Below are 72,089 nucleotides of genomic sequence, written 5' to 3'. Positions count from 1 at the left end.
GCAGCTGAGATGAATACACACTTCTCTGATAAAGAAATACAAATGGCAATTAAATACGTGAAAATATGTTCAACATCATTAGTCATTTGAGAAACGCAAATTCAAACATGTATTACTTAGTTAAAACTCAAAATAATTTAGGGGACACATTCTATCACCACCGACTCACTCTGCTAGTGAGGACAGGACTCAGCCTGTGAAGATGAAATGATCTGCTTCTGCCCATAAGCTAGTAAGAGATGGAGCTAGGAATTGGATTCCCAGCTGTCCAACTCCAAGGTGCAAACCGGTTTGCTGTTATCACCTGAACGATTCTCCACTCACTAGGTTGTGCTTGCAGCGGCTGTCTCTTCTACTGTGAGCTCTTCCATGCAAAGACCAAGACATATCTATTGCCCTTCCCAGCTACTACAAAGTGTGATGCTCAGAACATGGAAAAAAGAGCCAGGGGCAGATTAAGAAATTAATTAACCATCTACAGCCATATAGCTAGCTAGTAACTCCCTGGCCTGAGAGTCACACCTAGGTCTTTTGAATCCAAGGACTTTTTAATAACAAGAATAGTAATAAAAATAAAATGATGATGATGATGATGATGATGATATTAGCTACCACGTACTGAGAATTCACATCAGGCCCTAGTATACATACATAATTTCATTTAATTGTCTAAATAAACCTTGTAAAATGGGTACTATCATATACCTTCATTTTGAAACAGAGGCTCAATGAGACAAAATAACTTGCTTGAGGTCCCCTAGCTAATACATGTCAAAGACTCATGTAATGGATTAACTAATGGTCAACTTGTAACACCCAGCTGAACTGAGTCAGCGTGGTTCTAGGGTGGAAGGCCCACCTGGGGATTGTTGCCAACAGCGTAAAAAGAGAACTAGAGGGGAAGATGATGCTGCTGATTCTCCTGGAGAAGCTTGTCCTGCTGATTTTCCTGATATGAACTCAGTTGTTCTCATCATCAAAGGAGCTCAGGTCCTCGCTGGTGCTGAGGATGGCTGCTGTTCTCTTCGGGGGAGCTCTCGTCTTTACCTTGAGTTTCACTTCCTGGCTCCAGTGCAGATCCCTCAGCCTGCTAGCACAGATCCTTCATCCCACTGGTGCAGACTTTCTATCTTCCGCCACTGACCTTTGGGCCTTCCCAGTGCAGATCCTTGACACGGGCTTGCATGGGACTTTGTCGTGGGCTCTAGGTCTTCAGCTGTATTTGTGCAGGATGCTGCCATCAGATCCAGGCCCTAGCTGGATTCTTTGGTTCTCTAGATCTGTACTCTTCTGCATTTGATTATTTGGGTGAATATTATAAAATAATCCTGTAAATTGTGTGTCCTGTGTTAAGTCTATTCCCTTGAAAACCCTGACTACAACAGCTCAATTTGCAGTTTCTGAGTTACAGGACACTCATTTGCTCCCTCTGTTAAGAGCTGGATCTGGTCTCTATCTATTCCAAATTGATGGGATAATTCCTTCCCACTATTCCACATCGTCACCCACAGAGATTCCTGTGATAGGGCTCCACCTCCATCAGGGCTAGGGCTGGGGCTGGAAAAGGATAGACTAGGGTACAAGACTGTCACTCTTTAATGGAGTAAGTGGTTGGAGGGAAGAAAGAAGGGAACTTGCAGAAGTTATTAGTTTGCTCTTAAGCATGGCTGTGGCTCTCTAATGTATCTCATGTCCCCACTGTGTATTTCAGGATCTTCTATCCATGCATCCATCTATCCATCCATTTTTTCTATGTATCAACCAATCTAGTAACCTTTTTAATCTATCTTTTACCAATCTACCTTTCCATTCACACTCTTACTTTCCTCAGTTTTTCCTTGTACTCGTTCATTCAACAAACATTTATTGATCAACTACTTTGTCCCAACACTGTATTGGGCTTTGGGGTCACAGAGATTAATAAGACACAGGACTTAACATAGTATAATTGTCAAGAATGAGGACCAAGAGGTGCAGAGAACAAAGTTAACATCTAGACTCTGTCCCTCGATTCCCTTGGAAAAATCTGAGTCCTCTGAACCTCATTTTCCTCTTGCATAAAGTGGGGTAATATAGCATATAACTCATAGCGTTGTTTGGAGGAAAATAAAAGACCGAGCCCTCAGTGAGTGCTCAAACACCTTCGGTTAGCATTATTATTATAAAAACATTCACATTCACTCGAGAGACTTGGAAGGGTTCGAAAGGCACACTCTTAACAAAGCAAGACATCCTATGGGGACAAAGAAGCGAGAGACAGCTAAAGTCAGTCCAAGGTATCAAGACAGAAAGAGATCAGTCTCAGCTCCTTTTCTTGTGCTAAGATGTCTCTTCCAAGAGAAGTTAGTCTGAATGACTTGAAGACCTTGAGGCATCTGAAATGACTTTGTGGATAATAACCCTTTGACAAAAGCCTTTGCTGAAGTGGTTTTCAGTATTCCAATTATATGCCGATGTTCTTTTTAAATTTTATTTTATGAGTACATATTTGCAGTACATGCAGTTTCCAATCATCCTGAGGAGATGGTACACATACATAATACACTTGTTTCTTTTTATCCCTCCCCTCCTGATCCTTCCCTCCTCCTTTAGTTCTCCTTTTTTCCCTTTTCATTCTTGTTGATATTATTAATCTTAGTTCATGCTTATGGCATATGATGTCCACACTCACTGAGGTTATTAGGATCCTGTACTTAGCATATTGTCACTCTCCCCGTTTCCCCATCCCCCCTCCCTCAGCCCTCACCCTTGGTCCTTGGACCCCTTTGCGTCTGCAAGAGAGCCATCCCCTTGTCTTTTTCTATCCTTCCTTTACTTTTAGTTTTACTTTGCTTTACTCAAGTGAGAGAAACCATGTGGTATTTAAGATTGTGTGTCTGATTTATTTCACTCAATGGTATATTTTCTAGGCACATCCATATTCCTACAAGTTTCTCAAATTTGTCCTTCTTTATAGCTGAGTATTCTTCCATTATATATAGATAACACAATTTCTTTATCCAATCATCTATTGATGAGTATGGTTCCAAGATTTAGCTATTATGAGTTGTGCTGCTATAAACATTGAAATGCATGTACCACTGTGGTGTGATGTCTTAAGCTCTTTGGAGAAGATATCTAGCAGGGGGATATCTAGGTTGTATAGCATTTGTAATTTTAGTTCTTTAGGAAGTCTCCATACTGATTTCTGCAATGGTTGTACTAGTTTGCATTCCCACCAACAACGCAGGAGGGTTTTTTTCCCACCACAGCCACACCAGCATTTGTTATTGTTTGATTTCTAGATGATGCAGTTCTTTCTGGAGTAAGATGGAATCTCATGGCTGTTTTAATTTGCATCGCTCTTCTAACAGCCAGAAATGTTGAACATTTTTTCATATATTTGTGGGCCATCTGTACTTCCTCTGTGAAGTGTCTGTTCATTTCACTGGCCCATTTCTTGATTCAGTCTTTAATTTTAGGTGCTCAATTTTTTTGAGTTCTTTATATATTCTAGATATTAATCATCTGTCTAAGGAGTGACAGGCAATTTTTTTTTCCCATTATTGAGGTTGTCTCTTTACTAATTGATTCTTTTGCTGTAAAGAAGCTTTTAGTCTGATATAATCCCATTTGCTGCATCTTGCTGTTATTTCTTGTGCATTTGAGGTTCTGTTTAGAAAATCCTTTTCTATACCTATGTATTCAAGTCTTTTATCTATTTTATTTTCCAGTAAGTTTGTTTCAGTTTTAACATTCAGACCTTTGATCCATTTTGATTTTAATTTCATACCTGTGAGAAATGTGGGTCTAGTTTCATCTTCTGCAAACAGATAACCAGTTTTCCCAGCATCACTTGTTAGGTTAGGCTGTCTCTCCTCCATTGTATGCTTTTGGCCCCTTTGTCAAAGATCAAATAGCTAAATGTGTCTGGGGATGTTTCTGCATCTTCTATTCTGTGACAATGATCCATACGTCTATTTTTGTTCCAGTACCATGCCATTTTTACCACTATTGCTTTGTAGTACAGCTTAAAGTCAGGTATTGTAAGGCCTCCTGCTTTGCTCTTGTTACCCAAAATTGTTTTTACTATTCTGGGTCTCTTCTGGTTCCATATAAACTTTAAGATTGTTTTCTCCAGTTCTATAAAGTATGCTATTAGAATTTTGATTGGAACTCCATTTAATCTATTTAACAATTTGGGGAATATGGTAATTTTGACAATATTGGCTCTACCTATCCAGGAGCAGGAGGCATCTTTCCATTTTCTGATGTCCTCTTCAATATCTTTTTTTTTTTTTAGAGTACTGTAGTTTTCTGTGTAGAGGTCCTTCAGTTCCATGGTTAGGTTAATTCTTAGGAGTTTCTTTTTTTTTGAAGCTACTCTGAATGATATTATTTTCATAATCCCCTCATCAAGTTGGTGTATCCAGATGCTAATGATTTTTGTGTGTTGATCTTTTATCCTGCTACATTGCTGAAGTTGGTTATTAATTGTAGGAGTTTTTGGTGGAGTCCCTTGGGTCTTCTGTGTAGAGTATCACGTCATCTGAAAATAATGATAATTTGTATTCTTCCTTCCTGTACGTATACCTGTTATTTCTTTGTCTTGCCTGATTGTTCTGGCTAATGTTTCCAGTACTATGTTGAATGGAAGAGGTGATGATGGGTATTCTTGTCTTGTTCCTGATTTTAGGGGGACAGGTTTAGTTTTTTCCCATTTAATATGATGCTGGCTATCATAAATAGTCTATGCTGATGTTGTTTCTATCTCTCTTTTTGAATTTAATAGATAATATTCTCCTACATTTCACATTAAGAATGTCTTTAGAATTTAAAATATCTTAGGTACATCATAAGAAGATTATAGCATTTAAAAATGCCTTAGATACCATCTAACTCTGCTTCTCTCATTTGGTAGGAGGCAAGGCCCAGAGAGGTTAAGTGACTTGTCCAAGATGACACAACTAACTTAGTTATCCTGTTGGGACTAGACCCAAAGTCCTGTATTGTCACCCCAAGGTTATTTCCAGCCCACCACACTGCTTACTCTCCTATTTTTCATACTACTTTACACCAAGCTGTTGCCTTCTAGTCCTCTTTCTGTGTTTCTCTGTAGCTCATTCATAATCTGACAAAAAGCTTAGAACCAAATAATCTTGAAATGTTTAATTAGTCTCACCAACTCTGCTTCCCATCTGTAAAATTATGTTGCCAACCTCGTGGACTTGATGTGAAGGTTAAATGAGAGAGCATAAGTGAAAGTTGTTTCCAGAAATGCTATATGTTGCCTTTGATCCTCAGAATAGCCTGTGAGTGGAAGATTCAGGATTCTGACTTAGCTGAATCTGATTGCATTATGTATGCACTTTGTATCACGCTTAGTAGATGCCTACTAAATAAAAGAAATTGGCTTCCAAGAATGTGAAGTAGATGTACTTTTATCTATTCTTCTTTCTAAGTAGAACTAAAAGTCCTGGATGCTATCTATAAAATAAGTAGATATTCACCTTCTACCTTTAATAGGTAGCACCCTCCCTCCCTGTCAGACTTCTCCAACTCTGTCCAGGGTGAACAGATCCCCCAAGCTAGGTGCCCGCAGATGTATAAGAAAAGTAAGAAAAACATCAAACCACAAGAGCCAAAATTCTGTGATCAGGTGCTAGCAGCCTCTAGGACTGACTGACTCCTGATTACCATCTTCAGTAACCTTTTATTGAGCAAGAACCAAGGACTTAGCTAGGACAAGTGGGCAGATACCAAACATTTTAGCAAGAATAATTAAAGGATCACCCAAGATACGCCTGTAATCCCAGCATTCAGGAGGCTGAGATAGGAGGATCTTAAACTCAAGGTTAATCCAGAATGTATAATATAGCTTTATCTTAAGAAACTCTAACAAACAAATCATTGTGTCCTCAATGCATTCTAATCAAATAATGTCCTTCTCCACACCACCCTTGCCTGAGGGGTGCTACAGAAAACTAGCTAACATAGAGGGCCCACATAAAATCCAGTCTCCTAACATAATACAAAGGTGTCCACATGTGTGAAACCTGGGCTCAATCCCCAGCACTGAAAAAAAATTATGATCTGGGACATAGAATAATAGACATTATCCTATCTCAACAACACAGAAAAAATAGACTAAAAAAAGAAAGAAAGAAAACTGAACAGAGCCTCAGTGATGTGTAAGACTATAATAGAAGATCATACATTGATGTATTTAGAGTTCCAAAAGAAGAAGAGGAAGAAGATGGATCTGCAGAGGAAAAGGTTTGTGCTAGAAGTGGGTAGAATCAGTGTCTACAGTATCTTCAGCTCTTCTACAGCTCTATGTCATGTCTGCTGCTTTTGTATGCAAATCTATTTCCTCATCTCATATCTGGGCTATATATCTGCTATAAGTAGCCCTGAGTGTCTAGTTTTCCCCCTTGAAAAAAAAATCTCTGAAAGCAGAGTTATAAGCAAGATACAATTGATCCATTCCTATGCATGCAGGGTGGGAGCTGTTAGCAAAAGAGAGGCCTGGATGCAGAGCAAACAAAACTGTGGCCTATGAACCTGCTTTTAAAACATGAAACCAAGACAAAGTTTAACATTTTCTCGCACCTATTTAATCACACAACAGAGTATTCTTAAGGAATCTGATCACGAGATTTCTCAACCTTGGCAGTGTTGACATCATGAGCCAGATACTTATTGTGAGGTGCTGCCCTGTGCATTGTTGGGTCTTGAGCAATGTCCCTGGTCTCTTTACCCCAGACGCCAGTAGCAGTGCTCCATCTTCCAGATATAAGGACCAAACATATCTCTAGATATTGTCTAGTGTGCCCTAAGGAGCAAAATTACTCCTAGTTGACAGTAACTGCAGTAGACAACAGTAAAATGGGAGGGTTGAGGGAATTTTCCAGAATGGTTATCATAGTGGACATATTGAAGGGTAGGAGGAGCAAGGAGAAAGATGGAGGAAAGAAGCAAGATATGGAAGGATGGGTAAGATGCTGTAATGTCTCTGGCAACTCCTACTTCATTCTTGCATTCTCTCAGCCCCTTGGCATCAACTAATTTATAGTATTATCTAGTTGTCACCTTGGAAGAAATCTAGGACCCCAGGGCATATAAAACAGAATGAGACATACGAATTCGTCAGAGTGCTCATGTGGAGAAAGAAGGAAAGACTAAGGATTCGGGCTCCTTCAGGAGGTGATGGAACTTCAGCATCAGCAGCAGTAATGTGGGTGTGGTGGACTGTGCTTCTTGTGTCTGACACCAAGTATCCAAACTAACAAAAGTGATTTCTAGTAACTCAGACTTGTCAGTGGGCTTTCTCACATTCAGAATAATTTGACTTTCCTCCAACCCTTCTGAAGTGGGTGAGGAAAGATCTTCTGAAGTTCACTTGCAAATTGAGAAACTAAGACCCATAACAGAAAATGGAGGCACTGTCGTGTAGGCACTAAAATTGTGGGTCTTTCAGTAGGCTAATCTAGCTTTCACTCCTGGCTCTTCCACTTACTAGTTTTTTCATCTTGTCAAGTTATCTAACCCTTCGTGTGTCGAATTTAATCAATTGCCCTGGCAAAATAGGCGGAAGTGAGAATTAAATTGGCTAATGTGGGTGTCACTTAGCAAGCACACAATAAAAGTCAGAAGCTATTGTTATCATAGTTATCACTATCATCACTAAAAAAAAATTACAGTTCAGCAATTTAGCCTCAGAGGTTCACAGCCAGTGAATGATGGGTCAGCTCTTTCTATTCAACTTTGGAGTCTCCAGTACTTTACTAGTTTAGTCTTCTCTGATGACTGTGACTGAGTAGGGGGATGAAGATTGACTAATAACAAGTCTTAGTCTGATACTTAAATTATCTTAGCTAATCTCAATGTATCAATGAGAGTTAGTCAATAATATTGTCATTTCTCAGGTGAAAACAACATCAGACTTGGAGAAATCAGTTGTTGCCAGCTGTCACTCAAGACAAGAAAGTAAAAGAGTTTGTATTATTTTGATCATCTTGATAAGGGTTTCCTGCCGGGACTCCACAGCCCTTGCCATGGTCCTTGCTTCCTGCCTTTTTCCTGATGTATGGCTTCTTGTTCCTCTGTGAGGGATGCATTTCCAGACCCCCAATAGGTGCCTGAAACTACTGACAGTGCTGAGTTGGATACTCTGTTTTTTTCTACTTGCCCTACAGCATTGCCACATATACCAGAGCTAATCTTTTTTTCCATATTTTGTGCCCTGGCACCTCCTTTGCATCACTGTTGTTGCACTTTGAGAATATTGTCTAGTAAAATAAAAGTTGCCTAAGCACAAGCACTGTGATGTTGCATCAGTCAATCTGATAACCAAGATGGCTACTATTAGGTAGATAGCATATATATTGTGCCTACACTGCACAAAAGTGATTCAAATTCCACTGAGCTGTATCCCCAGTCCTTTTTCAGTTTGTATTTTGTATTTTGAGACACGGTCTTGCTAAGTTGCTCAGGCTGGGCTCAAACTTGGAGTTTTCCTGCTTCAGCCTCTCCCAGCATCATTTCTTTTTGCTATCTTAATAGCAATCCTATCAGGTAACTGCAGAGTTTGCCTCTAGTTGGCATATAGGAACACTGACACAGACAACAGTTGATCTGATCAAGGTCACACAGGACTTTTAAATCCAAATCCTCTGGTCTCCACCATGTGGGATCTTAGCATGCTGACAGATCATGACATTTGTTCTCTGCCAGAACGAGAAGCAGTCAACTCAGAAAACCCTCCTGTGCGTGGCTTAAAGCCCCAGCACCCTGCTAGCTTTAGAAGTTAAGTGCCAGGTGAATGGTGAGCCCTCACTGGCACGAGTTTGGGCAAAGCCTCAAAACCTCTCTCCACGGACCTGCAGCTTCCTCTGCACACAGAGTGTCGGCTGCAGAGAGAATACAGTGATACACTAGCTTCACGTTGCACTGTGAATTGATCTCTTAGATCAGGATGCAGAGCCTTTTGGAAGACAGGGCTGTTAAAGAGAAGGTAGCCTCCTCTGTGTCCAAGTACTCAGGACATTCTGGAAATTTCCTGAACAGGACACCTAATTCCTCTGTCCTCACTCAGCCACTACCTGCTGGCCTCCCTGACTGTTCAGCTTTTGTCATCCTTGCTGCTGGCAGAACTGGTCTTATCTGTGCATTGATGAGTCATACTTTCTGTACATCTCAGTGTTTTCTCCCTGCGGGGAAGATGCCAGTAAGTACCTCTACTCTCATGGCTCTTAATACTCCATGCCTCGCTCTCAGGACTATTTCTGAGGCTCTTAAAGAAAATTGAACTTTTTGGCAGTTGGAGTGCAACGGCTGAGTGGGGAGAAAGCATATGGGTTTGGGGGAATATTCTCATGATTAACTGACTGGAACAAGTGTTCTAACATCTCTTCCTCTAGTTTTGACAACTTGAATACGTGAAATACTCTGGGAGTTACACCCAGGACACGCGAATTATTGGCTTCTGATACTGTACAAATCAAAGGGGAAATGACTTCTGGTAACTTACACACACAACAAGCAGACATGATGCCAGCTGGAAGCTGCTGTTATTATTTCTTTTACAGCCAGGTCTTAGTTATGAAATGAATGGTGTTAAACTTTGAATTACAAAAGTTAAATGCGTGTCACAGCTCTGGCAGTATGTGTGACCTTAGAGACCTCAAGTACCCCCTTTGGACTCAATTCTCTCACCTGTAAAATGGAACGGATGGATGGAATCATTTCTTCGGGTCTCATTTTTTTCTCAAACACTAGGTAATCATGGGCATATTGCTCACTTTCTCTGGACTACAGATTACTCATCTACGAAAGGAGCTGATGTTATTTCTAGTCACTTCACATAAGAAGAATTAAAATTAAATGGTGGACGTGATTGTGCCTGGTTCAAAGTACAGTCTATCAGTTGTGAACAAAAACTGGGATCCCTGGCTGATCAGTGCATGTTCTTGGATTGCTAGCAATAGTAATCTTCTCTGAGTAATTTGAACATCAGTGTGCATTCATTCATTCACTTATTTATCAGATGGAAGAGTACCCCTTGTACCTCTAGAGCAGTGGTGGCGAACCTTTCAGAGTTCACAAATTACAACCCAAAACCCACTTATTTATTAGAAATGCCAACACACTGTAATTAAACCTGAATATTGAGGTATTAGTTTAGAAAAACTAAACTAAACATTAACATCTTTTGTCCTAAAAGAATAATAAATAACACACATGCCATAGATTTGCCATAGAGTTTTATCTGGACAATCATTAGGTTTTTGCTTGGTGAGTCTTGGGGGGGATTGTGTGAAGCCTATTTAACATGATATCTACCCTTCTAACAAAATTTTCAGTGTACAGTATGCTCTTGCTGACAGTAAGCACCATGCTATTCAGCAGATTTTTAGAGCTTATTCATCTTTCTTGACTCAAACTTTAAACTTATTGAGCAACAGCTCCCTATCTCCCCACCTGCAGCCCCATAAAGCACCATTCAACTCTCCCTTCCTCTGGCTTTGGTTATTTTAGATGCTTTGCAGAGGAATCCTACAGGAAGAAAGTTTTGTGACTGGCTTATTTCACTTAGAATAATATCCACCAAGCTCCTCCATCTTGTTGTATATGGCAAGATTTCTTTCTTTTTAAGGATAAATAATTCCATTACATGTATATACCACATTTTCTTTACCCATTCACCCACCGACCATGCTTAGGTTGTTTGTATATTTTGCATATTGTCAGCAGTGCTGCGGTTGAGAAGATATTAGGAGTTCACAGAAGAGCAAAACCCATGTGTTAGGGAAGGGGCAGGAAACAAGAACCACAGCAATGGCTCTAGAGCAGATGAATACTCCCAGGAAGGTCTCAGCAAGGTGAGTGAAATCATATAAACTCTTTTCCTGTCCCTGTTTCACTCATTCAAGATTCCAAGCCCCAGCCTAAAGCAGTGACACAAGTCTGTAATCACAGCTATTTGGGAGGCTGGGGCAGGAGGATTACAAGTTCAAAGCCAGCTTGGGCAACTATTCTCAAAATAAAAAATTTACAAAGTACTGGAGTATAGCTCTATGCTCCTTGGGTTCATACTCAGTACTGGAAAAAAAAGATTCTAAGCCCTGAAAGTCTCTGACCAAGTTTAGGACACCTACCTGCCCATCCACTCTGGACTACTCTGAATCTAAAGATCTGGCCCCTCTAGGGTGGCAGGTTCCTGAATTCACTCTCCTAATAATGTTTCACTCTCAGGTATGATTTTTTGCTTGTTTTGATTCTCCCCAATCCATGACCCCTATAGGAAACCAGTAATTTGGTGATATATGCTATTGTAGGATTTTTTCCTTTCTTTTCTCTTCTCTCTTCACTTCTCCCATATTTTTCCTTCCTTTTTTATTCTCTTCTCCACTTCTGTCTTCTCTTGTTTCCACCCTTCATCTCCTTCCTTTCGCTCCTGTTGTCTCCCCTTCGTGTCTCTGTCTCTCACTCTACTCTAATCTGATAGCACTTCCCAGAGCAAAGTGAGTCTGCAAGCGTCTCAAGAGTCTCCTGATCTCTCTGAAATAGAAAAAAAAAAGACTATTCTCCTGGTCAGTTCCATCCTCCTTCATCTTACCACCTATACACACATTTACACACTTAAATACATGCATGCACATGCACGCATCCATGCACACATGCACAGACTTATGTTTGTGTGCACATAAGTGTACACACACACACTTGCACACACACACACCTCTACCTTGGCCTCCCCTCTCCTCTCAGACAAAGACCTCATCTCCTTAACTTCATCCACAGTCATCCATCATTTTTCGGTGAGATTCATTCAGGTACAATTTGGATTCTTTGTCTCTTCCCCCTGCTGGGCTAGGAGAGGCGGAGGAGTATGCGGTTGTAGAAGCACGGTCATCACTGATCATTTGACAGGTCAGTGACAGACACCAAGAAGCTCAGTCTAAATGCTGTGAGAACGGATGTGCACCCCAAAGAAGCATTGCAAATGATCCTCACTAGAACAGAGCCTCAACAGCTCACCAAGACTTCCTCCACAGCAAGCCATGCGTGAGGAGTAAAGCAAACACAGCAAAGAGGCGTGATGCTATGGTTCTTATTGGAAAGCAAACAAGAGGCTGCAGACAAAGACAAACTGGTAAAAGCTCTAGCAGAGGAGGCCAAGGTCATGGACAACAAGGAACATCAGAGAAAAACACCAGGTACATTTGACAGCCTAATAGCAGGGAAGCAACCGTGTTTTGCAACCACTCTGAAGGTTGAATTTCTAAAGAATTGCACCATCTCCAGGAGATGTTGGTTTCAATTGCTTGTAATAACACACTTGACCAAGACACATTACACAGGATATTTTTCCCTATATTTTATTGTGAGAGTTTTCAAGCATGCATAAATGTTGAAATTGTTTATTGTGAAAACTCATATGTCTGCAGCTTAGGTTTAACTCTCTAGATTTAATTTATTTTCTCACTTCAATCATATGTATCACTCTATCCATTCTTCTATTTACCCATCAATTCTTTTCATTTTTTATGCATTTTGAGATGAATGGCAGGCACCAGTTATTTCAACTCTTAACTTCCCATGAACTAGAGGTCAATATTTGTTTATGGTTCATAAAAGACAGGGATTGGGTGGGCATGAGGAAAGGATACATAGGGGGAACCCAGAGTAATTTGAGGGCAGTATACCTACTCAGAATGAAAGCATAAGGGGGAGCTCATGTCATTATATATTTGTGCAAACCCATAGAATGTACAACACCAGGGGTGAATCCTAATGTAAACCATGGACTGGGGGCCATATGGATATACTGATATAAGGTCATCAGTTGTAACAAATTGCTATTGCTTGAAGAAGTGAATGTGCTCCAGAGAACAGTGTATTGAAGTCTTGGTCCCCAGGATAATTCTATCTGGAAGCGCTGTGGACCTTTATGAGGTGGTGCATCATAGGAAACACTCACATTATAGGCATGGCCTTAAAGGAGGAAATGGGACACCCGTGTCTTCCTGAGTCCTCCTCCCTCACCTATGCCAACTTCCTGATTTATGAGGTGAGCAGTTTGCTGTAACAGGCATCCCGCTTAACAGGGGTCCAAAGCAGCGAAGGCACCCAGTCTTGGACTGGACCAGCACCAAAGCCAAAATAAACCTTTTTTCTTTATAAGGTTATGACTTCAGTTATTTTGTTATAGTAATGCAGAGTTGAATAATACAAAAATATACCACTCTGGTGTAAGCTGTTGATGAGGGAGGCTACATATGTGCAGAGACAGAAGGTATGGGAAATTCTCCATACCCTTGGCTCAATTTTGCTGTGAACTCAAAACTTCTCTAAAAATAAAGTCTGTTAATTTTTTTAATGGAACATACAATGTGGTACTGAGATATCTCTAGCAAACTAGCCTCCTGAGAGCTGAATGCACTTTGTAGACCAGTATTGGTTTTGACTGCCCAACAATGAGCCTGTTCTTCCTGGTAGAGAATCCCTATTTCCCGTTGCATAAATGGCCCACCTGCTCTCACATTCTTTGTCGTTTGGGAAGAACTGATCCCTTCTGATTGATGGGCACATGAGCCACACCCATTCAATCAATGTTTTGTTACAGAAATCTAAAATGGTGAGGTTGGCTGAGATGAGTCCATGACACTGGCTGGTACACTGAGAGCCTTCCCAGGATTTTGTTGCACTCCTCCTTTGGCACAGGTTATTAAGCTGAAAGGATAAACATGGGGACACTAGTGCCCATCTGTTTACCATGTTGTAAGAGCCTGCTGTGAATGCAGCTAATCAGAGGGAAGCGGAGGCTGCTAATGGAGACAGGTACGTGATGTGCCTGCATCGAGTCAAGCAAACTACTCTGCTTTTCAGTTATGAATGTCAACACATTTCCTTTTAGAAACTGAGCTACTTGGTGCTTTTCTCTATCAATTTCTATACAAAGGTCCTGAGGAATACGCAGTGACTTGGGAGCAGAGCTGGAAGTCCCACCCAGGTCTGATTCTACACTATGCTAAGCACACCACAGTGAGGCTCTGCAGGGAAGAGTCAAGGATGGAGCCCTCTCCTGGCCAGGGAACAATCTGAATCCAGAAAGGGCCAGTGACAGAGAACCCCAAGCACCAACGTGATGGAGCAAGAGATGCTGTCAGGAAGGTAGAGATGTGCAGGCCAGAAAGACTTCAAGGATGAAGTGTCTTGAGAGCAAGGAGAAACTAGAAGGCACATTACACTGTGACAGTCGGGGGCAGCTGAGTGGAGGCAGGGTACCTTGGTGTTCATGTCACCAGCTCTCCCATACAGAGCAAGCACAGTCATGGTGTCTGCATGTGTGTGTGTGCATGTGTACATGTGTGTGGGTGTGTGTGCACATGCATGTGCATGTGTATATATGTGTGTGTCCCTGTCAGTCTATTCATCTATCTCCTGGCTGTGTTTCTCTTGCCACCTCTCTCTATAAGGAGAAAATAGGAATATTGATGGATGATCCATAGATGATAGTTAGATAGATAGACAGACAGATAGATAGAAGTAGACAGGAGAGTTGAGTCTCTCCTTTCCCCACCTGGCCTTTCTGCCTCTCTTTTCTGTCCTCCATCTTCCTCTCCCTCACCTTTCCACTCCTAAAGTTGGGAACATGAGTCACTCCTCCATCAGCACCACTTTCGTCCAGGCCATTGTCATTGTCCACTTGTCCAACTCAACAGCCGCATCACTTGTCTTCCCATGGCCTCTGTACTTGCCTTCCTCCCATCAATTTCCCACCCACCTGACAAAGTAAATGTGTAAAAATCCAAATCTGTCTGGCATTTCACTGCCTAAAGCCCGGAGGAAAAACAGTCTTCATCACAAAGCCCTGCCCACTCTCTGAGTGCACCCAGCTCCTGGTCTCTAGTACTACGAGGTTCTCCAGTTCCTTAGAGTCCTTCCTCTGACTCCAGGATCTCTGCACTTACTCTTCCCACTACCTGGGACCTCCCTCAGCCCTTTCCTCACACCTCTTCGCCTAGGTAACCCTTACTTATCCTTCACATCCCAGGGAAGCCTTCTCTGACTGCTAGAGCATCCATATAAGATCTCCTGGTCTGTGTTCTTTCATTTCTTTTACTGTCACTTTATAGCCCTTATCCAAGTGTACCTGTGTGTGCATGTATGTTGATTCACACCTATCTCTTGCACTTAACTTTTAAAATCCAGGAAAGCAGAGACTATCATATTAGAAACACCGTATGCTCAGAACCCAGCACAGTGGCTGCAAGCACACTTCTACTTTATTCTGGTCCCCACTGCTCCCGACAGCACTGTCAACTCTGAGTAATGTGTTAGCTGCAGTTTACATTTGTGTTGCTGTTTTTCCTAAAGAATTATTCCATTAGTCCACACCCTCTATCAAGGGATAGAGAAACGGAGCCCAAATCAGGAAATCCAAAGGTTCCAGGAAAACAGGAGATGGCTTCCTTCTTTATGGAAGTGAAGAATGTACAATATTTCTGCCTCGTTCATGTTTATTATCCACCCAGACTTTTAGGCATTGGAGTTTACAACTCCTCCCTGCACAATCTGTTTACGTCTCTACTATATTTGTTTGTGAATTCATTTAAGATTTATTTCTGGACCACTGTCTGGCACTGCACTGGGAATGCAGCGGAGGAGAAAGCAGTTGAAGACGCTGCTTTCCTGCATGACAGTGTGTGGCAGTTTTCTGGCGTGTACTTGACCTTCCGCTAGCCTGAGTACCCTGATGGTATCAGTACAAGATCATGTTACTTTGGACTCATTCCCAAATTATCGGCCTCTGAGCCTTAGTGTTCTTGCCTGTAAAATGGGGCTGAACACTGCACCTTCTCTCCAGTGTCATGGTGAGTAGAAAATGAGTTGCAAAAACAGGTCCTTAGTAAGCTCTCAGTAACTCTCAGTTCATGATAACAGCACTCTCCTCTGTGCCTGCAGCAAGCCCAGCACCTGGGCACACAACCCGGACAGTCTCCAGCGCCCACATGTGCTTTAACTCTCTGTTGTCTCCATCTTCAAATTCTTAACAATTTTTGAACAAGGGACCCCACATTTTCTTTTTGCATCAGGTTCTACAAATTATGTGACAAGCCCCGACCAGCACACATAAAGCGTCCAGTGAAAGTTTGCTGAAACAAAAGATAAACAAATGGACCCAGCCCTCCGCACAAACATGCCATTAACCTACCGAGCCAGGCAAGCCAGTCAGCCTTCGAGCAGAACTAAATAGACTTTTATTGGTAAGAGACCCTGCCCCTTCTTTAGGACCGAGAACACCCAAAGCCTGACCCAAGACTTCAGGGATATTCTCATCCAAGCTATCCATTTCCCAGGAGACTCAGGCCTTGACCAGCGGCCAAGGATCCTGGTGGAACCAGAACAGAACCCAGTCCAGCCCCTCATCATCCAGAACCACAGTCTGCAGTGTCTTCAGCACCCACTGCCTCTCTCTCTGCTCAGTACCCTGGGGACAAAGGCATTCCTGCTTTCCTTCATCCCATTTCGCAGATGGAGAGATAAAGGCTTGGGCAGAGTAGAGTTCCTCCATACTCCTCACACAGCCCAATCCTATGCCCAGCCTACTATTATAAAGAGTGTCTTGCATGGGGCCTCATTTCAAACCACCGGACCCATTTTTGGATTGGCTGGTCAGACAAAATAGTTGCATGCTAAATCTGAGACTATGATCCCAACCCCAACAGCATCCTGTGCTCTGACACTCTGGGCTGCAAAAACAAAGACAAACTCATCTTCTGGCCTGTACGTGCTCTTGGGTAGTGGGTACTGGACTTTTGTTCTTTCCATGTTGTGGGCAGAGTCTGCAACATACAGGAGCTGTGTGAAGCTGGGAAAGAGCCAGGGAGACAGCAGATAGCACCTTGCCCTTCTGAGGTAGAAATACATAAGTAACACGATATATTTCTTTAAATGTATATGATACACTAAACCAATAGAGAATAAGCAAGCAGAGGAGGGACAAAGGAAGTGGAATCATTCAGGGTAAAGAGGGATATAGATTTCAATTTTGAATATGGCTGGCAAAAAGAACCTCAATGAGAAGTGGACATATAAGCAAAGACTTGAAGAGGGGAAGAATGGAGGCCATGCAGCTTTCTAAAGGAAGAGCATTCCCAACAGAGAAAACAGTGCAAATGTCCTGAGGTCTTATTATTGGTTCACAATGTAGGGAGATCACTGAAAAGACCAGGGGCTCTGCCAAATCATACATATTCCTTCCACATCCCCAGCTCCTCGACTCTGTCTAGCCACTTACACAATCTAATAAGATGAGATAAATCTAATCTATAGGCTTTTGAGCAATTATTTATTGAACCTCTATGATGATAAGGCACTGCCTCCTATATCAACACAGTGGGTTTTCATTTCATTTTTTGCTTGGGGTAGTCACATTCAAAATAGCTAAAGACAGGATTTTGAATGTTCTCACCACAAAGAAATGATACATGATTAAGGTGATGGATGTGCTGATTATCCTGATTTGATCATTATGCATTGTATACATGAATCATAACGTCATGTCATACCCCATAAATATTCACGATTGTGTGTCAATCAAAAATAAAACAAAAAATTAAACGAGAGGTCACCATAAAATTTTGATATCTGATAGAGCTTGAAACATCAGACCAGGCTTCATTGTGCCCATGTGACTGTAATAATCTGTCCTTTCAAGGGGCCAGGTGGCTGCCGGACCCTGCCAGGTCCAAGTCCCTCTTTCCCTCCCCCCCTGCGCACACTTACTGGCTCTGTCTGACTCCAGGCCCTCCACACCCCGAACCCCTGCCCAGGGAGCGCCTAACAAAGATAGGGAGAGGACACGCGTCCCTTGCTGGGCCTGCGAGGCAGGGGTTCCACCCACCTCGGGAAACCTGGAGGAGGCTGGGCAAAGCCTAGCCAGAGACTTTTCTCCAGAAACAGATGTTACTGGGGGTGGAGGTTACGAGAGGAAAACGGGGAAACTTAGACTCCTCCGAGGCAGTCATAAGCCCCAGCGCTGGCAGCCGCCACAGCTGCTCCGGCAAATGCTTGCCGGGGGATTTCTGCAGAATCTTGAACTGTATCCCACACGCGCTGTCTTGAGCCGAGGACAGGCGCCTGTGCTGGCCCTGAGAAGCGCTGCTCTTGGAACCCACCACCGGCCCACCTCGAGGGGAAGGGTGTGCTCCTCCACTGCACCGCCCGGACCCCACCTGCTCCAGGCACCCTATCCTTCACCTCACTTCCGACGCTCCAGACCACCCCCTACGCCCCCACGTGCATCTTTGTGCATGAGGGGGGCTCGGCGTGAGCGTGCCCTTTGTGTGATTTTCTTGCGTCTTCCTAGGTGTGGGATGAGCGGGCAGCAGCGTGCGTGAGTACTGGTGTGACCGGGTGTTGTGTCTTTGTGTGAGCGTGAGTGAGTGACCGAGGGGGTTGCAAGAGGCGGGCTCCCCCTCACCAGCCTGCATCCCCTCCATGCACACTCCAGCCTGGGGGCAGGTCCACCGCCGGCGCCCCCAGAGCCAACGCAGCCCCACACTGCACGCGCCCTCCCCTTCCCAGCAGCAAGCCCAGGTCCGGCGAGCCCGCAGACCTTGAGCCTCCTCGCGGCTCTCACAGCCTCCCCCTCCCCCAGGCCGGGGACGCACAGTGCGGTGTAGAGGAAGATGGACTCGAGGCATTGGCGAGGGGAAAGACATCGCGGCTGGGAGAGGAGTCAGAAAAGGCAGACTGGGGACAGGCTGGAGGAGTAAGGAGGCGCTGCGGGAGAAGCAGGTCCTACCCACACCACGCCCCTCCCGCAGGGTGGGGTGCGGGGAGGGGGCCTGTTCTCCTCCCCATCTTCCTCCCGGGGCTCCAGGTACAGCCCCATCTTCGCCCCTGACTCTGGAACCGAGAAAGGCAGCGGAGCCCCCCCTTCCCCCATCCATCCACCGACACCCCCCACACGCACACCCCACATCCCACATCCAGGCAGCTGCTGATTGGCTGCGGGAAGTCTGTCCCAGCCCCAGCGCCGAGGCGGGAGCCAAGCGGTCCGAGGTGGGAGGTGCACAGTCGGGCGCGGGAGCCCCTCCCGAGTCCGCGCGCCCGGCACCCTGCGCCCTGCGCGAGGGCCCAGCCGGACTCCAGGCGGGCAGGTGCGGAACGAACAGAGGGGACCAGGGCCAAGCGTAGAAGCAAGTCCTGCGGGAAGAGAGGCGCCGCCGCTCCCCCTGACTGCTGCCTCTGCCGCCCGCCACCGCCTCCGAGCCGGTCCGGAGTCGGAAGGCAGGCAGGGCGCGGGGGCGGGGCGCGGGGCGCCCATGGAGCACACGCACGCCCACCTCCCCGCTGCCAACCGCTCGCTGTTCTGGTCCGCCGGCTCGGCCTGCGGCTTGGGCTTCGTGCCCGTGGTCTACTACAGCCTCTTGCTGTGCCTCGGTTTACCAGGTGAGAGGTGGGGAGAGGGAGGGAAGCTGGGATTCCCAAGCGCGGAGTGACCCTGCCCAGAACCCCCAGCCTCCTTTCCCTGAGTTCCCTGGCGCCCCCTCGGAAAAAGTTTAAGCCTTAAGGACAACTGTGGAGATTTCCAGACTGGGAGGAAAGGAAGTTGCCTGACAGAGATGGGACCGTGTGTGTGTGTGTGTGTGTGTGTGTGTGTGTGTGTGTTGTGTTCCATGAGTGTGTGCAGCAAGTTATGGGAACTGGATGTGAGTTGATGTGAGTGTCTGTGGATTCCAGCATGCATTTGTGTGCACGGCTGGATAGGTTGTGTGTGTGATGGGGTCCACCGAGGCTGTGTGTGACTTGACTGAAGGTTCTGCACAGAAAGCTGGTGCAGGCTTCCCTTCTCCCCCCACCCCGCCCAGCGGTGGACGCTTCTGCTGCTCTGCCCCTCCGGCGTCCCTGCCTGACCCAAGATAAAGCTGGAGACACTGGTGCTGGACACTTGCGCGGGGAGCACTGCCATGCACCCTTGCTGACCACCCTGAGCAGAAAGCGGTCTCTGCTGCCAAGGCCACCAGCTCAGGGGGTCACAGTCTCCTTGAGGATATGCTTGGCCCCCTAGCTTTGCCTCCAGCACACACATGCACAGGTACACACACACACACACACACACACACACACACACGCACACGCCATCCCTGGGCAGCAGCTCGTAGCTGCTGACTGGTCCCCATCTCCCTATCTTAATGTCCTCTCCAAAGTGTGGCTGAGACTTGTGTTGAATTCCTGGAGAGAGCTGAGCTGCTGGGGTCTAGAAGGGAGTGCGAGAAACTCGCCAGGGCTGTGTGCAAGAGTGAGGGGCAGGGAGAAGGGGGAGGACTCCTGAGATTCTGGCTTTGACTGGCCCCTTCTTCCACACAATCTCCACAGCAGAAAGATTCCCAAAGATCACTTGCCCACAGAGGGGAGAGAGCAACAGAAAGGACTAGAAAGGGGAAAAGCCAGCATCCACGCTAGAATCTACCCTATCATCGCCGGTCTGTGAACCAGAGCATCTTAGGATCCTGGGAGCTCAGGGGTCGGATTTCTGAGAGCCTTGCTGAGCTTTCCTTTCAAAGCATTCAGCATGGTAGCTCATGAGACTGCTTCAGTCACCCTCCCTCCCCAACTTTAACAGGCACCAGAAAGCACAAGTGTCTGACCTGGGAGCCCTCCCCCAATCCAGTGAGGGAACAGGCCTTTGTGCTTAGCTAAGGGCTCAGCTGCCCTCGACAGGAGCCCACATCTGATGCCCCCTGCCAGGGTGGCAGCACACCTCCTGTAATTTACCCCAACCTGGGATCGATTTCAGCCTAGCTTGTGCCTGCCCTCCTTCCCTCCCCAGAGCGCTCTTTTGGGAAATGAGTTTTTGAGAAGGTTGGTTTTGGGAATGGTTGCCGAATGAGAAGCAACAGAACTTTTTTCCCCTCCGCCCGCTCATGCTCATCGGGAGGTATCTGACCCTATTCCCTCCCACATCCGTCTCTTCTACTGCCGGAGCTGGCTGTTCACTCGCTGCCGCAGGCTTTTCCTCTGCAAATGCTTTAAGGGACAGAACTTAAGGACAAGGGACAAGCCATCCTCCCAGAATCCCAAGCCTGGACATGAGAGTGGGCAGAATGAGGGGAAGCTCAGGTCCACAAAGACTTCAATGGGGAAGGAAGTCAGAGTGCCTTGGACCCTCGCAACCTAACTCCTGTGCCAGCCAGAGCCTTCCTGACCCACAGCACTGGCATCTATATCATGCCAGGCTCGATGCTAGGCCTGCCCTTCCCCTGGGCTGGGGGACTTATGAGAGAAGGCTTGGGATTAGAAGTCGGAAGGTGTTTATAATGTTCGTGCAGTCAGCTAATAGTTGTGAGCACGTGCTGTGTGCAGGCGTTAAGGATGTGCCGAAGGACCTCAAGTGTCCTCGTGGGTAGCTCATGCACTCAGAGAGCTCACGAGTGGAAGCCTCAGTTCCAGAGGCAGCAGATGAATGCAGAAAGGCTGAGCATCCCGGAGAAGCATAACTGGGGAGGCTAGGCTCACCCAGAAGTCAGGGGCTGCAAGCAGTTTGGTTAATAGCCTTCTAAGTTAGGTCCAAAGTAAGATTCTTCTGTGATTCTTCTAGACCTGTAAGAGGAGCCAAGTATGTCCTATCAAATAAGAGTACTGACTGAAGGTTAACCCATGCTCTGCTGCGGTTACATAGGAGGGAGTCTTTTGTGTCTCTGTGCCTCAGTTTTCTCATCTGTAAAATGGGATAATGGGAGGCACTAATCCTGGAATTCAGGTGAGAAGCAATGCTGGTGGCACTGATAGTGCAGGTCATGAGAACAGTTCGGTGCTCGGCACATGCACTGGTTCATGCAGTGTGGCCGCAGCTGTGGCTGCCACAACGCTGACTGGGTGGCCAGGAGGAGGGGGCTGCTTAGCCCCATCAGCAGAGCGCCCTGGGGTGCACAGAGGACAGCACTCAGCATGGCATGCTCTCGCTCCTGCAAGTTCGCTGCAGTAGTCCCCACATCGGCCCCAGCCAGCAGCAATTAGCAAACCCTCACTACCTCACCACTGACAGCAGCGCAGCCCTGCTGGGTGTGAAGTAGAGGACCACAGGCCTCCAGAACAATGTTGGAAACTATGGTTTTAATTGAATCACTGTTCCTGTCAGTGAGCTCACCCCAAGTTTTCTAAATTGTTGGGGTGGTGCTAGGAGACGTGGGTGGAAACCGAGGAATGGATGGGAAGCGGCTGAGTGCTTGCCATGGGAGAGCCAGTAATTAGGGGGAGTGGCAGGTGTCCTTGGCTGTCTGCAGTCCCTGAATGGGGAGGAAGAGCTTAGGAGAACCTTGTGGGCCACTCTCTTGATTTAAGGAATTGTGCCACATAGTGTAACTCAGTTGGCTTAGCATGGGATCCCAGGATTTCTAATGGGGATTACGGGCAGAGGAGGCTAAAGCAGAAGGATCACAAGGTCAAGTCCCACCCGGACAACTTAACAGGTCCTTGTCTTGAAATTAAACAGTAAAATAAAATAAAGGGGGCTGGGGACATAGCTCAATGGTAGGTTTAATCCTCAGTATTACAATCAATCAATCAATAGTTTTAAATAGGAGTAGAAGTTGTCACTTATAAATTCTCCACCTCTGAGGACCACAGTTTGCCCCATCAGTAAAATGGGAATAACAGTTGTTCATAATGACCCACATATTAAATAAGATGATCTATGTAAAATATCCAAGCATAGTGGCATTCACCTGTCGTCCATTGTCCCAGTTATGCAGGAGGCTGAGACAGGAGGCTGAGACAAGAGGCTCACTTGAGCTCAGAAATTCAAAGCTACCCAGGCTAACCTAGGAAGACCCCATTCCAGAAAAAGGAAAAAATAAGAAAGAAAGCTTTCAAGTTGTGCCTGGTCTAAGGAAAGCATTTTTTCCTCATTTCCTTCTCCACACCAAATTTTTTCTACTTATGCTATGGCACTGTTTCTCTATCACAACCCTGTGACCTATACATGTCTCTAGCCCATTTTATAGATGAGCAAACTGAGATCCAAAGAAGTAAAGCATCTGATCTACAGTGAGCCAGTCAAACCAGCACCCAGACACACCTGCTCTTTTAATTGCTCTCGCCACATTCGTTACACCTGGGCTCATGCTGTGGGAAGAATGGAGAACATTGGTACTGGACCCATTCCTAAAACCCTGTCTCATTCTCCCTCTTCCTCCTTTTGGTTTTGGTTTTGGTTTTGGTTTTGGTTTTGAGTTGCTGGGGATTGAACACATGGCCTTGTCACTGAACTAAATCCCTAGTCCTTTTGATTTTTTATTTTGAGACAAGCTCTCACTAAGTCACTAAGTTGCCCAGGCTGTCTTCAAACTCGGAATTCTCCTGCCTCGGCCTCTCAAAGTACCGTGATTACAGGTGTGCACCACCAGGCCCAGCTTCCTCCTCTCCCTTTATTAAGTAAGCATGATACTTCTCACTCCTCAGGACACATAGAATAAGCCAGCAGATGCAGGGTGATACCAGCATTCTTGTAATACCAGCGTGAAGGGAGATTGAGGCAGAAGGACCGCAAGTTCAAGCTCAGCCAGTACAATTTTTGTGAGACCTTGTCTCAAATTTTAAAAAAATAAATAAAAAGGACAGGGGATGTAGCTTTGTGGTTGGACAGCCCTGGGTTCAATGTCTGGTACCAAAAAAGCTTCAGCAGAGCTAACACTGGGGACCAGACAGATGAGCCCGACCGCTTGGGGAAGACAGCAGGTGGGATGATGAGCCGGCCCGCCCGACAGGGCCCAACAGTGCAGATTAAACTGAGAAGGGAAAGATTTTTTTGTTAATTTTACTTTCTGAAAGGTGCCAGAGATGTTAAGGAAGACAGGTTGAGGAAGGGAGCACTAGCTTGAAACTGCCTGCTGCCGGCAGACGGGATATTTCTGAGGAGCTGGGCCGGGCAGACAAGATCTGGAACAAGAGGACATGAAGGGGATGAGGAGTCCTTGGGCCGCAGGTAGTGAACCCGCTGACAGCTGGCAGTTACCGGGGTTATTACCCAGAGGTGGAAAACTGACAGCCTGGACCACACTGAGCTCTGCACGTATACTTTCTCTAGCCTTTAAACATTTTTAATTAGAGAAAATGTAGCAAACACTTCTACTAAGACTGCACCTCAGGAGCTGGGTGTCTGAGGGCTGCCGGCTGCTCACAAGCTGTGCGACTGCAGGCGAGTCACTTCAGTCCATGCCCCAGTTCCCCCACCTGCACGGTGACAGTGACGGTGATAACAGCCAGGGCTTTGCAGAGTTGCTGTGAAGATTAAAGTAAGCGTCGAACACAATGCCTGGCATGCAACTGTGTTTTCATCTTTTAAAAAAGTAGGGAAAACTCTCACCTTGTTTGATAAGAGGAAACCAAACGCATCACAAGAAGAGAAAACTTCAGCCCAATAATCCTCATGAACATAGGCACAAAAATCCTCAAGAAACAGCATATCTAATCAAGCAGGATAACACATAAGCCAGCTTGGGCTTATGTGCCAAATGCAAAGCTGGTTTAGCATTTGAAAATCATTCAGTATAATTCACTATGTTAAGAAACTAAGAAAGAAAGTCCAAACGATCTACCTCACTAGATGCAGAAGAGGTATTTGACAAAACTCGACATTCATTCATGATATTTTAAAAACTCATTAAACTAAGAATATAAACAACTTCTTAGGGTACGCATGGTAGTACAAGCCTATAATTCCAGCACACTGGAACACCCAGGTCGGAGAATCTCAAGTTCAAGCTGAGCGTGGGCAATTTAGCAACTTAGCAAGACCCTCTCTCAAAATAAAGAGAATTTTTTACAAAGGGGTAGAGATATAACTCAGTATGAGGGCCCTGAGTTCAATCCCTAGTGCCTCAAAAAGATAGAGGGGGAGGGAAAGGAAGAGAGAGAGAGATTCTGTCACCCAATAAACGTCATCCATAAATAACCACAACTCACACCACATTTAATAGTGAAAACACAAATGCTTCCCCCTAACTCCAGAGCAAGGCAGGGATGGCCGCCTGCACCATTCCCACTCAGTGATGTACTGGGAATCCTAGATGGTGTAATTAGGCAATAAAGAGAAACCAAAAGTATCGAGAAAGGCAGAAACTGAGTCATTTGCATTCACATATAATATAGCGACCTTCATAGAAAATAATAGGGCTGAGTGTGCTTGCCTGGCAAGTGCAAGGACCTAAGTTCAATTTCCAATACCAAAAAAAAAAAGAAAAAAAAATTGTAAAGCTGCCACAAAATAAAAAGCTCCCTAAAACTATCAGGTGAGTTCATCATGTTTGCAGGACACATCGTTACTATGTAAACATCTGTATTTCTATATACTAGCAAAGAAAATTTTGAAATTAAAAATTGCAAAATTAAAAACATGTATATTCTGTGTTCTCTTGTGAAACCAAAAGAATTCACATTAGGCTCACATTCCCAGAAGGTAACCATTTCCTAGAACTGAGAAGTAGCTGCTTTTTTGCCATTAAGCAGGTGATGGCATTCATATGGTTCAAAAACCTAAAAGTAAAGACCCGCACGTATTGCTGCATCTCCCTTCCACTCGCTCCCCCGCGGCGGCTCCCCTGCTCACCACGACCGCACAGAGGACCGCCGGTATGAGTGTCTCGGTTTCTTGCGTATTCTTTCAAAGTATCTTTATGCATACACAAGCAAATACAAGTTGAGGAACTGTACCTTTCTGATTTCTTAACTCTCCCTAGAATGAGAGCAGTATAACCACTGGCCTACATTTCCTCTTTTTAACTTACGTATTAATTATCCCTCACAGTGTATATAGAGCTTTATCACTCTTTCAGACACCTGCCTAGTATTTTACTGTGTATATCAAAATTTATCTAATGGCTTCCCCTTTCCAAAGCACACATGCACTTCAATTCTGAACAGTCCCTGCAGGGTGCACCTAATCCCCCTCTGTAACATGTTTGGCCAATCCAAACCATTTGACCATGTAACCTTTGTTAACAGTCGGACAAATAATTCTGTACCAGGAATCCTGGCTTCAAGTCTTCCTCTGACAATAACTCACTGCTTGACCTTGGATAAGTCATTCTTGATGGGTCAACCAAAGCTACAGGGAAGCCAGGTTCTGCTTGTCAGAAACTAGTGATATAGCTCTGCTGGCAACTTCCTGGGCTCGCCCTTGGGCTGGGGTCCCGGACAGTAGTTTCATAGCCCTTGTCCTTGTACAGCTTCAGTAATGATCATATCAGCTCTCCTTTGTGAAGAGAAGTATAAAATGCAATGCATTGAAACCAGACATGGATTCGAATCCTACCCTTGTTGGCTGTGTAATCTCAAGTATAACACCTCACCTCTCTGAGCCCCATATGTTCTCATATGCAACAAAGCGGGTAGTCACGCTGACTAGTTAAGCAGGTACTTTCTGATGTCTATTGCCTGAGTCAGAATCCCAGCTCTCTACTTGCTGGTAATCCTCACTCTTTCTGAGCTTCAGCCTCCTCTGCCACAAGATAATAACAATACCTATCTCCGAGGATCACTTTGAGGATTAAATGAATTGTGAAAATGCTCAGCACCTTTCCTGGCATGTGTGTGCTCTCACACAGCGTAAGAATTCAATATTGTCTTTAACCTCTGTGTCCTGCATTGTTGCTGTGGTGATGAGGAGTAAAGCATGCAAAGGTTTCTCACTGTCCTTGCGCATTGCAGGAGCTCAGTAAATAGTAACTGGCATTGTTTTATTGTCTAGCATGTCCCTGCATTCAAGCCATGTAAGTGCCCTGCAGCCACGCATCGTCGTACATACACGTTTTCCATACATGCGTAGTGCCACTCCAGGTGTGTGTGAAACTCCACGCCCTGGCAGAGAATGAGCCTGTGGATGCAGCAATCCATTGCATCATAGGCCTATGGAATTTGTGCTCCTAAGAGACTTGCCTGGGACTCAGAGAAACTCTAGGACACATCAGAGCACGCAGTGACCTTCAGCTGCTGCTGCCAAACATGGACAAGGAGCCCAGCAAAGCTGTCCTGGGCTCTGCATCCAAGGTCATGAACAGAAATCCGTGTGCATGTGAGCCATGCAGGCAAGGACCGCAAAGGATGCAGTCATGCAGAGGGCACTGGGAAACGCTGTGGTGGGCACAGGGTAGGGGGCAGGTACCTTGAATTCAGATCCCTGGGAGGGCAGTCAGATGATGTAAATGAGCGCAGTGGTCCAGTTTTAAGAAATGCTTCACTTACTCAAAGAATTATACTTCCCTGCTATTTTCCCAAAAAGTATGTGGCTCTCTTGAGTACTCTTATTTTCCCCAAAACTCAAACTTTCCCTCTCTGTCTCTGTCTCTGTCTCTGTCTCTCACACACACACATGCACACATGCACATGCACACATGCACACGCACACACACACATTGAGGACTGAACTCAAGGCCTACATACTAAGATACTGCCCCAACCCTTTTTAAATTTGTTTCAATTTTGAGACAGGGTCTCACTAAGTAGCTAAGATGCCTAGGTGGAGCTCACACTTGAGATCTTCTTACCTCAGCCTGCCAGAGTGCTGGGATTACAAGCAGGCACTCCATGCCCAGCTGTATTTTCCCTTTAATAATTGCTAACACTTACGTAACACTTGCTACGTGTTAAACAGTCTTCAAAGCAATTCCCATGCATGAATGCATTCAATTCTCATGGTGATTCTTTGAGGTGTGTATATATTATACCCATTTTTCAGGTAAGAAATGTGAGGCATTATCCAAGGTTGCACAGCAAGAAAATGACATACTCACTGCCCAGCTTCATAAGGAAAAAGCACCACACACACACACACACACACACACACACACACACTTTGATAGTTGACAACACTCAAGCTGGTGGATGGCAACAGGGAGGTTAGGTACTGGGAGAACTAGAAAGTCCATCATCACTTGGCCTTGGCTTTCCAGTCAATAGTTCCATGTTTCCAAATTGTTCCAAAAATCTGAAAATCCAGATTTTTATATAAAATGTTCAGGATTTTATTTTTAAAATAAAAAATTATGAAATAAAAAGCAATCTACATTGTGAAAAAATGATAAAATGTCCAAGATTTCAATGCTGGAAATTAACTGAAAAATATTTTTTAAAACTTCATGAGTTAGCATTGCATGAGCAAACCATTCACCTGCAGCTGGATATGGCCCAGCAGGCTGCCCATTTATGAGCTCCACACAGGGAAAGGAAGAGGCAGCAAGAACCACCAGTGGGGTCCTAGCACGTGGAGAATAAAAAAAAGAAGCTAAGCGGGGGAGCAAAACAGTAAGGATGGTGAGACAGAGAGATACGTGGCTAACCCAGGGAAAGTATGCCAGCGCCACAGATCAGGACTCTGAAATAAACTGGAAGAAAAGGCTTCAAGAAACACTGCAAACTGCATGTTGGTAAAGTCTTGGAACATAAATCTACCATTTTTGGAATAGCAGTAATTCTCAGAACCTGCCAGCATGATAGATTAGGACATGGACTCAGGACTCCCCAATGTGAATTCAAATTGCAGCCTCATGGCTTCCTTTTGGGGGGCTCTTGGAAGCTGCTATAGTCTCTCTGAATGTCAGTGTTCCTGTCTGTAGGATGGTTATGACACTGTCTTTTTCACAGAGATTGTGTTATGGGTGTGATGAGATCATTCTGGGCTAACACAGGGCACAGTACCTGGTTGTCCTGGCTGCTAATGGGTTTTGTTTTGTCTTGTTTGTTTGTTTTTTGATGAATCAAAGCACCTTTATTTTACAAAATGAAGAACCTGAGACCTTTGCCAAATTTTCGGGACTACAGTTGGCAGTGTCTTAAGCAGAATTTAGCTTTCACAACTCTCACTTAGCTTGCTTTTTACAAAATCATGCTGCTAGTGGTCCTTTAAGAAGAAGCAGAGAGAGAGGTGTAAAGGGGAAACAGGCTGGGGGATTTTGAGTCCAGAGCGGTCCCCCAGATTTTCTGGCTTGGCGTATTGGTCTCTGCCGTGGGTTTAGGTGGTGCACAACTGCGACATGAGTGCCTTTCCAGTTTTCGCACTCCTTGGATCACATCGGAAGGAAAGTCTCAGCTCGGGCATAGTGTGTCTTTAACACCTTTTCAGTATGTGCTGAATCTCCTGTTTTAATAGACAGAGAGCAGGCTATGGCTCAGCGCCTTAGCTGGCAATACTTTCTAACTGGAGTTTAATGTCGTTCTTGTAATGGCACCGTATTTATTTTTAAGGCTTTCCCCTATTTACATCAAGGAGGCCGGTTTGTGGTCTGAGCCTTTATATATCTGTGCTGTCTGATATAGTAACCGGTAGCTACATGAGCCTATTAAGCGTTTGACATTTGACTAGTGCAATTGAGGAACTGATTTTTTTACTTCATTTCACTTCAACGAACTTACAATTAAAATCACGTACTCAACTCAGTTACTAGTAACTGTGTAAAAAAAGAAAATAGCTGTGTAATTGGAACAACTTGTGGGTATGACTCTATTGTTCTGAGTATACATTTTATGACATATACATAGAGGTCAATGAAAATTTAGCCTCTGTAGAGGAATGTCCTGAAAGAGTGAAATACACACTGGGTTTTGGAGACTTAGAACAGAAAAATACCTGTGTAATACCTCAATAATTGATATTGGTTTGGATGTGTGTAGTTAAATAAAATATAGTGTTAAAATTAGTTTCTGTTTCTCTTTACTTTTTTAATTTCACATGTGGCTCATTATATTTATTTTATATCAGATAGCACTTTATATAAAGTATAAACTCAAGAAAAAAGACAGCTTCCAAACAAAATGCAAAATAAATAGTGTGGTTGGAAGAGATTTCTGTATGCAGCAAGAACTATAAAATTGGTGTGTATCTTAGTCAATTGGGGCTGCTATACCAAAGTTCTATTGGCTGAGTTGCTTGCTAAAAGCAGAAATTTATTTCTCCTATTACTCAGGAACAGAGTATCAGCAAGGTCAGGCTCTAGTAAGGGTCCCCATTATGTGACAGCGGCTGCTACCTTCTGTAAACCGTCACATAGCAGAGAGAGACAAGGAACCTCTGTGGGGCCCCTTTTAGAAGGGCATTAAGCCTGTTCCTCAAATCTAATCACACAGCCACCTCCTAACATCATCACCGTGGGGGTTAAGACTCTAATGTATGAATTTGAATGTTGGAGGAGAGGAACAGTCAGTCCATTGCAGTGGATGACTGACAAGATCTGAGGAACACTCATCTAATACAAAACCTTTAATGTAAAAACAGGCTGAAGGCCCAGGAAGTTACAAGATATGTAGCTACTTAGAGGCATAGCCTTGACTCCCAATCTTCCGGCTTCCAAATCCCATTGCTTTGGCCATTGCAGAAGCAAGAATGACAGCAAGGTGTGGTGGCACGCACCTGTAATCCCAGGACTTGGGAGGCTGAGGCAGGAGGATCACTGTGAGTTTGAGACCAGCCTGAGCTACATAATGAGTTCAAGGCCAGCCTGAACTATATAGTGAGACCCTGTCTCAAAAAACCAAAACAGAAAAAAGAAAGAAAAGCAAGAATGACACATACCCATGTACACCTTCAGCCAAAGCCAAGGGAAAGGCCACGCAGGTGCAGTTCAGTGTGGGGAGGAGGTGGCTGCATGGCTCTCAGTGGGACTCAAAGGGAGAGAACCTCTCTGTATGGATGACCTGGGATCTTTGCTTTCTATAATGTGGAGCAAAATGACTTGGGTCTCCCTTGAGCAGTGGTTATGACCAGCTGAAATAGTTTGAGAGGAAGCTAAGGACTTTTCACCCAAATGTATCCCCAGCCACACAAGGGATGCCCCACACTGACAGGTACTCACTGCTGCACTACCCACTTGGCAAGCCAAGGCTTGGTCCTTGCTTCATGGATTTGCATTCACACCACAGACACGCACCAGGACCCCCAGTGAATGTGAAAGGGTCATAAAGAAGAAATCATTGCTGATGTGTGAGTTTATCACCAGGGAACTTGACCCAGATGAAAAGGCTAAGAAGAGCACCTCTTGAGAAGGAACAATTGGAATCTGAAGGAGGAGGAAGGGAAGGGTGGAAGAGAGAGGACCCAGAGCCCCAGGGGAAGAGGGGCAGAAAGTATCAGGACAGAAAGAAGGCCAAGGTGTCTGGGGTGACAGTGGCCGGGAAAATGGGGGAGAAGTGAGCCCAGTGAGACAGGAAGCTAGCACTTCACAAAAGCTGGGTAAACTGACCCGATGTTTTGACAACACACTTTCCAGTGTGTAAAGTGATGTATCCACCAGTCTCAGTTTCTTCGCCCTTGTTTGCCAAAACATTTGGCAGTCACTAGAACTAAGGGAATTGCTTTTCTGCCACAGACATTTCTTATCATTTCAGCTAAGTGCAAAGCCAGCTATCACCATGTCATTTTCATACACCCACCCCCGACACACACGCATACATAGATAGGCACACATATCCACACCATGCACATGCACACACACCCACATCCAGACACATGCAGACACAGAGAGAAGCACAACATAGACACACAGATGCATACACACCCTCACATACACAGACACACACACCAGATATAGAATGCCCATGGTTTCCAGGTAAAACAGACAACCGAGAGAAGTGAACACACAAGATGCCCCAAACACCAAGGACATCTGTGTCTGGCCCTTGGGGCTGAGGAAAGTGCCCACAGCACAGCAGAGAGCTAGCACCTCAGCTGTGACAGTGGGAAAGTCCTGTGTATGACCCAGCTGTGCCTCATAAGGTCCTAAACAGAGAGGACACAAGGCCTGGGCTGGGCTGCCATCCTACAGAAGAGTACACAGTGAAAAAGTCACCTGAAGCGCTGTCATTTGACAAATGAATGGGACTGAGTTCTGGCCAGTGTGGCAGAGGGACATCTTCACTATGCCTCCACTGAGTTCTGAAGACAGAGTCCAGCAAGAGAAGGGGAGGAATGCCCCCGAGTCGGAGGCAGAGATTCCAAGGTCAGCACGGGCAGAGGTAGCTCATGGAGGAGGAAAGAAAAGGCAGCTGCTTCCTGAGTCTTCTCAGAATAGTACTCTGGCCAGAAGGGACTGCCTCTGGGAAGCAAGACTTTCATCATTGCTCCTGGCACTAAACATTTTCCCAAAAATGTTGGTCAGATACATGCTGGTTAACAGTCTTCTAGACTACCCCTGCTTCCTTTCCTGAAGAGGTTTGAATTAAGAATCCTGGCTGACCCACATCTGCCCAGGAAGACACCTTTCAGAACATGTGCCTGTAATCCTAGCATTCTAGGAGGCTAAGGTAGGCAGATCACAAGTTCAAGCCCAGCCTGGGCAGCTGAACAACTTAGTGAGACCCTGTCTCAAAAAATCAAAAAGGGCTGGAGATGTAGCTCCAGGTGAAGGGCCTGAGTTTGATCCCTAACACTGAAAGAAAACAAAAACAAAAACAAAAACAAAACAGTACCTTCCCTTAAGCAACATTCAAAAGCAAGTACATGAAGATCCACACTTATCACAGCTCTTGAGAAACATTAAAGTCTGGAAAGCTAGGCTCTCCTGAGATGTCACCAAGAGCCTAGAGCCAAGTAACCATTGCCTCCCTCAGACAGGGCTTTTGCTATCCAATTCAGCATGGTCCCCCACCTCACCCTACTGCCTCCTCAAGACAAAGATTTGTCTTATGCCTGGTCTATCATCTCTCTCATTTATGTTCCCTGCCTTGCCCCATGGGAATTTAAGATTGCTGTTTCGATGCTGGCCTGGAATTTGACTATGTATACAATTCACACACGTACACGCACATGAAAGCACAAATACATATCCATTTGCACCGTCACAATTTTGACCTTAGCTCCCCTCTCCAACCATTCTAAGTGACATCCTCTGCCAAGGGAAGTTATAAAACCTGGATTGATTTGAGTTCCAGCTGGGCTGCCTTGCTTGCAAGTTAAAGTCTCTGAACATCCATCGCATACCTTTAAGATGAGGCTGAGTGCTTACCTTGTTGAGGGAAATATGTGAGACAGTGTGCATGAAGCACCTGGCCCATAGTAGGTGCTTAATGAACAGAACAGTTTCTTTGTTTAAGACTGACAAGTATTTTCATCAGAGTCCCACCTGGGCTCTTTAGACTGCATTTCAATTTCAAGGACCAGGTTCCCCTTCCTGAGCTTCTGCTATGCCAAGGAGGTAGAGGAACGCAAAGGAGAAGACAAAGATGGTCAAGAAATGGTTCCTATCCTTAGAAACTCACATTCCTCGTAGTCAGAAAGGACAATCAACCATCATAATAATATGCAGCGGGGCTGGGGATTTAGTTCAGTGGCAAAGCGCCTGCCTGGCAAGCGCAAGGTTGTGAGTTCAATTCCTGGTACCGGAGAAAAACCAAAACCAAAAAAATAATAATAATAATAATAACAATATGCAGCATGTTCTATAATAAGGGAAGGTGGTGAGGGAGTGACATTTTTAAATTTCTATGGGGACTCGAAGAAGTTATCTCTACCTGGGAACGTCAAAAAGTGCTCAATTAGACTGTGAGCCTTTGACAAAGCCAATCAAGTTCACACGATCAGGCTGTCATCTCTTTGACTCCAGGGCCCTCTGGGGGGGCCTTGGTACATGGGAGAGGGCTTGATAAGTTATTTGATGGATGAGTGAGTGAATGGGTGAGTGGATGGGTGGATAGATGGATGGGTGGATAGATGGATGGAGAGATAGATGGATGAGTGGATAGATGGATGGGTGGATAGATGGATGGTGGATAGATGGGTGGAGAGATAGATGGATAATGGATGAATGAGTAGATGGAGAGATGGACAGACAGGTGTTTGGATGGATACATGGATCATGCAAGCATAAACAAATGGGTGACTGCCTTTTTGATCTCATAAATACAGTCTCCACATTAAGCTAAATGAAACTGGATGCATCTTGATCATAACTGTCTTCTTCATCATCATTATCACCACAATTTAGTGAGCATTTACTGTGAGTCAACCATTAGATCAAAGACCAAATACATTGCTCTGCATTGCCTCACTTAATCCTCACAGCATTACACGTGAGGCTGGTACTTCTGTCAGGCCCAATTGGCAGGTGAGGAGACTGAGGCTCTGAGGAGGAAGGTGGCCCGCCCAAGGTTGTTCAGCTGCTGAGCGGCAGAGATGAGCTGCAAGGAGCCTGCACATCACTGTTAGTGTTCTGTGCTTGCCACCAGGCCTGCCACAGACATTGGTATTCAAGGCACAGGACAAGACAAATGCTATGTCTGCCGACCTCTGTCTTGGTTCACCCTCCCAGCCTGGTCTTCACGGGCACTTTAAGGAACTCTGTCTTCCTTCTTGATTGAGGAGTCTCCTAGTGTCCCCTTTGCCCTCTCTCCAAGCAGATGGTTTAATTACTTGAAATTATTTTTAAGCAAGGACGGAAAGGTGAATTCCCTCTCCACCCCACACCTAACTCACAAAATGGAAATCAAGTTGCCTATTTTTTTTCCTAAACTAGCGTTTTGTGATGCAACAATTCCCCCTTTGAAAAAAAATAAACTGCCCTCTTCTATATCCTTTCAAAGTTTCCTTTTTCAGCCATAAAGGGGACTCAGTGTCAATCATGTACTCAGAATTCTAAAGTCAACTCATCAGTGACTATTGACTACCGATTATGTGCCAGCCTCTATCCCTAATTCTTAAAGAGGCATCAATAATAACCATTAATATTAATATAGTGCTGGCCAATATGCAAAGTGAATTAACATTTACAAAGAGCTCATCCGTTATGAAACCAAAATTCAGAGGAATTAAATAGCTTTGCTAAACTACTACTAGAAAGCAGGACTGAAAACTGGAGCTATATGCTTAGTCCTTAGGCCTAGGACCCATCATTCCATGATATATACAAAGCTGTCAAAGGTAGCAATGATTTCCAAACTGGAGCCTCCTCTCAAGTATTGCAAGGGCTTTCCACTGTCCATTTATTTGTGAATTGTGTGCTAGCTACTGGTGCCACAAAGACAAATAAATCTGGATTCCTGCCCTCACGGAAAGCACAGTGTAGTTGGAGAGATGAAGAAGTAGCAACATCACTGCAAAGATCACAATGTAGTGTGCTAAAAGGAAGTCCAATGTACTATGGGACAATGTACTATGGCATTAACTCCAAGTCTAGGTTGGGAACAGTGCTGGAGATAAGGTGCAGTTCTCAGAGCAGGCATTTGCCCTTGCTCTCTGAAACTCTCTGTCCTCCTTTCTGAGACTGTATTAGTCAACTTTCCTGTTGCTGGGACACAATACCCAACATTCACATCTTCAAAGAAAAGATGTTTAATTTGGCTCATGGTTCAGGGAATTCAGTCCATGGTAATCTGGCTCTGAGGCAAAAATATGGTGGAAAGATGTAGAGAAGCAAAGTTGCTTAGTTCATGGTGGCTGGAAAGCAGAGCAAGGGACCAGCATCAAAGAGGAAGGAGCCGGGCACCATATATAATACCCAAGGCCATAGCTCCATGACATACGCAGAGGTGTGCTTTACTAATCCAAGCCAATCAAATTGACCCAAGCAAAACCATCACAGAGACCTACCATGCTCTGTGTGTCATGATCACAATTTCATTTTTTTTCATCAGACGCGTGCACTGAGTACCTCCTTCACAGCACAGCTATTTTTAGGAACTGGAGAAAAGATGAATTAATTTTGCCCTTGCTTTCCAGACACACTCTGTCCAGTGGGTAAAACAAGTTGATTGGAAAATTATTAGTTTGTGCTATTAAAAAATTGTCAACATTTGGCCGCCTTTTACAATATCCATTGTATATTATTTAGCCTGGTACATGCAGTGTAACAATTTGCTCTGGAGAAATCTTAGGAGGATCTCATAGTCCCAAATTAATGGCCAAATATTGAATTCATACCACTCCACAGCCACCTCCCTCCATGTGGCCATATCCATAACTGAAATTCTGGAGCCCCGATAGTAGAAAATAAAGTGGCAGGCATTTACCATCATTATCACTAATATTGAGTGCTTGCCGCATATTGGCATTCTTTTAAGCACTCCACATGAATTTCTTCTAAATCTGTGAAGTAGATGCTATTATTATCCCATTCTACAGATAAGGAAATCAAAGCACAAGGTCAGTTTGTAAATAACTCAAGGTCATGCAATTCGTATTACGACAAAGCCGAGCTTCCAAGCCACACTCTGGAGCTATATGCTTAGTCCTTAAGCCTAGGACCCATCATTAGAGCTTTTGTTCCCATCTGCATGTTTAGGCCGGACAGCTCTTTCATTCCAAGATTAGTCAAATGGGTGTTTCATTAAAGCTCATTAAAGCTATCCTCCCTCTCTTCTAAAATGCAGATGTGAAATGGAGGCCCTCACCTTTGAGGGATGGCATTGTAAAGGCTGTTCCTGTTGGAGATCTAGGTACATCTCCACCACCCAGGGAGAAAATGTTCCTGAGATGGGGTCAGGTGGATATTGATGGTGGCATCTGCTTCCCGCATTAGCCGGACAAGGTTGGAGCTGTATTTTCACCCAGTCAGAGCCAGAAACTAACAGAAAATTGTGAGTGACTTTGTGAGGTTTGGGGCACAAGCCAACCTTTCTGAGGACCCAGGAGACAAAGTATAGCCCAAAGCTGGAAAGATCATTATAGCCATCTCTGTTTGCAGCATAGCCTTGCTCAGGTATGGGCACTTGGGATACTGTGTATGGAATCTTCTACCTGTTCCATTTTTTAACCAGCCATGGCTGATACATTGGCCTTTGATCCTCTTGATGGATCCTTTGCTGCCTCTAATAAGTTTTCAGATAATTCTCTTCAATTTTTAGGCATACAGTAGTATTAACTGCAAAAAATAATAACAATGTGATTTCTCAAATAGTCACACCTTTTTGCTTTCAATTTCTACCTTATGGCTCTGGCTAATCTGCGGGCTTGGGTTCTTATTAGCTGCGTCAGTATTTGCTATTGGTTAAATTAATTTAATCAACAGTATTTTATTAGAATGGGGAAAATGGATTGAATTTTTTTCTTTCTTTTTTTGGATTGAATTTTTGATCCAACACAAACAGAATAGCTTCGAGAGCAGAGGAGACAAGGCAGCACGGCGACGTCCCTGCAGGAACTCAGGTGTGACATAATGACATCTAGACTTGGATTTGGCATTAAACAAATTGTCACTAGGGACTAAGAATATGGTTGTAAACAAGCCGGACATAGACATATCCTCCCAAGGGTCCCAGCATCGGGACAACCAAGGAAAGAGATAAGACAGAGTGCAGCTAAGAGGTATTTTGGTACAAAATTAGCTGGATGTGGTCTTACAGACGGGCAACTAAATGCTGTATTACTCTGAGTTGCAAAACCTGGTTGCATAATTGATAATAACCAGGAAACTGGCTGAATTTTTATTAGCTTCTGAAATCTATTATAATCTCTTTATCTGAAAAAAGAGAGATGAGAGCAATGAAATCAGAGTTCTTCATGTATGTATGCTTTTAAGAATGTGGATTTAAGGGAAATTAGCAGATATTTTAAGTTTTGGCTATCTCATCCCCCATACCAATCAGGCTACCTCTGAAATATCTCGCAATAATTAACATCTGCCTAACGCTCTTCCAGTCTGCAAGCCACTTCCTGGGCATTATCTTCCACGGTCCCCACAACAACCTTGGGAGTTTGCAAAGCAATTTCACCGAGGTTATCACACCAGGTTCTTGAATTCTCATTGCTCATTTCCTTGCAGCCCACATGCCAGAAAGCCTGTCATTTTAGAGTTCTGCAGATGCAGCGTGCTTTCGCACTTCTGCGATTTTGCACTTGTGTCTCCCTCTGCCAAGAAACCAACCCATCTTCCCTCGCTCGACCAAGTGCCCTGTCCATGCCAGGTAACCCAGGGAAAGCAGGACTGAAAGGAAGGGCCTGGGCACCCTAGACCAGGAAACACCGGTAATGGTGCCCATGTCAGGGGAGACCAGCCTGCCTGTGAGCACATGTTCTGTCCTGCAGCTAATTTGAGTGTGAGTGCAAGCAGTATCCCTCAAAGACTTCATCTTTCCCAAAAAAATGTAGTACCTGGCACATTGCAGTTGGATGGATCTGAGTTCAAATCCTGATTCTGCAACTTACTAGCTATATGATCTTGGGCAAATCTCCAAACTTAATCTTATATCTGCTTATGTACAGAAAAGGTCTAATAATTCACACATTGAACATGAGGAAAGTGACGGTTTTTATTAAGTATAAAGTACTCATTGTTGTTTTTAGCTCATAAAAAGAAATTGCTACACAGAAGCTGTTATTAGGATTAAGACTACTTACTTCATAACAGAAGAAGATGTAGGCTCATTTATCATCATCAACCTTATTAATACTGCTCCTGCTATTATTATTTACAGTTTCTCTTATTTGTGTGGGGGTGGCTTTTCTTACAGAGACTTTTCCTGTCCCATCTTGGAACACTTCTTCTCAGAGGAAGAAAAAGCAAGGCATCTGTTTTTTTTCATGGGCAGGGCTGTAGCAATGTTGTGGGACATCAATCTGTTACTCCTCGTGGCTGGACAAGCTGGTTCATGGGGGACAGAAAAGAGTCACCCAGACAGAAGTGGACAGGGAAGGTTAATAGGAAGAAGGAACTGCACAGTCAAAGGCCCAGAGGCTGCAGACAAAGTGGCTTGTTCAGGGAGCTTCAGTGACAGTGATTTCTTCTAGTCTCGGTAAGGGGTACAGAACTGGGGAGTGAAACAAGGTGGAGACCTGAGCAGAGACTAAAACCCCAGTGGTGCCTACTCTACATGTAACTCTCCTAAGCTCCTGCTGTGCATTCATTTATTTAGCTCTCACTCCAATCTCATGAAGCAACTCCTGTTTTCAGTCCCATTTTTACAGGTGAGGAAACAGGCACAGACATTTCGGTTACTTGCCCAGGGTCACTGACTTGGTCTGTTTTGTGTTGCTGTAACAAAATACCTAAGGCTGGGTGATGCATAAGGGAAAGAGGTTTATTGGGCTCATTGTCTTGGTAGCTGGAAAATCCAAACAGCACAGCACCAGCATCTGACAAGGGGCTCCCGGCTGTGCCACAACACAACAGGGGAGAAGGGGAAGCAGGTACACTTAGCAGGAAAGGAAACCAGGAGAGAAAATAAGAGACAGGGAAGGGGCAAGGCTTGTTCTTTTGTAATAGTCCACTCTTGAAGGAACTAACTCAAACATGGTAGACTTGCCTTGACCCTGTCACAAGAGTAGCCAGGACATAATCACCTCCCTTGTGCCTCGTAAAGGTCCCACAGTATGAATACAATTACACTGGGGATCAGACTTCTGGTGCATGAATCTAAGGAAATCAACCACATCCAAACCATAACAATCCCACAGAAATGGTAGATAAGATTCAAACCCAGCACCCAACTAATGACCACTGAGCCAGGGAGACCTTATTCTTCTGCTCTGTGACATTTGGGCATGTGTCCTGGGCCAGAAGGGGGCCAATCACTCCAAAGTCATGAGGAAGCAAGGCACCATCACCTGCTTAGATCAGCTTGGGCAGATCCGAAGTAATTTCCTTTCTGTCACTTCCCAGAGTGTAGAGGTGGGTTTTAGAAGCTCCCAAACGTAAAACCATTTCCATATAATTATGCTTCCTTGACCTACATGTCATTCAGCTGCGTGCTTGGGCTGGAGGCACAAGAAACAATTTCTCCAACCACAGAAAATTGCTTCCCAAGGCCCCCAGGTAATTAGACATTGTCCTCTGGGCATGGCCTGTTCCTCATCCATCCAGTACAGATGCCGCCACTTCACCCCCGTGTCTGAGACAGAACATCCACGGGAGGGTGGCCTTGCAGGATGTCAGGCAAGCTGCGTGTACCAGGGAATTTTCTAATGTTCCTGAACGTCCAGATCTGCTGGATCCTTCCCTCCGCTAACCCAAGAGAAGGAGGGAGGCACGCGCTGTGTGGGAAGACATTACCTCTCAGCATTCCTGTCCTCTGTCAAATTCCACGGACGAGCAAGCTATAATATTCATCCATGTTTGCAAATTCCACTGAGGAAGATGAAGGAGCCTGTATTCTTAATCCTCCACTCCACCTCCCTTTGGGGATGTCTGCAGTTTAGTACAAATAATAAGCTTTCTCTTTAGTAAAGCCCTTTAATGCTTAAAGCCCTTCCATGACTCCTCACGGCCTCAAGACTAATCCACCAGCAACATGGCTGCCAAGTCACTGCGATCCAGAGCTGTCAGTTCTCTACCTCTTCCCCAGCTGGGCCCCTCCCAATTCTGTCTCCCGGCAGGGGTGGACGGTGACCTAAGCCGATAAGCCTAGGGTGACCACTTAAGCGAAAGGCAGTCCCACATGACAGTGTAGGGTCGGCATGACCTTCTCTTCTGGTTTTCAAAAGACGCTCAGATCTTAGGTTGGACATGAAATATCCAATATGTAAACATGGCAGCTATCTTCAAAACCTCACAGACACATCTGCCACCCCAGAGTGTCCCCCAGAAGCTGCCAGTCTGTGACTGTTCTCACATGCCGAGCTTTCCCCCTCTCTCTTGCCTGTTGGCCTTGGCACATTCTGTTCCCTGCCATTAGCATGCTGTGCTTCTCCACCACTCCATGGCTCCTGCTCCCCCACATGACTGTGCACCTGCCCCTTCCTCCAAGAAGGCTTCTGTGATTCTCTGCTTAGATTTGTTCTCTTGTCTTAACTGCTCCCATAGCGTACTGCCTTTTGCCATTGGGAAACTTTTCTCTGGCGTATCTGTCTGGCGTTTCTGCCAGCCTACAAGCTGCAGAAAGGTAGAAACCTGTTCTTCTGATTACTATAGTATCTGAAACCTGTAGCAAGCTGCCTGGATGCAGTAAACAGCAGATACCTGTGATGAAAGGAGGCCAGCTGGCCTGAGCGCTCTTGGAGTAAATGCACAACCCTCCTCCCCTGGGGTCTCTTGGGTTAGGCTGGCAAACAGCCAAAATAACACCCATTCAGCACTCCCTATGTGCCAGGTATTCTTCTAAGCACTTTATTTGTGCTCACTTATTTGATTCCCACAAGAACCCTAACAGACAGATATTGTTAGCCCCATCTTATAGATAAAGAACCCTAAAAACCAGAGCGTTGAAGAAACTTAGCCAGGATCTCAAAGCTAGGACTGCAAATTTGGGATTCTGGTTTCATAACCAGTGCTCTCAACCTCTCCACTTTTCACCACTGTTCTAAGAGGGGACCTGTCCACCATGCTGAAAAGGTAACTGAATCCTAATTTTGAGTGCTCACTGCATGCCAGGCTTGGTACTAAGTTTTTGCACATGTTAAGTCATTCATTTTATTTAACAAGCCCTGTGGGAAGATGTTGGACTTCTCATCCAGCTCTGTCCAGGGTGTACAGGTCCCCTGAACTAGGTGCCCCCAGATGTATCAGAAAAGTAAGAATAAATCAAACCAAGAGAGCCAAAATCTTGTGATCAGGTGCTAGCAGCCTCTAGGACTCAGCTCTGGTTACCATCTTCTGTCACCTTTTATTCAGAATCAACCAAGGAGAGCAGTCAAGGAATCCGAGGATACCAATTGTTTTAGCAAGGACAATACAACTCAATTATCATAGGAATGCGACCTGACCAGTAAGCCATCAGGTTATCTTCCTTTGCCCATATCTCAGCAAAGCGTCTAGGGCTGATCCGGGGGTTTACAATGCTGATGCTAGACTTCCTCCAGAACCCAGCAAATGGCTTGGTCAGGCCTCAGGCAATACACAAAATAGTAACTAAGGAACGTCCTTCTCCACAGGAAGATATTATTTACTATTGCACAGATAAGGAAACTGAATTAAGTATCATGCCCAGGAAAATAAATGGGGAATTCGAAGGCAGATCTGTCAGCTACCATAGGAGGTAATAAGAAGGAATTCCCAAGGAGCCGTGGAGAGATGTGGGATTTAGAGAGAAGCAAACAGGAAGAAGGGGTGAGATCAGCCATCATTCATATACTGGAATGCCATGAAAGTGACAGCAAGCAGGTGAATGTTCCACAGAAAGCCTTGAGGAATCCATCCACCCACCATTCAGCCATTCACCCATCCATCCATCCATCCATCCATCCATCCATCCATCCATCCATCCATCCACCGACCCACCCACCATGCTTCCATTTCACAAACAATGGTGATCTGCGTATTTCTTGACATCCCTGTGATATAGGCCCTCCAGGTTCAGAAAAAGAAGATACAGTCCTTTCCTTCCAGGGGCTCTCAGTGAATGATGACAAAAACCTGGAGGAGATCGTTATAGAAAATGTGTTGACTACTCTTGCCAATGTGATGGCTCTTCATTCTGCACATCAAGCTCAGGGAAGGCTTTAGAGATAAAGTCTTCCAGGCAGAGGGTTGGAGGTGGGAAGGCACTACAGACAGAAGAACTTGCCTGTGTGCTGCTACAGAGGTGAGAAAGAGCGTTGTGCCCCCAGGCACAAGGTGTGGGGTGACTAGGGCGGAGCTTGTTGGCCATGAAAGAACTTCACAATTTGGCCTATAAAGCAGAGGTCTCAAACAGATTAACCAGAGGCCACACTGTGTGTGTGTGTGTGTGTGCACGCTCATGTGTATGTGTGTGTGCATGCTCATGTGTATGTGTGTGTAAATGCTGGAAGACATGTAGCCAAACAGTGACTGGCCTCTGGCACTGAGGCACAAACTATGTTATTCCTTAAGCCCCTGCCTCCTGCCCACCACACTCATTTGTGTGACTTCCGTGGTCCCTGTTGCCATTTGAGCTTGCAAGTCCTAGCATAGAGCCATGGAAGGGAGCAGGGAGTCGCTGCTTTCGAATGAGTCATTTAGTACGTTCTTAGCAGCTGGAGCCCAAAGAATGAGTCTCTGTAGTCCTGGAGCCTGACCCAGACTCTGATACACAGTTGAGCACCACCAAATTGATGTTGAACTGAATTGGATTCACATGGAAAGTTCTGGTGCAAAACCTCTTCTCAGGAACTGAGGGCCTCCATAAAAATCTCCCACACACTGAAAACCAAATTAATTTGCAGTTACCCTTGATTGCAGTACCCAACTTATTTTCTCCAGTATCCCCTTGGTCGTCCTCTGGTCCTTTCAAAACTAGCCCTTGTGCACGTCTACGTGCTGAGTTAATTCTGTATTCTATAGAATTCTATAGTCATTCACTCATTCATTCAACAGATATTTACTGAACATACACTGAATCCCAGAAATGTATAAGAAGCAGGTGATATATTAATAATTATTAGCAAAATGGACATACTGTTCTTCGTGCCTATTTACCTGTCTGGTAGGAGTGATGGTACATGTATATTGCAAGGGTATGGGCACTTTCCTTACAGTAATTCACTTAATCATCACAAAAGCCTGTGACAGGTGCCACGTGATCATCCTCTTCACAGATGACCAAACCAAAGCACAGGGAGCTTACATAAGTTGCCCAATGTCACAGAGCTAGAGAGCAGCACAGGCAGTTTGAACCCCCAGCAACCTGGCTCTGGCATCTGGACTCTTTGCCACTGGTCTTTCTGGGGATGTGCTGGGAGCGCCGGAGTTGCCTTCTCTGTCATGAGCATGGGGTCGCTCCCACAGTGTCTGCAGCAGTGGAATCCTGCGTGTGCAGATCCTAACAGTGTGACCTGGCACTTCAGTACGCTCCTGCTCTTGTTTGGCTTTCCCCTGGTGTCACATGGTGCTGCTTTTGCGTCTTTTAAGTTGCACACATGGTTGCAGGCCTAGCACTAGAAATCTAATGCGGATGTGAAGTCCGCACTGATGGCTGCAGTTTATGGGTAAGCCACCTGATCCTAGGAAGTGGCCTTAGAGAACAGCGGCCCTAAGGCTAGAAAGACAGCTCAAGTCATGGGCAAAGGATTTTAATTTTAATTTCTTTCCTAAGCTCCTACTTCTTGCCCATTGCTCATGCTGCAGCTGGACCTCTGAGTCTACCACACTCCCTCCTAGCCTCTTGCTTTCTGCCTCCATGAAGCTTCCCTCGCCACTACAGGTCCAGGGGACACCTGCACTTCCTGGGCCACCCTTGCCACTTGGCCATGTGGCCTTTCTCCCTCTCTGCCCGCTTCTTGAGGGGTGGGGGGTCTGCTACCCCTTCTCCCCAGCCTCAGCAATGTGAAAGCTCCATACCCAGTCAGTACTTGCTGCTGCGAAAGGAAGGAGCAAGCCCAGATCAAGCATAGCTTCCTTGGGGCCACAGAGCTCCTAGGAGGTAGCAGTGCAGAACTGTACTGAGTCAGAGTAGAATGGATGGTTCATGTGGACAGGAAGTGCTTTATGATTGCACATCACTGCAACCCTACACCTGGTACGGTGCCTGTTGTGCAGTAGGTGGCTCAGGGAACATTTATGGAACAGATGAGTGAATGTCAACCTCTTTTAAATCTTCCTTTGTCCTTGCCCGCATGGAAGAACAAGGCAGGGTCACAGAAAATGATGGCTTTCTGTTGGCTGCAGTTTGTATGCACAATTGATAAGCGATTTGCCCGCAGCTAAAAATACCTACCCCTGGCGGCCATTGGATAGATGGTGCTTAGCGCAAGATGTTTAATCAAACAGCGACAACCCAAGCAGAGCCACAATTAGCCTCTGATGCCCCAGTGAACTCCAGATGAAGAGCCCGGAAGCCTCTGACTTCCTGTTGGTCCCCTGCACCCAGTGACCATCACCCAGGCTCTGCAAAAAAGAACAAATGAGCTTTCTGCCCAGGGCAGTCACCAGCTGGAAGCCAGTAGATGGGCAGTTTGGATAGAGAGCAAGCCCACAGGATGAATTCAATGGCAGTTAGCCAGCAGGGAGCACCATTTGATACTGCCAGGGACAAAAGAGAGCATCTCAATCATGTGCTTGGGGCTTCAGGAAAGTGGTTAGATCCTCTTCCCCAGTTCTTCATTCCCACCCCCACTACTTACAGAGGTTCTCAAAGGCCAAAGTCTCCTCTAAAAGGAATTCTCCCAACTTCCCTCACACCACACATGAGCCAGCTGATGTGTTTTTAACAGGGGAAGAGAGGACAACCGGGACCATTTCTATGTAATTGTCTATTCTCCTGAGCTGCTTATAAAAACATCTGAAGAAGCAGATGCATACAATGGGCTCAGGAGCCATATAAAATTTTTGAGTCCTGGCTCTACCACACCTTACTGTCTGACCTGGGAAAGTCCTTTAAGTCCTCTGGGCCTCAGCATTCCCATCTTTCTAATGGGGATGTATCTGTCTCAGGGTGTCGTGTGAGAATTACTGTTAACAAGATAAAATTTCTAGCACAGTAAGTGTTCAATAAAGGAGACCACTGTAATTAAATGTACTGGCTTTGCTTAGCTCTTGCATGTGAGATGTCAGAGGAGACATTTGATACTACACGGTGCAATCTCAGTCAAGTTAGGAACTCTTCCAAACCTCAGTCTTTCTCATCTACATCAGGTTGAAAATTGTATCTCTCTTATTAGTAAAGATTAAGGACTAGGTATTTAATACTCATGTTCCTCGATTGATGATGTGATATCCAGAGAAACCCATTTTTAAGTTAAAAATATTGTAAGTGGGAAATGCATTAATATACTTCACACAGTGAATATCTTCACTTAGTAGCACAGTGTGCAGCGGAGACTCGGTTCTCTCCCTCGTGATCACAGGCTGACTGGGAGCTGCTAGCACTGTGAGAGAGGATCGTACCACACACTGCTAACCCAAGAAAAGACCAAATCTTAAAATTCAAAGTCGGGTTTCTATGGGATGCATAGCATGTTTGTACCATCATAAAGCTGAAAAATAGCAATTCAAACTATTATAAACTGGGGGCTTCTGTACTAGGGTTTTTTGTTTTTGTTTTGCAGTACTGGGGATCGAACCCAGGACCTTCACACTGAGCTACATCCCCAGCCCTTTATTTTTTATTTTGAGACAGAATCTCACTAAATCTCTAAATTGCCCAGGTGGACTCCAACTTGTGACCCTCCTGTCTAAGCCCCCCAGTGTTGGATTTATAGTGTGTGCCCAGCTTGTATTGAGTATTGTAGTATTAGACAAAAAATCCTGTTGTGGGTGTGAATTATGAAGAAGGGACATCAGTGCTTGACACGCGGTAAGCATTGGTGACTGCCAGCTACTCTGAGAGAATGGTGGACCTTCCCCTTTAGTGCCCTGGCTGACACACTCCTAGCAAAGTCTGCTCTTGCCTTGTCTGTTAAGCCTCGACTCACCTTCCTCAGGTGAGAACTAGGATGCTACCATGAGAATTAACCCTTGCAAAGTAACTGGCTTATTTTACCGATGTAGAAACCAGAGTTGTCGGAAGGGAAGTGACTTATCCACGTGCACACAAAGGCCCACGTCAGAGCCAGTCCAACACCAAGGAAATCTGACAACGCTTTCCTCTGTTGAGATTGATACATGAGTCAGAAGTCTTTTCTAGAACTAACTGTCCTGCCCTCAAGCAGCAGACCAGGAGAAGGCCCTGTCTGGAATTGCTTTTTCCTCTTTATGGGGCCCTTGTCTGCTCAGTTCCTCACCTCTGAAAGGCTGACCATCGCATTTGTCCATAAAAAACCATGACACACACCGAGCGCTGTCTTGGGCCAGCTCTTGCTAAAAACTTTATGTGTACACTTCTCTCTAATCCTCACAGCAAGCCTTTGAAAGGGAGGTAACCATCACCTCCATTTTGCTGATGAGAAATCTGAATCTTCTTTTGTTTATACAACTTGACCAAGGACACCAGTTAGAAAAATCCAGGGCAGGGAGGCTAACCCAAAATCTCCCAGCTTCAAAACATTTGTCTCTCATCTTAAGTATCCTGGCCATTCTGAGAGCCACCTGCACACCCGAGAGTTGTTCCTGCAAAGTCTTGGCCTATCTGTCTTGGTGACAAACTCCCAGAGTGGAAAAAGCACAGCTGCATCCATCACTTGGTGCAGAACTTGACCCAGGATGGCCCTGAGTGCTCGCAAGATGCCGCTCAGATCTATTAGCTGTTCTGTCATGGGCAGGGCTTACTCTTCCTGAATGTCAGTTTCCTCATTTGAAAATGGACACCTCACGGTATACACAGATGCCTGATTCTACCTGCAAGGTCATCCCCTTATAGTTTCTTTAAAATCAAGTCATTTTTTTTAAATTGTTTTAAAATTTATTTTAAAAATAAAAGAAGGAAAACATATTAACAAACAGACACCCATTTACAAAATAGCATAAGAACACTACAAGCAATACAGAGTTACAGACAAAGCGGTAGGAAATTAACAATGGTTGTTGTATTACATATTGATGTCTTCAAAGTGGTTTTTCAGGAAAACAAATAGAGACATGCAAGACTGATCAAATAAGTAATCATTAACTGTTCTCGAGCCGCTTTTTAAGTATGCTGGACTTATCATATAAGCAGGCATTTATCACTACCCTACATGGGAAAATAACACTCTTCTAATTCCACTAATACCACTTAAACTGTATCCATAACTTTTGAAGTTAAAAAAGTTCATTCACAGATCTCTTAAGATCATCTCATCCATGCATAGCCACCAGCACATCGTAGGTGCTCATTAGAGGGCAGTCCTAAGAAAAATGAACTTGATACCAAGAAGTACACTTTGAAGCGTTAGAGTCTGTTGGATGGCTTGGATGTGCTTTCTAGATAAAGGCCTAGAGTTACCATGGCTGCTCAAGGAAGTTACTCCTGGTCGAAAAGCCAGAGGCAATTCTTGTGTCCAGAAAGGTCAATTGATTGGCAAAGCTGAGTCCAGCCCTGTGGCACAGACGCTGACTCACTTTTTCCATTGCCCTGAATCAAGCTCCTGTCAGGTGGCAGCCATCTTAGCTCTTGTTCCCTATCTGTTGACAACAGGGAGGCTTGCTGGGTCGCAACTAGTCCACCCTGGAAACTGCTTCTTTATCACTTTCTGCTGAAATGCAAGGAAACTGCAGCCTGGATCTAAAGCTCAAGATCTGCAGGACAAATGTACAACATTTGTTCTATCTTGGCAGACATTACCAATTGATCCCAGCTTCCCTAAGTCCAGGCATGTTGAAAGTGCATTTTCCAACATGGCACCCAGACAGCCACTACCAATAGATCAAAGATAAAACAACATTTATATGAGACTATAAAGTCAGAAACAAAGAAAGGGGAAGCACTAGCTTTGAAAAGAATCCAGTAAAATGCTTGGATATGATATATATGGTGTCCTCAAGGAAAACAATTGAGAGGAGCATGGTAGTGGAGCTACAGAGAAAAATAACTATAAAATAGCAACCAAAAGTAAAACAACAAAAAAAGGTTATTTTTGAAGATGTAAGAGATGACTGCATCAGTATCCATCATCAAGTAATGGCTCTTAAGGGTACAGATAGCTGATCACAGATAATGATCGGTGTTGTCCACCAAGCAGAGAAGCCAAGTGGGCAAACACTGGCATACAGCTGCAACTAGAGGGCTGGGGTTAGAAGCAGTGAAGAATATCCAGGTAAGTTAACAGGGTTGTCAGCACTTGGAATGGGCCATGGAGGGAAACCAGAGTCTTCTCTTAGATTCCTTATGAGCTTGGACTTTCTCTGCAATTATCATAAGGTCTGGCCCCTAGTAGATGTCTGCTGAACCACACTGGTTGAGTGCTAAAAAAAAAAAAAAAAAAGTAACAATAGTTAATGTTTGAGTATTTTCTATGTGCCAGAAACTCTGCTAAGTGTTATGCACATATCATTCTATATAACCTCAGAACAACCTAAGAGAGTCCCATTTATTATTATGCCCATTTCACAGATGTGGAAACTGAGGCTAAGAGAGATTAGGTGGCTTGCTAACCACTAGGAAAATGCTGCTTTTGGCATTTGAATTCAGGCTATTTGCCCCCAGAGAGTATCTTCTCAACCAATTAGGATAGGTTCTTACAGACCCAGAATCAGGGGAAGGGGATAAGATTCAGCCTGTAAAGAGTGGAAAGACCAGACAACCTTTCTGAGCCCTTCCAAGAACCTGGATGCTGTCCCTCATGGGTTGTCCTTCTGCCGGGGTGAGGTCAACCTTCCCGTCATTAGGCCACAGTTTTGTGCCCCTAACAACTAACCTTCTAAGGAAAGCTCCTCTTTTCCAAAGTTTCTGAATTGGAGCAAATAGGACCCCAGGGAGCAAGGGTGGCCACTGCCCAGCTGGCAGCTCTGAGCTTGGAGACGCATGATAGCCCAGCTATCCTCAGACTCCTCCCCTGCTCCTGTCCTAGGGACCCACCAAAAGCAGAGTTCCTTGAAGCTCTTCCCAGAGGCCAAAAAGACAAATGGCAAGTATCTTTAGGGGAAAGGGTACTAGGGATTGAACGCAGGGGTTTTCAACTGAGTTACATACCAAGCCCTTTAATTTTTTTTTAAATTTTGAGTCAAGATCTGGCTAAGTTGCTCAGGCTAGGCTCGATTTGCAGTCCTCCTGTCTCAGCCTCCCAAAGTGCTGGGACTATAGGCATACACTACCATGTCTAGCTAGCTTCATCAATTTGTTTCTCCTTCCTGTGTGCTTAATCCAAAGCAGACAGGAGCCTTGAGAAAGAGGACAACCTCCAAGTGCCAAAGTCACATCATACAGCTCTGTTTCCCCACTCCCTTGATCTAAATAAGGGCTTGCTGACTTCTTAAGAGGCTGGGGAATTGTTCTTCCTAAAAATCCACCCTTGGGGATTCCCAGGAGCGGTAAAATACCCCACTGGAATCTCTTGCCGTGCCAGGGGTCTGCATGACATGAGGACTGACTTTTCCAACACAAAAGATAGGCAACCAGAGGAGGAAGGACTCAGTTAAGTCACAGGAGATGGTGACAGAAAGCGGTGAATGGCTCTGTTTTTGGAAATTCACAAGAATGTAATTTAGGATGCAGAGAAGCAGGATTTGCAAAAGGTTAGACCAGGAATTTAATTAGCCCAGATAAACAATGCTCTCTTGGTTCTTAAGAGCTGTGTGGACAGAACAACTGAAACGTCACTGTCTGCACTTTGTCACATAATTGCCATTGCAATTGAAAAGTTCTTCTAGGTGTCTAACCTGAAGCTTTTTATAGCTCCTCCTTTAGCTCTTTTCCTTCTGACAAAGTGTCTTGGCTGTTTTTAAGAGGGAAGAGGAAGGAGCAGAGAACAGAGGATCAGAAAGAGGTGGGAAGAATCTACCCTGGGAGGGGAGAAAAGTATATCACCCTCTAAAGCAGCATTTCTGGTTTGGGAGAATTTATCCTACAGAAATGCACAAAAATGTTTCATGAAGCTCTAGAGTGACCCCTCCAATAGTAATAGTAATAGTAATAGTAATAGTAATAGTAATAGTAATAGGAAGAAGAAGAAGAAGAAGAAGAAGAAGAAGAAGAAGAAGAAGAAGAAGAAGAAGAAGAAGAAGAAGAAGAAGAAGAAGAAGAAATGTATAGTGATAGAATATTTCATAAATTTTTTGTTTTTTTAATTTTTATCTTTTGTCAGTACATATTTGCAGTACACAATGATTACAGTCTTCATGGGGAGTTGGTACATGTACATAACACATCTTAATTCTTTTTAATCTCCTTCTCCTCTCCCTCTCCCCTTCTGTATCTTGGTCCCCTTCCCTTTTGAAAAAGATCTCCTTATGTCCTGTTTTCTATCTTGTATTTTGATGTCTATTTATATTTTGCATTTCTCATATAAGAGAAAACATGTGATATTTAAATTTGTGTGTCTGATTTATCTCACTTATCACTATAGTCTAAAGCTGCATCCATTTTCTTCCAAATGAGTCCATTTTATCCTTCTCTATGGCAGAGTAGTACTCCATTGTACATAAATATTATGGTTTCTTTATCCATTCATCTGTTGATGGACAAACTTATGATCTATCTGTAAGAGAAAAAATTAAAATTTGCACAGTACTATTCTGTATAATCCCATCTTATGGTGATGATCACTATTACTAATCATGTAATTATTTTAGGCACTTAAGCATCCTGGAGAGAAAAACATCAAATGGTTCAAAAACATCTGTTCTATCTACTGCAGCATAACAAACCACCCAAAACTCAGAGACTAGAGTAACAATTTATGATTATATGTCCCAGATCTGGAGCTGACTGGGCTCTGCTGGGTGAGCTGTGTGCTTTTGGCCTCCTGAAGTTTTTCCCAGGGAGCAGCTAGGATGGCTTTCACCGGGGTTCCAAGATGGAGGCTCCCTTTCGTAGCTAATAGTCAAAGCCAGATGTTGATGACCAGGTTAACTAAACTTGGCAACTAGAGTACCTACACATGCTCTCTCCAAGTGGCGTGGGTGTCTCCCAAGCTGCGGCCCAAGAGCAAGTGTTTCACAGGGCCACTTATGACCTCAGAGGTCAATCAGCATCCCTCCTGCTGTAGTCTGTTGCTCAAAAGTCATAGGACCAGCTCCAACACGAAGCATAGCAGCCGAGTATGTAAAGCATAAGGACATGAGTTCCAGCGCATCACTGGGGACCATCTATAAAGCTCTCTGCCCCATTATCTCTGGAAGATGAGTTATTGGCAGACTTTTCCCTGCTTATTTCTAATGTAGTAATCAAATGCACAAATTTAAGAGACAGAAAGTAGTTTTGTGTTCTGCTTCACAATGCTGTGGCTGTATAACCTCAAACAAGTGACTTAGCCTCTCTGAATTTGAATGCTCTGAATTCGTGGTACCAACCTTAAGTGAGATAGTGTGTGAGATGGTTTGAAGTGTCCTGGGCATAGCAAATGTCCCATAAAAGTGACCTAATTCTATTACTATTGCACACTGATGTAATATTTAATTTTTTATAAGTCCTTATTACTTTATTAACCTTATTAACAAAATAATAATTTTCAAAGACAAAAAAGAAAATAGAACAGAGCAGAATCTCACAACCCCCAATCTGTTCTCTGTCTCACAGTCCAGTTGCTTTCTCTCAGAAATCCACAGGGGCTACTTAGTCCTCAGAGATGCAGAGCACAGTTCTGCAGACCTTGGCCCTCTCTCTGGGGCAGAAGACCATCGATGGTGTGGTCTGACAACCCAGCCTGTGTGATTCTTCCAGCCACTCCCCAAGTCCTCTCAGGTTGGAGCACTGTAAGCTGCAAAATACAGGAAATGAATTCCCCCAAGAATATAACCAAGAAGCTTTGCAATCACAAAACATGGGCTTTCTATTACCCGGCAGCTTAAACCTGTCTCATAGCACCATTGACAGAAAGGATTTGCTGTTTAGAAGCACTGACATTCTGACTGCGAGGCTCACTGGGGCTGGTTTGGGTGGGACTGGCTGACTTTCCTCGAGCACAGAGTCCCTGGACCAGTTTGTCGGAGAGAAAAGCTGTGAAATGCAATTTTGGGCAGCAGTGGTTTGAGTTTCTTAGCTTGCTCACCCTTTATAAATACACACAGACCCTGTCAACACTGCTGCTTCTCTTTGGGGAAAAATGCGCCAGTGTGGAAAAGAAAAGTTTTTTTTTTTTTTTTTTTTTTTTGTAGAGATTTATTGCAAATGTCAAATCTTACGAGTTAAAGTCTCTACCTTCTCATTTCTTGTTTGAAGAATCAACACACAGGCGTCACGCATTCCCCTCTGGCTCTCTCCAGCCTACAGATCTCTCTCTCACCCCAGGATGCTCTCAGGGATCTTGATTTCGCCTTTGGGGATCTACCTGTACAAAGGAAACCTGGCATCTGCGGGTTAGGTTCTCAAGAGGGGCAATTACTAGAAGCTTCAAGAAATGTCAAATATGAATACCTGGCAGTTTCACTTGGGGCTGACGACTTGCCTGACTGAAGCGTTAATTAGGTGGGCCTAGGGTATTTTTGAAGAGTTGCGATATGGAGGATTTTTAGCACCACATTTGAAATAGGGTTCATACGGGGAGGAGGAGACAGCGGCAATCACGCTGTGCAGAACGCACACAGAATTTTTTCTGGGATGACCCTCACACTTAGCCATTCCTGCCTCTTGATAAGCTTAGGGGGCAGGAACATGAGAGGGAGTGTGGACTTTGCTTCATGGAGGGAAGAGAAGAGGGTCTGATCAAGGATGGCACCTTTTAAGTCTAAGGAATGGGGATCACTTTTCTCTAGCTGAGACCCCTTTCCTATGACCAAAAATAAACAAAGCAGAATTATGCAGTCACAAATGGCTGGAATCACTACCTGGCTTCCCCACTTGTTTAGTTTGTGATTTTGAGCAAATTATGTAAAAATGCTTAGTCTTCTCATCTGTAAAATGGGGAGTGTTCCTATTTCTTTTCACCCTGTGAACATAGAAGGACTTTTGCACATGCCAAGACCTTTGCACATGCCATTTCCACTGCTTACAGTCCTCTTCATCGTGGGACATCCCTTCTCCTTATCCAGGATTCAACTCAGCTGCTAATGTCCAATCTAAAGATAATCCTTCCTCATCAAATTGTCTCATCCCTTGATGTGATTCTTCACGCTATGACTATCTGAAATTCTCTTGCATTTGTGTGTGTATTCACTTTCACCCATGACAAAAGGGAGCTTGTCCATTTTGCTACTCCTGGTGTCCCTAATGTTGCTTTGTACAATGCCTGGGATAGGCAATGCCCAACTGATATTTGTGGAATGATGGACCCTCATTGTCATTCTGAATGAATGACACTCTTGGAGCACTTACTATGTGCAAGGCACCACTCTAACCATTTGCAAAAATTATCTCAATTTTTTTGTCTCACTCAGAATAATCTTAGGAGATACTCATTCTTATTACTCCCATTTTATAAAGAAGAAAACTGAGGCATAGAGAGATTGAATAAACTTGTCCAAAGGCAAAGGGCCAGTAAGTGGTAGAGTCAGAGGAAAGCCCAGCAGCCCCAGACTCCACACTTAACCCCTGGGCTTGCATATCCTTGGCACAAGCTCCTTGGGAGCTTCAGACCCAATTTTCCAGCCGATTTCCAGGAAGCCATGACTGTGCTTGATGAGATCTGATAGCAAGAGAGACCGAAAGCGGACCTCAACCCAGACCCTCTTTGAAGGCTTCCCCTTTGCTCTGTATCAGCTCAGATCAGCAACTCTGGTCTCACTGTGTATGCTCTTCATCTCTTTGTACCTAGCCACTTTCGTGCCATTCCTACACTCTTTGAGTGGAAATGCCAAATGTCTGTAGCACCAATTTGTATCCACCTTCAGCCCCTGCACAGATCCTTGCCCACAAAAGTTAGAAGCTAAATACTTTTTGAAAGGATTTCTGGATGAATAAAACATTTTGAAATGCTTTTCAACAGAACACAGCAAAGCTGTTTAATAAAAGAGAACCATTAAATGCAAAAGTGCTTCCAGTGCAAGTAGAAATCAATATGTGTCCCTCACCTTAATAAACCCAGTATTGCCATACTTCTTGTCACCTCGGGGTCTTTGCACATGCTGTTTCCTTCACTGAAAACACTCCCACCCACACTTTTTGCCTGTTTGCTTGTCCTTAACCTCAGCCTGAGCCTAACTCCCTCCCAAACATTCTTCCCTAACATTTATTATGGTTTGAGGTTGTACCTGTTCTTCCTTAATTCTTTTGTTGGAGTTCTGTTCCCCTAGTACTATAGTACTAGAAGCTCCAAGAAGGCAGGACTGACAATGTCTGTCTTGTTAACCATCTCTTTCCAGAGCACAGCTCCAAGTGGGTAAACAAAAACATTGCCAAACGCACAAGTAAATTTGAAATGTCGGGTTTATAAATGTCCAAGGTGTGACTGAGATCCACATTAGAGGTTCAAATTAAAAATATTATTACAGTAAGAGACACAGTGTCACTCACCCCCTCAAAATACTCTTCCTCACTTCAAACACGCTTATTCCATCATTCTTGCTATTCTCTGAAGGAGTTCTGGAACTCCTCTTTCATGAGTGTCTTCACAAGATGTCACCAAGAACATGGTGAATGTCACTGCTGAGTGACATTCACCAGAAAGTCAGAGTAATAAAAACATGGCGGCATGTTCTCATCTACCTTACTAGTTAGATCTGGCACCACGTGACTTCGGCTTTTCCCCAAAGCCAAAATGACCAGGAAAGGCAAATGTTTTTTAATTGATTCAGGACATCAAGGCAGCTTTAGTGCAACTAAAGACACTCATGGAAAAAGTCTTCTAGAACTGCTTCAGAAACTACCAAGAACGAAATGAGTGTGTTATACTTTGAAGGGGATTGATGGTGCTGTATTTTTCACTGTAATAGATTTTAAAAATTTAAGCACTCACTGTATTTTTCTATTATACATCATATTCTACTGTTAGGAGTGTAAATTAATAGAACCACTTCACAGTTAATTCCCAATAGCTAAGAAAGGTGAAAATGCATGAACTGTAAGACATAACAAATATACTTCTATGTATATACTACCCCAGAGAACTCTCACCTATAAGAATTTCTCCTAGAGAATCATCTTGTGATTATTAACTACAGTGATTCAAAATAACAAAATCCTGAAACCACTTTAAATGTATCCATGTATACAGTTGATGTAATAAATTATACATAATTCATATATAATTGAAATTCATATAGTACTATACAGTCATTAAAATGAATAAGCTAGATGCATGTATCAAAATAACTCCAAGGTCTCAAAGAGATAATGTGGAATGACAAGAGCAGCATTTGGGATGGCGGAAATATTAGGGACAGGAATAGTAGGTAAAAGTGGCCCCAGACAGCACAAAGACCACAGCCTGCAGTCACCTCTGGTGACAGAGAAGAGGGAAAGAGAAAAAAAGTGCAAGTGGCACTGTTTCAGGGGGCTCCAACCATATCCATAGCGTCATTCCGTGTTAAAAAGAGCTGAAGCAAATCTAGCAAAATGTTCGAATTTGTTTAATCTGAGTGATGAGTGCACCAGGTGTGTGGGTGTGTTTATGATAGACACTTTTGCATGTGAACTATTGTGTAATATTTGAAAACACTATTGAGACCAGGAGGGGGAAGGGGCTGGAAAGAAAGACCAGTCATTGGACCTCAAAAAAGGACAGGTGCTCTCTGAGACCCTCCTTTGAAAGCAAGATTAAAAATGTTCAAATGCCAAGGTTGATTGTGAGAATGACTGAGGTCAACGTGTAGAATAACTTCCAGATAGTATCCATCAACATGTCATTTTGGGGTGAATCCTAAATGACTTTCTGAATGTGTCTTATTTGGGGAGGCACTTGTCTTTAAAACTGATCAGGAACTGTGTGGATACATTTTCAACTCAAATCTGGCCCAAGAAAAAGAATACATTGCTACTGTTTGTGCAAAAACTGTCTACATACAGACATGATATATAGACACATATACACGTAGATTATCTTTTGGCTGTGATTGCCCTGAGGCGATCACAGGGAGAAAAGAATGTGAATGACGCTGTTTCAGGGGGCTCCAACTATATCTATGGTTTCATTCCTTGTTAAAAAGAGCTGAAGCAAATCTAGCAAAAGGTTTGAATTTGTTTAATCTGAGTGATGAGTGCACCAGCGCTCTGTTGAAACTTAGATGGCTGGAGAACAAGAGTGGAAGAGAAATTTCCATTTTTGCTTCTGTTCTAATTATGCACCATGCTTGCAGATTGCCTAGTCCAAAAGTCAATTTAATTCATTTTTAAATTAATCTGAAAGTCATGATCACCTCTTCTCCTTCAATTCTAAATCTATTTAAAAAGGAAAGGTCGCAAAATCTAAGTTCTAAACAGGTTCATGAGGTTAGGTAGCACAGGCTCCTCCCTGACCCCATGTAGCTGGATAAAACCTCTCAGCCGCATATTCTCCACACAGCCAGGCCAAAGGGAGAGAATGGCATTTGGGATCCAGGAACCAGGTTTGGTTTCTGTCACCGTGACTTAGAAATGTGTAACATTAAGCAAGCCCCTTAAGTTCTTGGAGCTCAGTTTCTTTTCTAAAGCATGATAATGGTAGTACTGCAGCTGCTAATTATGTGAGGAACAAATAAACCAGAGCAGAAGCATCATTATAAAATTATGAGGTGTGATCTGTAATGCAGAGGTTGCCCCTCAAAAACATGGATTCCATCCTTTGACCTCCGTGAGTGTCCCGATAAACATATGCCAAAGGCGCCCTTCTTCACTTCAACAGCAAAGCCTTCTTTGCTGCAGAGATAAACCCAGTTCTCTTCTCTTCCACAGCAAATATCTTGACAGTGATCATCCTCTCTCAGCTGGTGGCTAGAAGACAGAAGTCCTCCTACAACTATCTTCTGGCACTTGCTGCTGCTGACATCTTGGTCCTCTTTTTCATCGTGTTTGTGGACTTCCTACTGGAAGACTTCATCCTGAACATGCAGATGCCTCCGGTCCCTGACAAGATTATAGAGGTGCTGGAGTTCTCATCCATCCACACCTCCATTTGGATTACGGTCCCCTTAACCATTGACAGGTACATTGCTGTCTGCCACCCTCTCAAATACCACACAGTCTCTTACCCAGCCCGCACTCGGAAGGTCATTGTCAGCGTTTACATCACCTGCTTCCTGACCAGCATCCCCTACTACTGGTGGCCCAACATCTGGACTGAAGATTACATCAGCACCTCTCTGCATCATGTCCTGGTCTGGGTCCATTGCTTCACAGTGTACCTGGTGCCCTGTTCCATCTTCTTCATCTTGAACTCCATCATTGTGTACAAGCTTAGGAGAAAGAGCAATTTCCGCCTCCGGGGCTACTCCACAGGCAAAACCACTGCCATCTTGTTCACTATCACCTCCATCTTTGCCACCCTTTGGGCACCCCGCATCATCATGATCCTCTATCACCTCTACGGGGCACCCATCCAGAACCGCTGGCTGGTGCACATTATGTCTGACATCGCCAACATGCTGGCCCTTCTGAACACGGCCATCAATTTCTTCCTCTACTGTTTTATCAGTAAGCGGTTCCGCACCATGGCAGCTGCCACACTCAAGGCCTTCTTCAAGTGCCAGAAGCAGCCTGTACAGTTCTACACCAATCACAATTTTTCCATAACAAGTAGCCCCTGGATCTCACCAGCAAACTCACACTGTATCAAGATGCTGGTGTACCAGTATGACAAAAATGGAAAACCTATAAAGGTATCCCCGTGACCCAATGGCTTGGGCACTTAGTGCCTCTGTGTTATTCATTTCCAGATGGGAGGGCATCCCATCCTGTGGCTGAACAGCTCTTCTAAGAGTGCTCACCTCATTTCCTGTCTCCACAGACTGAGCAATTCTCAGACTAGTAGATGACAAAAGATGGAAAAGAAGAAAGGAAAGCATGAATCTTGTTTTTTTATGTATTCCTTTTCACAAAATCATGTTGACAACAAAAGTTCCTATCAGTTGGAAGATGCTGTGGGAGGTCGTAAGTGTCATCATCTTGTGACCAGTAAGAACATACAGTAGAGGAATAGTCTGTGACTTAGCATGGGCCCGTCCACACTGACTGGGAACCACTCATTTACGTGACACACCAAGTCACAGTAGCATATAGCTGAAGCCACACTCTTCTTCCAAGAGCTGATGTAATCTGTTGCTTCCCTGTGCCATGTCCAGCAGCTAACAATACTGACTGATCAGGGATTTTTCCAAGGTGCCATTTGTCCTAGAAGGAGTTGTGACCTTTAAGTGGCCCTGGCACCCCTGGCTGCAGAAAGACATGATGGGGAAAGGGGATTATTGACTCTCACCCAAACTTTGGCCAGAGCTTCTGTGGGGAGGCTCCATACCAACATACCTATAACCCTTAGGTCTAAAATGTGGTTTTCTATTTGCCATAATGTGTAGATTTTATCTCTCTCCTCCAAAACAAAGACCCTGCCTAGTGCATGGAGGAAAGGAGGAATTCTTGAGCCCAGAAAATCAAAAAAAACAAGCCCACTCTTGCCATTGTTTCAACCCATCTCTGTGGCGGCTGTATACAATCCCCGTATTCAAAATCGCTTCTTGTTGTGACACTGCACAGCTTCCTAGAGAAGCCTTTTATGTGTAGACTCACCAGCCTTGCTTCCTTGCTTGCAGAGGCCCTTTGTTTTATTTGAAGGACTTCCTCACTGAATGTAATATTCAAGGGTCAAGAACGGTAGCTCTCTGGGTATGAAAGGATACATTCTCAATTCCTGTCCACAATGCAGCTGGCATTGCTACTAGACCACAAATGCAGACACAACTGACATGGAAAGGTATGGATGATGCCACATTTGTCACCTGTTCTGTGACACACATGGCTCAGAAGACTGGTGCCAGTTTTCAGTGAAGCAGTTAAGCCAGATCCTTTGCCAAATGATAAAATATAAGTGTATTTATTTTCCCCTTTTGCCTTTCCAAGACAAGAAAAGTTTGACGATCCAATTAATAGGGGCTTCCCTGGGAGTTCCCATTCCTGTGTGCACACACATGCACACATGTATATTTGAGTCTGTGAAATCCCTCTGTGTTCAGCGATGTGTTTTGAAGGAGAAGTCCATGCTGGAGTTCCTCTTACTTTGCATTTTTAAAATTTCTCCCCCAGAATCTCAGTATTCAAACTCAACCTTCCACTAGAAGAAATTTTCCAAACTGATTTGGGGAGTACATGCTGTTTTTGGTGGTGATATCAAAAGCAGACAGTCCACCTGGGATACTTCTTTCCTCGAGCTTGATTTTTACTGCATTTTGTCCCTAAACTGGAAGATAATGTCTTTATCTTTTTTATGAGAGTTTGCAATAAATGAATGGGCCAAAAAAGACCTCAGGGCAGCACAAACTCTAAATTTTAGCCAATACTTAATCAATATAATTCGGAGCCCTATTAGTACTGATGATCCTAAGTCCTACTTGTTTTAAATGATTGCAGTAGAAGGTTAGATTTTAAAGTTAGTGCAAAAGAAAATCCACGGCAGAGTCAAAGATATCTGTGCAAAGTCCTCCGTAAAGAGCCATGTCAGAGATAACTAACCATCTCTTCAAAAACCTAAGATAGCTAAATTTGTCCCCTGGCACTGGAACAGGTTTCTGGTTCTTTTGTTGAAGACAAGACTCACTGAATTTGTGTTTGAGGACTATGTTGTATGACTCTAATGTGTCTGAGAACATCAGGACCATCCTGGTACAGCAAGATGCTCCCACTAAAAGAAGGGCACAGAAGTTGTCCAACTGAGGGCCACAGATCCCCTTTCCTGTCTGACTTGCTCCCCAGGACATATGCTCGTTGAGAGAAACGGCAAGCAGAGTCCCCTACATCCCGTAAACTGCATTTATCTTGGTCTCTTTTTTGCCAAGCATGTGTAGTTGTGCGTGTGTTCATTAACTATGTGTATGGCGTGATTCCACCACACTCTCTTATGAATGAACATTGACCAAAGGCTACCTATACCTATATTTATTTATTTATTTATTTATTTATTTATTTATTTATTTATTTTTAAACCACATAGCTCTGGATAATACTCATATGAGCTATACATGAATGAGTCAGAGTGCAATATCTATCAAGGTTAAGCAATTCTTTTTTGAGGACATACATTAAGAAGGAAATAAGCCTGTAAATCTTAACACTCTCTGGTCCATATTTTTCTTATGTAATATTGATTGTTGGTTTTTTAAAACTGGGTGTGCATTGGGAATGGTTGCCTCAGACATTCATTTATTACTTCTCTTAACTATAGTGGTTCTACCAAGTAATGTCATGATCTCTTTTTCCTTCTGACTCGATCTTCCTAAATGATATTTTAAAATTTCTGATTCTGGAAAGCACTCTGGTGAGTTGCTGTCTTTTGTTGAAAGTGCATAAGAATGACCATAGGGTTTAGCTGATCCACATCTCTTAAAATTATTTGAAATCATAGATATCTTTTAATTTATTATTTCTGTATGACAATAATCATGGATAATGATGAAAAGGGTTTTCTTTTTCACTTTAAGACATTTGGAAGCCTTTTCTTTCAGACCAGTTTTGGAAACAAAGCCTTGAATTTTGAAACCTGCCATGTAATCAGATGCTACTGAGAGCACCCAAGTTGTTGCCTTCACCTGGATTTTTGTGATGCCTCTTTCAAAGACTGTTAACAAGCATCCCCCTTGCCGGATGCTTTGATTGGACATTGCTATGATTCTACACACATACATGCTATGTCTTGTTACTGAACAAATCTAAGTCTGAAATGTCTCATGAGAAAGGAAAAGAGGAGGATGACAGACAAATAATAAAAGACAACCCATGGGAGGGCATGAACTTCCGTTTTGCAAACATCTGCATTGGAAAAGATTACTTTGCACTGTTGGTGCCCACTATTCCAGCAGGAGGAGCTTACCTGAAGTGAATAAAAGATTAGCGTTGCCTATTTCCACTCAAAGGATGGAATAGAAGGTCACCATAGAAAAATAGTAAATGTTCATATTTTCTTAATTAAATAATATATTGTGTTTGGACTTGTTTGTATTATAATAAATTCTAAAATGGTGCAAACTTGGTGTTTGGTAGTTGGATATATGTTCAAAAAATTGCAGAATGCTGAATTTCATTCATATTAATTGTATATGGTATGGGACACAACATAATGTTTTGATATATGTATTCAATGTGGGATGATTAAATCAAAATAATTAACGTTATACACCTCACATATTTTTGTGATAAGACACTGGAAATGTATTTCCTTAGTTATTTTGAAATATGCGGTATTATGGATTACTGTCACACTACTGTGTAATACCTTCCAAATTTTATTCTTCTTGTGCAACTGAAACTCCCCCATTCCCTTGTTCCCATTTCCCCTGGTTCCTGATACTGATACTCTATTCTCTACTTCTATGGGTTCAACTTTCCTAGATTCTACATACAAGTAAGATCATGTGATAGTTATCCCTTCTGGACTTGGCTTATTTCCACTTACTATAATGTCCTCCAAGTTACAAATGCTGACTAAGACTTCTAAATGGTCATCTCATTTATACATTATGCTAGAAACTAGAATAAACCAGTGGTTCCCACCTGTCAGATATAGTTCAGAATCTAAGGCAACTGAACTCTGCTTCCTATAATCATAAATTGGGTCATTTATTGAGTATAAGTATAAACTCTTTTCTCATCACATCCTCTGTATATCTTTGAGACAGTGATAGTTGTAATCATAATTGGGAATTTAGCATAACAGCTAAAAGCTTGGAGCTTGGTGTTAGTCATATGTGAATGTCCCAGCCCCACACCTTATAAGTTATATGGCCTTCAACAAGTCCTTGAAGATCACTGATGAGGACATCTAGAGAACAGTGTAAATTTTAATGGTTTTAGTTGCCTACAAGACAAGTTGATGCTTTTCTGATAAGATGCCCAAGATCTGGAGTCAGTTATTGCAGGCTGTGACTTTGCAGGCTGGGTGGCCTTGAGTAATATTCTCAGTCTCTGTGAGCCTCAATTTCTTCTCCATAAAATGGGACTGATCATAGTTCCAGTAAGAACTTCATGCAGTGCTTATGAGAAGAATGTCTAAGACTTCCAGTTGTATGTCATTTTACAGGTGAGGGTGCTAAGCTAAAATTGGCGAATGGTTTTGTCCAAGATGGAGGTCGAGTCACTCAAGGCTTCACCCTTCCCACTCTACCACTTTGCCTTCTCTGCCAGATTCTGAGTCATCCCCCAAAAGATCACACTATTTTTATGCCCTTATTCCTGTTGGAAATATTTCATACTTTTGCAGCTCTTCAAACCCAGGTCACCCAAGCATGAGATATATTACAACAGCATCATAATTGAAACACTCAGCTTGACCTTTTCCTGTAAGGTAGAACTTTTCTAATTGATTCTATCAGCTCTCAAACTTGCTGTGCATTTTCCCACACAAACCACCATCAGTTCTGACAGCCACCCACAAACTATAGTCACAATCCATCTTTGCATCAGCTTGGCGAATGAAAGTGACTTGTAAGTTAGGGGGAAGTACATAAAAGCAAAGAACTTACTGACAGGGTCACAAACAGAAGCTGTTAGACAAGGCAGCAGCATCCTCATTAATTTTACGCACCAACTCTGGGAGAGCAAGATCAAAGTGAGTTAACTGAGGTTGAACTGTTAAATAATAATCCTTTTATAAATGCATTCAGCTAAATGTGATGACCCAGACTCTTTGGAAATGTGTGGTTACTCTAAGTACTTGCCAGACACAACAAGGGAAAGAAGAGTCTCCTGTCTACTGGGATAAACAGATATTGTGAGTTTCCTGGGTTTGTACAGAGAATGTGTCACTGCCATGCCAAAAAAAGAAGAGGAAAACTTTCTGATTAAAAAAGGAGCAAATGGGGCCACAAGAAAGAGAGATGTCTTCCCATGAACTTTCTGTGTGAGGTGCTACCCTGTCTAAGGGGTCCTATTACCTAGAGAATGACAGTAACACAATATTTCTGTCCACTGGAGATGGAGCAAGAGAAGGTGAGACTTCATCAATAGTATGGAGGATCTGGATTCACCCAAAGGAGAAATCTTTATGAGGATGTCTATTAACTCCACCAAAGTTTTCAGTGGGAGTTCTCAGTATCTACTCCTCTGGATCTATTTCTATATCAAAGTTTTAGAGGGAACCAAATCACTCTCAGATGGTTTCAGTGAGCCTTTAACCAAGAGATTGCTGACAATGGTCTGTGCAAGGGTAGGGGCACCAACAAGAGCTACTGGAGCCCCTAAGAACTAGAAATAATGAGTAATCCGACCTCCCTCAGCCATCTGGAGCCATCAGAGGGGAGGGCTACTGGAGTTCAGTGAGGGCTGCACTGGTGGAGTAAGGGCCTCCCAGCAAGATGGCTCCATACACAGTCAGATACATGTGCCAGAGATAAAGGCATGGGAATAACCCAACTTCCCTTTTACTTCCGGTGATACCACATTGATACCGCCCACGGGCTAAACTCAGAGAGAAGTCAGGCAGGAAGAGAGCGGAGGTGCACAGTCCTTAGTGTCCAGAACCCAAAGCACAAAACCGAGGAATAAACGAACAACAAAATGAGACAGGAAGAAACTTCAGAATATCCAGCAAAGGTTAGTCCTCATTTCACTATCACTGAATCTTTAGAGAGCCAGAATAAGTCTTAGAAATTATTTCACTGAGTGTATCAAGAAAAAAGCTAAGCTCCATGGTCACATAATCTAAATGTTAGTAGGTGGTCACTGCTCGTCCTCACAATAACTTTTGAAGGAGAGTGCCGTTTCCTCCATTTTTCAGATGAGAAAACTGGGCTTCACGGGGACTAAAATTCAGTTTACTCAGGATCATAGTGAGTGATTTGTGAGTTGGTATTTAAGCTCAGTCCTGTCTGGCTGTAAAAGCCACTTCAGCAGGCCACCTTGACATGCATTTGCTGACATCCTGCACTCTCTTCTCCTAAATTAGCAGATTGGTCCCATTAGCATTTTCATCAACCAAGGCTGATATTCAGGCTAAAGTCATCTTCTAATTCCATTCATGAGGAGCCAAAAGTTATCAGGGAATAATGCTGTATGGTTCTATTTCATGATCTAATTTATGTGTTCGATGAAATCTGGCAGAATAGAGTATCAGCCCTATAAGTCTGTACACAAAATGATATAGACTCTACTAGTGTAGAAGGCACAAAAGTGTGTATGTACATAGATAGATGGATAGAAAGATAGATAGATAGATAGATAGATAGATAGATAGATAGATAGATAGCTTTCCTATACAGTCCTCAATAATATTTTAAATGTCATTGTTTTGCAAATGGTTTCATACAGTTTTAACTCTTGATCGTTCTCTCCAATTCAGGCACTGGCCCTTTAAAACAATGGCTTGTGGTTCTGTCCAAGGTCCTGAAACAATTTGTCCATGGCTTTGATTAAAAACAGTATCTATTTCAAGAAATATTTTTTGTATATGAAGATATAGCTTTTCACTTAGCTACCCCACTAAAAAAAGACTTGGGATAGCACTATTTATTTTATGAAACTATTTCAGATGTGATTTCTTACAGAATCAGGTTCCACTAGGGCCTTGCTCATAGCATCGTACATAAAATCTCAAACAAGATCTGCATCACTCAGGAACTTGTAGGAAATGTAGAATTACAGACCCACATCTCAGCCTGGTAAAACAGAGTCTGAATTTTAACAAGATCCCCAGGTCATTCATATACACATTAAATTTTGCAAATCCCTACACTGGTGCACTTTAGACCAATGATTTTGAACATTTGGCAACTTTGGCAAATCTCAATGCCCAGGATGAAACCCAAACATTAATATACTATGAAGCCCCTAAGATGATTCCAGTGTTCAGTCAAGACAGATAACCACCTAGTTCTCTAAAGAAAATGTTATATTACTGCCATAAATGCAAAACTACCATCATCCACCATAAATAGATAGAAGTCATTAAAACAAATAATCAAATCCTGTCAGTAATTCTCAACACACACAATGTTGTCTGAAACTGATCTCCACTGTCTTTCATAAGAAACAAAAGTTGCATGTTAAAGACCTAGCACTACCTTACTGAGACTTTCTCCTTAATCTAATCATAAGGATTGGTAGCAAATTAGAAAGGAAAACTTTCACAATATCCTTAAATAGTAAAAAGCCAACCCCTCTGTTGTCTAAACTCTTCCCCCTCCAAGTTAGAAGTATTATGTTTTGGAACACGTTGGTCTATTAAATAGAGAGGCCTTAGCAGTTTCTTATTTTAGTGATCTCCTAGCTGCTTTCTAGACTTACTTGAAGTTTTTTTAAACCTACATCCAAATCCTTTGTGTTTAGACATATTAAAGAAGAATTTTTAGAAATGGGCCCAAGCCATTGAATTTTTTAAAAACATACCCAGATAAGTGGTTCTGATATGTAGCCAAGATTGAGAAACACTTGCCTTCTTACTAACACTTGATCAACTACAAGAATTCGGAAACTACAATAATGTTCTCCCAAATAACCCATCACTTGATCATTTCACTAATTTAGACTCCAAAATTTGTTGAGATTTCAGTTATACACACTTCTCACTATTGAAGCTTATGGGAGCTAAGAAGATGCACTCACCTATCCCCCATGGAGGATACAAACAGAAAGAGATTCAGGAAAAGGATCAGTGGGCTTTCCCTGAATCTCTAGGGTATAAGCTCCATTACTGTAAGGAAGGACTGGAGAACCTTGATTGGACTAAGACCAATGGACTTCCTCCCCAACCAGTTTGTAACTTGAGCCACACACCCAGACACTCTGGGACTAAACAGAAAACAGTGACCTCAGACTATTGCAAGCAGACTTTCTGCTTCCCAAGTTAATTCATGATGCTAAAGACAGTTAGAAATGGGCCTTTAGACCATTCCTTAGAAGGCAGGCTTGGATCACAATAGAGCAAGTGATCTTATACACAAGACAGTAGCACAGCCAAGCTCTGTCCCTCCTGGGGCAGACCAGCCTGGAAAATGGTGAGAGAAGGTGACCTGTTCATATAGACAGAATTCCTCCTCCTAATTCTACAAATGAGTCAAGACCTTTCTTCTCCATAGAGGGTGGAGTGGAAGAAGAAGATCAAGGGAAATTACCTCCCAAATATTTCAGAGAAGAGGAATTAGAGTCCCTGTGTAAGTGAAGGTAGAACTATTGGAAAGAAAATATGGCTCCCTCTCTTTGTTCTTCATGAACAAAGAATCTTGCAGAAGGCTCAGGAAATTTCATGTTCATTGAAGAAGCAGACCTTCAGGTGTTTTGCATTGTCAAAATACTTAGAGAAATGGCAAGAAAAAGTTCTCCTGATGCTCCTGGCACCATGAATCCCTAAATTATGGCTGGGCTGTTGGGTGCCTCCATAGACATATTCTATTTGTTGAGGACAGAGAGCCTCAACATCTGTATGTTCATCTTCCCAGCTTTCACCCAGTTCTCTAAAAGTTCTGATCTCAAAAATAATTTTAATTGACTCTGGTTGAAATTATTGTGCTATAAAGTAGTTTTAGGAGTGAACAAAGATAGTACCCAAATCAAGTTATCTGAAGCACTGCAAGTCCTGAATGTAGCAGGTTGCTGATGAGAAAGCATGTGGGCCAGGCAGATTCTGGTCTGAATCCTAGCTTCTCTACTCTCTGGCTGTGACATTGCACAACTCACTTCCAGTCTCTGAGCTTCAGATGTATCATCTGTAAAATAGGAATAGCAACTGTACTGACTTTAAAGAGAAGGATGGAAATTAATTATCATATTTTAAAGAATCTGGAAATTATAACTGTATTAACAGTGTATTACTATTTAGTTCCCTGTAGTGGGGACAAGAAGAACATTGTGTATTCCAGGACTTCTCAAAGGAACTGGGCCTACTTTGGGCTGGTGAAGCTACTGCCAGGATAAAAGAGTTTAGCTATGCTTTATTCCAGCTCCCTCTCTTTTCTGAAGTAGAGAAAGCATATCATTCATTTGCAGTCACCCTCTGAAGGTCCCTGAATAGACAGAGCATGAAGGATTGAAAGAAAGAAGGCAGCCCATCCATCACTCTACACTCAATTTCAGTGCCATGATATGTGGTCCCCAGTGCCACCCTACTTCTCACTCTCAATCCCTGCTCATATTGGGAATAAAACTTCAGCCTTCAGGATGAACTGGTGACAGTTGCATAAAGGTCACTTGCCTGTCTCATTAGAGTTGCTATCCCTTGGCTCTAGTGATGACAAAAATGGAAATAGTCTTTTTGGGGAAGGGGTGAGTGTTGATACAGGTCACCTGTCCCCAGTATGTCAAGTGTGTCTCCAAGGCTTGAGAGAGGATACAAACATTCCTCAGCTGGAGACAAGAGTTTCTTATTATTATAAATTAATCTTAGAAATATCTGATTTCTAAGAGATTGGAAGGAAATAACTCCCTGTTGCTGCATGTGTGCCTCTGCATGTATCTCATTGCCTGGGGCATGATGATGTGATCTGACACAGCTGTCCCAGCAAGGTCTACCGGAGAAAGGCCACAGCCATGAGGGCAAAGGACAGGGTCTTCCCCAGAGGGTGAAGTCATCATAGCATCTGTCATCAGGGAAGTAAAAAGGAAACGGTTCTTACAAGGGAGGAGACAGGGCCTAGCTTCTCTTTGTCTTGATTTGGATAGTCCAGATATATACATGAGTTGTATGGTTTTGGGTTTTGGGTTTTGAATTTTGGTTTGTTTGTTTGTTTTTGGTGAGCAGAGTGCTAAAAGTGAGACTTAAGCCAAAGAAAAAGGTCTAAGAAAGGCTATTCTTCCTAAGACCCCACTAATGTAAAAAGGCTACTTGGTGACTTTATGTCTGATTCTTCTTTAAGTTTGACTATCTCCTTAGAGTTCTGTTTGTTGGTTTCCTGCCATATTTCCAGGCATTTAGCAAAGTCTTTGTTCATTATTTCATCTAGACTTGGTTGAACAGAAATTTTAAGTAATAGCGTACCCCCAGCTAGGACTGGCCCAGCCATAGAATTAGAAATTATTCCGAAAGGCAAAGCGATTCCAACACTGAGTTAGATCCACACAGCCGTCATTCCTTCCTCAACAAGAGATTCTATTTGTAGCCACCCTTAGGTGTAAGGACTTTATCTCCTCAAGACCAAGATAATTATCCTACAGAGGTTTTAAATGTTTGAGTTAGATAATCCACACCAACCTCCCTTGGTCGTTGGACTTCAAAATTGACCAGCCTCTCCTTGAAACCACTGACTCCTCAAGTGGCTGGACAACAGCCCAGAGAGATGTGTCTCCTTCTCCCAGCTGCCTTTCCTAGCTGGCTGTGTTGGAATGCAGCCTTCAGAGTCAATGTCAAAGCTTCCTCTAGGAGGAGAGAACTGTTGCTTCCAAATACCCTATAAAACTTAGCAATGGTTTCAATGAGTGGTAGATATTGGGAGGGAAAAAAAGAGTGGACCAGGGAACTTAGAAATTCTGCCAAGTAGCGAGACTACTTCAATCCATTAATGTCTAATTGTTTCTTCTTTGGAACAAAAAGCAGTCCTTGTTCTCCATTTCAGAGTCCTGAGTAAATCTGCAAGGAGCTCTTAAATTGTATCATTTTCTCTCTAATCCAAATAATTTTGATAACTCTTACCTTTACTTTTTTACTCCAAACACTGCAATAATTTTTGTGCCTCTTTCCAAATATACTCCAAATACCCATGCTACATCTATGGCCCACAGATCATCTCATTGCTTGTAACTTGTTTCTTTTATCTGCCTAAGTGAGATAAGAGACAAAGCTTAATCAGGGAGAAAAGAATTTTAGATCACCATAGATGATTTTAAATTTTTATTAGCACATATTTATATGCACACAGTTTACTACCTTCTTGAGGAGTGGTTACATGTACATATTACAGCCTGGTTTTTTTTAATTCCCTTCTCCTCCTCTCCCCCTCCCCTTCCCCCTCTGGTTCCCCTATCACCTTTTTCATACTTGATATTATCTGTCTTAGCGCATGTTATGGCACATATGCTTACATTGACTGGAGTTATTAGGATCCTGTATGTGGCACATATCTTAGATCACTTTGAACTAATTTAAAATAAATTCAGACACAGACTCTTCAGTTTTTTCATTCATTTGATCAGAACCTTCAGGGACATGTTTGAATCAAACTAAGATTTGGAAGGTCAACAACAGCTGCAGTGCACTTGCTGGTATGGAACAGTCATGGCTCATCTCTTCTACAAAACCATCCACATTTATTAATCTCATCATTCATTGGTCTTTTAGAACTAGTTATATTATTACAAATATTCATAGGCTGCCCTATGCTTCCCGACATACTCTCAAGGCAAAATTCTTATGACATCTGTATTGGTAGAATGTTAACAAACAGAGTAAAAGAAATCAAGAGAAAATAATATATACATGGAGGTTCATCCTTTAAGTTCTACAACATGGGAGTAAATCTGAAATGAGCCTCACAAATCTACAACTGAGGCCTTCTCAGCACACTGGCAAGGATCTAGTTCTTGAAAACATGGATTTTTCATGTAATTTGACCCCTCAACACATGGTCTTCAGCTGGTCTCAGTTGAATAGTTCTTTCAATGCAAGGTGATGCATCTGCTATTTACCATATATTATCTTATTAATGATCCAATGGACTTTTCAAAGGCAATTTTTCTTGTACTCAATTCCACCTTAATTGTTAACTTTAAAGAATAACATCCATCAAAGGAAAACCTTAAGCGTTCCTCTCAATTCATGGAGAATTCAAGTCAGAAATACTAATTTCTCCTTTAAGGATGATAAACAGGTTCTAAGTGCTTTCTTGCTCCCAACATCCTGATAGAGTAGGCACTCTTGATTGAGCTCCTAATAGTTTCTTTGATGAAAATGACAATGCTTCTCATGCTAATAGACTTAACATTTTACTCTTATATAATGGACATCAAACACCTTTTCCTTGATTGTTTTTAAATGCTTTCCAAAGATTTTTCAGATAATTATCCAACTCAGAAAACAATGATTAGCATGCGAAATCATGATGTTTTCAAGGTGTTGCCAGTTGAAGTGAATGACTCAGCCTTGGGCTTGCTAAGTTCTTAAAGATGTGCTGTATTCAGAGCATGTAAAAACTTCACTTATTTTGAGAGTTTCAAGAGAACGATTTGCTTAATGAATTTCTTATAGAATTCTTAATAAAGTGATCCCTGACAGCATAAAATGTGACTCCTTTGTAAGCATTTAGTCTTTCTTTGTCCCAGGCATGGTGTTAATAGTTATTTCTTTCTCCCACAAAGTTGTTCCCACTCCACATCCCACCTCATGTCCCCCTCACTTGACAGTCATTGATTTTACATTGATTTTTTTAAACTTCAATTGCAGCTGAAATAAAATCATACCCATTGAAATTTGGGAGAAGACATAAAAAGCATTTTTGGCATACTAGCTGAAAACCGCTGATTAAGCTGTTCATATAAATGTCATAGAAAATAGAAGTGTTTGTGATATAAATCAGGTAATGACAAGGGAGAAAAGTTGGAAAACCACTGGTTAGGAAGAGGGAAGCCCTGTGTTCCAGTTGTAGTTCTGCCATTAACTGCTTGCAAAAGGTCACTAAAGCTCTGCTCTCTTAAATTATGAAACAAGGGGAGTTGAATCCGGATAGGTCTATGCATATACATAAATTTAGTATCAGATCAAAATAGACTGTAAATCCATGTTAAACTGACTTAAATGTAAAAAGAAAAAATGCCCCCAAATGGAAGTGGTCATTTTTAGTAATAGTAAGTATAAGCAGTTTTGGTTAATAAGATGCCAGAAAACACAGGGAAGAAAAGAAACAAACAGACTAAAAGATTTAACTGTAAAAAGTTTAAATTTCTTCAAGATAAAAGATATTAACAGTATATTTAAGACAAGCAGATTGTGACAAACACACACATATGAAATACTAAGAGTTAATATCCTCAATATACAAAGAGTGGCCACAAGTCAAAAAGATAAGAAAAAATCCTGTAGAAGTCTCCAAAAGATATGCAGATAAGAAATACTAATAAACTAGAACATCCCAAAGCAAGTGAAATCGGTATGTCAAAGAGACATCTGCGTTCTCGGATTTATTGCAGCATTACTCACAATAGCTAAGATAGGAACTTGACCTAAGTGCTCACCATAAAGAAAACGCATGCATAAAGAAAATGTGGTACATGTGGAATACTACTCAGCCATAAAAAGACAAAATTCTGTCATTTGCAACAACATGAACAGAACCTGAGGACATTACATTAGGTGAAATAAGCCAGGTGCACAAAGACAAGGGCCACACAGTCTCACTCACACCTGTGGAAATCTTCCAAAAGTCAGTCTCACACAAGTAGAAAGTAGAAGTGTGGTTACCGGAAGCTGGAGAGGGCAAGGAGTGGGGAGGATACAGGCAGGGAGTGGGGTGATCGTCAGGCACAATACAGCAAGGTTACAGTTAGGTGCAAGGAACAAACTGCACCATAGGGCAACTGTGGGCATTAGTAATGTATATTTCAAAACATCTATCAGAAAGGACTTGGAATGTTTCACTACAAAGAAATGATAAATGTCTGAGGTAGCGGTATGGAACTAGGAAAAAATAACAAACATGAAAATCTATTACTATTTAAGGAGATCAAAACCACATGAAGTTATTCTATCTTGCCAGATATTGCCAACACCCAGAGTGAATGAGGGCATGGGAAACGTGCATCGCTGT

The 72,089-nt window shown here is 43.4% G+C and overlaps 1 protein-coding gene across 1 annotated transcript; it reads left to right on the top strand.

Moving 5' to 3' along the window:
• The first annotated feature begins 19,319 nt into the window (after positions 1 to 19,319).
• On the top strand, positions 19,320 to 58,055 carry Gpr139 (G protein-coupled receptor 139). The gene is made up of 2 exons (XM_005391121.2): positions 19,320 to 19,446; positions 57,121 to 58,055. Exons 1-2 carry the CDS (start codon positions 19,320 to 19,322, stop codon positions 58,053 to 58,055), a joined length of 1,062 nt encoding a protein of 353 aa, XP_005391178.1.
• The last annotated feature ends 14,034 nt before the right edge of the window (positions 58,056 to 72,089 follow it).

Source organism: Chinchilla lanigera, unplaced genomic scaffold, assembly GCF_000276665.1.
Source record: "Chinchilla lanigera isolate Chin_1 unplaced genomic scaffold, ChiLan1.0 scaffold00041, whole genome shotgun sequence".
NCBI classification, from domain to species: Eukaryota; Metazoa; Chordata; class Mammalia; order Rodentia; family Chinchillidae; genus Chinchilla; species Chinchilla lanigera.
This window is presented reverse-complemented; position numbering and strand designations above follow the sequence as displayed.

Bases quoted from the DNA above. Each gene is read 5' to 3' on its own strand.
- Gpr139 (XM_005391121.2), top strand. From the start codon at position 19,320: ATGGAGCACACGCACGCCCACCTCCCCGCTGCCAACCGCTCGCTGTTC. The intron at 19,447-57,120 runs GTGAGAGGTGGG...TCTCTTCCACAG, and splicing joins GCTGTGCCTCGGTTTACCAG to CAAATATCTTGACAGTGATC.